The sequence below is a fragment of the Elaeis guineensis genome, chromosome 7 (genome assembly GCF_000442705.2).
Source record: "Elaeis guineensis isolate ETL-2024a chromosome 7, EG11, whole genome shotgun sequence".
Taxonomy (NCBI): domain Eukaryota; kingdom Viridiplantae; phylum Streptophyta; class Magnoliopsida; order Arecales; family Arecaceae; genus Elaeis; species Elaeis guineensis.
The window spans coordinates 99,267,647-99,339,120 of record NC_025999.2 but is presented as its reverse complement, the minus strand read 5'-3'; the positions used below and the strand labels follow the sequence as shown (position 1 = coordinate 99,339,120).

The 71,474-nt window shown below is 37.9% G+C and overlaps 4 protein-coding genes, 2 non-coding genes and 2 pseudogenes across 9 annotated transcripts; 5 read left to right on the top strand and 3 right to left on the bottom strand.

Annotated features, from left to right (window-relative positions):
- Positions 1–11,859: 11,859 nt before the first annotated feature.
- Positions 11,860–28,319, top strand: LOC105048103 (uncharacterized). Its single transcript, XM_010927301.4, has 11 exons — positions 11,860–12,045; positions 13,134–13,230; positions 13,332–13,393; positions 14,417–14,473; positions 16,543–16,602; positions 19,654–19,710; positions 19,967–20,009; positions 22,332–22,409; positions 22,725–23,061; positions 23,276–23,426; positions 27,618–28,319. The coding sequence occupies exons 1-11, from the start codon at positions 11,953–11,955 to the stop codon at positions 27,705–27,707; spliced, it is 1,125 nt and encodes a 374-aa protein (XP_010925603.1). The 5' UTR covers positions 11,860–11,952; the 3' UTR covers positions 27,708–28,319.
- A 146-nt stretch (positions 28,320–28,465) lies between these two features.
- On the bottom strand, positions 28,466–31,119 carry LOC114914375 (pentatricopeptide repeat-containing protein DOT4, chloroplastic-like; annotated as a pseudogene).
- LOC105048104 (uncharacterized) lies at positions 31,055–34,096 on the top strand. 3 transcript variants are annotated; one of them, XM_010927305.4, is made up of 4 exons: positions 31,185–31,329; positions 31,984–32,096; positions 32,912–33,282; positions 33,515–34,096. In XM_010927305.4, exons 1-4 carry the CDS (start codon positions 31,258–31,260, stop codon positions 33,850–33,852), a joined length of 894 nt encoding a protein of 297 aa, XP_010925607.1. In that variant the 5' UTR covers positions 31,185–31,257; the 3' UTR covers positions 33,853–34,096. The 3 variants fall into 3 exon arrangements, with proteins under 3 accessions (XP_073116551.1, XP_019707330.2, XP_010925607.1); XM_073260450.1 differs by lacking the exon at positions 31,984–32,096 and having other exon boundaries at positions 31,055–31,329; positions 32,938–33,282; XM_019851771.3 differs by lacking the exon at positions 31,984–32,096 and having other exon boundaries at positions 31,068–31,329; positions 32,929–33,282.
- A 476-nt stretch (positions 34,097–34,572) lies between these two features.
- Positions 34,573–34,645, top strand: TRNAE-CUC (transfer RNA glutamic acid (anticodon CUC)). Its single transcript has one exon. It is a non-coding gene; the product is annotated as a tRNA-Glu (tRNA).
- A 63-nt stretch (positions 34,646–34,708) lies between these two features.
- TRNAE-CUC (transfer RNA glutamic acid (anticodon CUC)) lies at positions 34,709–34,781 on the top strand. Its single transcript has one exon. It is a non-coding gene; the product is annotated as a tRNA-Glu (tRNA).
- Positions 34,782–34,825: 44 nt separating this feature from the next.
- On the top strand, positions 34,826–39,195 carry LOC105048105 (large ribosomal subunit protein uL5). Its single transcript, XM_010927306.4, has 5 exons — positions 34,826–35,001; positions 35,097–35,204; positions 35,815–35,857; positions 35,950–36,145; positions 38,650–39,195. Exons 1-5 carry the CDS (start codon positions 34,999–35,001, stop codon positions 38,846–38,848), a joined length of 549 nt encoding a protein of 182 aa, XP_010925608.1. The 5' UTR covers positions 34,826–34,998; the 3' UTR covers positions 38,849–39,195.
- Positions 39,196–41,427: 2,232 nt separating this feature from the next.
- LOC105048106 (uncharacterized) lies at positions 41,428–47,932 on the bottom strand. Of its 2 annotated transcripts, none has more exons than XM_019851497.3 (2): positions 47,179–47,932; positions 41,428–42,067 (listed from the first exon to the last, which is right to left on the bottom strand). In XM_019851497.3, the coding sequence occupies exons 1-2, from the start codon at positions 47,604–47,606 to the stop codon at positions 41,887–41,889; spliced, it is 609 nt and encodes a 202-aa protein (XP_019707056.1). In that variant the 5' UTR covers positions 47,607–47,932; the 3' UTR covers positions 41,428–41,886. The 2 variants fall into 2 exon arrangements, with proteins under 2 accessions (XP_019707056.1, XP_010925609.1); XM_010927307.4 differs by having other exon boundaries at positions 41,428–42,050; positions 47,179–47,825.
- Positions 47,933–56,140: 8,208 nt separating this feature from the next.
- LOC105048151 (tetrahydroberberine oxidase-like) lies at positions 56,141–57,232 on the bottom strand (annotated as a pseudogene).
- Between the last annotated feature and the right edge of the window lie 14,242 nt (positions 57,233–71,474).

Here is a 71,474-nt window from a genome sequence, read left to right as displayed (position 1 = left end):
ACATTTGAACATACGTGTATGCATCCAATAATCTTCATGTGGTAGTGGATTGAAATTACCGCTCCAAGCATTCATGTATGCTGTAATTGTATATGCATCATCCACAAAAGCACTAAAATGTACAGCAATTTCTTGACACACAGCTAAAACATGCGAACATGAATATTTGTACGTGCTCCACTTTCCACAAGAATATTTTCTTTCAGCTAATGTAACAGTATGAGAATTTTCTCCACCTCATAATCCTCCGCTTGCTCTTCTCGTAAGCACTTCATATATACCTCTTTGAAGGTTGAATGCTGTTACTCGGTGCTGGTTAGCCTTAACTTGATCTTCAGCAATTTTAATTGCAACATGAGAAGTAAAAAGATTATTTTGATTCTCCTCTACATATCTCAAGGCTTGGGCATGCCTCGTATTGAAATATTTGACAAGACGATAAAATGTCAGTTGAACACAAGCTGTAATTGGCACATTTCTAGCTCCTCGTAAAACACTGTTAAAAACCTCCGATAAATTTGTAGTTAAAACACCATAGCGTAGGCCATCATCATGTGCCAATGTCCACTTCTCCTTTTCTATCTCAGACAACCAGCTCCAAGCTTCTTCATTCATTGTTCTAATTCTACCCATGATAAAATTGAATTTACGAACTTGATGAGCACTTCCTGCTTGCCATACCAATCTTTTCAACTGCACATTTTTGAAATGAGTGTTGAAATTACTGCAGATATGTCTTAAACAGTATCGATGATAAGCACGTGGTGGACTCCATCCAATAGACTCATCTGCGATGGCATTTAATATACCTGGATGCCTGTCAGAAATTAAGCATATTCCATTTCTATCTTTAACGATATATGTTCTGAGCTGGAAAAGAAACCAACTCCAACTTGCAGTCGTTTCCTCATCGACAATTGCATATGCTAATGGAAATATCCCATTCTCTGCATCAATGCCTGTTGCAATTAACATCTTACCTTTAAATTTTCCATACAAGTGCGTGCCATCAATGCTAATTACAGGACGGCAGTGCATAAAACCCTGAATAGATGGTTCGAAAGCCCAAAAAATATAATTTAAAACACGAACATTGGAATTCACAGCTTGAAAAAAATTCTATGAAACAACTGTACCAGGATTTGCATATTGAAGTGCAGCCATATAATAAAGTAATTTAGCATAAGATGGCTCCCATTCTCCATAAATATCAACCAATGCCTTATGCTTTCTACACCATGCTTTCCTGTATGATACTGTATATTGAAATTGATCATTAACGGCTGCCACTATAGCTTCAACTTTAACACCGGGATCTTTCTCAACAATATGTCGGACTAATGTGCTAATCATCTTTTCACTGACATGTTTGTGGTCTCGACTCAATCCCGTAAACAAACAAGTATGAGGACCCTCATATTTTGTGATTTGAAAATATCCATATTTTTTCAACAATGCAGCACGAAGCCTCCATTTACAATGCTGAACATTATCTGATGATGCGCATCGTACGGACCATAATTTCGAATGCGACTGAACTACATTGTATGTCCGATGCTTCATAATGTGATAAAGATCAACAGCTCTCTTTAGATCATCTTTACTCTCAAACATTAAACCTTTAGAAAATTCAGTCATCGAAGAGTCCCAAAATTGATTGTCAGAATTCAATCTTCGACCAGCACTAACACAACCACCATCATCTAAATTTATATCATTAAAATATTATGGAGGTTCGTGCAAACGAGATTGAGATTCTTCCACATTAATATTAGCTTGAACATCTTCATCATCATTCTCATCTTCATCATCATCATTACTGCTACTGTCCTCATCCATCCAACTGTCTTCATCTTCATTTTCATCTGACTCAAAACCCAGACTATCAGAATTTATTCCACCGACTACCCAATCATCATTTTCTATATGAGTGTCGTCTCCCGCACTTGCCATTACTTGTACCAAAGGAGAAGTCACCATAGCAGAAGTCACAGGAGAAGTCACCACAGCACTTGGAATAATTGGACAGCTAGGACCGGCAGTAGTGGAATGTTGTTCTGCAAAACCGGCCTCAGCACTATCGGTTTGTATCATAGGAGTTACGAAAGGTGAGGAAGGCCCAACATTATTATCCGCTTGAGTTAAAAACCGACTATGATATCCAAAGCTTGGTACATCTTCTTTTTCAATATATAATTCTAAAAATCGATATTCTGAATATTTCAAAGGAAAGGTCAGCATTTCTTCGACATCATCATCGTCATCAATTGGAACCAAGATATATTTACTCTGCATTAACTGTCCCGACAGATTAGGAGATCTCCATTTCAACTTTATTTCATATTTTTCTTTGTCTACAGGAATACTGCTGTATAAATGATCCAATAATTCTTGACGTGATAATGATGAAGATATTCTAATCATTCGATTTGCAGGGTGACTATACTGCACACCAGTTTGATCATTCTGTATCATGCCATCATAATACAATAAAACACGAACTTGAATACCGGCCATTTTCTCAAAAAAACCTACAATAAAATCAAGATTAAAATATTTAATATTATTAATTATTTTATCATTATAAAAGATTTACATGATACATGCATCATATCATCAACAAATAGGTACAGATAGATCCTATCCCATTCGGAAATTGCATTAATTCTATAGATTAATTACATTAATCAAACGATATGCAAAAAAAACCGAAAGAAATTTCGACAGCATTTCCCCTTAGTTCTCCCCACACGACTCAAAATGTGTGGGGAGAACTAAAGAAAAATACTGTCCGAAATTTCTCTCGAACCCTCCGCATATCATTCGAATAATGTAATTATCTATAGAATTAAATGCAATTTCCAAACTGTCCAAACTGGACAATCAATTGACCAATGTATGTATTTTACGATATCCATATAAAAATATATATTTCATATATATTTTATACGGATAACGTAGAATATTATACATTGATCAATTGACGGGTCTACGTTTTCATGAAATGCAATATATTTAAAAATTTAAAATACAACTGGATCTAATTAGATAAAGATAAAAATAAAAATAAATTAATGAGATAAAAAAAAATGAACGTCGGAACCCGTGGGCCCCACCGTCATCGCAACCTATCGAATCAAAGCCATCGCCACGCGGGGCCCACTGTCAGGGCATGCGGTCCCACCAACCGTCTGGGCCCACCACCGAGACGCGGGGCCCACCGTCGGGAGAGGCGAGGGGCTGAGGACCGCCGTCGGGCCGCGGGGCCCGCCCTGGCCATCGGGGCGCGGGCCCACCACCAGCCGGGGCTGGGGCCGGGCCCACCATCGGGATGCGGGGCTCGCCGCCGGGAAGAATGGCCCGCCGCCGACCGTCTGTGGCCGGCGGCCAAGGAGAAGGGAGAGAGAGAGGAAGAGAGAGAGGAGGGGGCCTCGGCCCGCCGCCGGCCGACTGTGGGCGGCGGCCAAGGAGAAGGGAGAGAGAGAGGAAGAGAGAGAGAGAAGGGGGCCGGGGGCCACCGCCGGGACGCGCGGCCCGCCGCCGGCCGTCTGTGGCCGGCGGCCAAGGAGAAGGGAGAGAGAGAGAGGAAGAGAGAGAGAGAGGAAGAGAGAGGAAGGGGCCGGGGACCACCGCCGGGACGCGGGACCCGCCGCCGGGGCGCGCGGCCCGCCGCCGGCGGTCTGTGGCCGGCGGCCACGGAGAAGGGAGAGAGAGAGGAAGAGAGAGAGAGAGAGGAAGAGAGAGAGGAGGGGGCCGGGGGCCACTGTCGGGACGCGCGGCCCAGACGGCCGGCGGCCAAGGAGAAGAGAGGGAGAGAGGAAGAGAGAGAGAGGAGGGGGCCGGGGGCCACCGCCGAGACGCGCGGCCCGCCGCCGGGACGCGCGGCCCGCCGTCGGCCGACTGTGGGCGGCGGCCAAGGAGAAGGGAGAGAGAGAGGAAGAGAGAGAGAGAGAAGGGGGCCGGGGGCCACCGCCGGGACGCGGGACCCGCCGCCAGGACGCGGGACCCGCCGCCGGGACGCGCGGACCGCCGCCGGCCGTCTGTGGCCGGCGGCCAAGGAGAAGGGAGAGAGAGAGAGGAAGAGAGAGAGAGAGGAGGGGGCCACCGTCGGGACGCGGGACCCGCCGCCGGGACGCGCGGCCCGCCGCCGGCCGTCTGTGGCCGGCGGCCAAGGAGAAGGGAGAGAGAGAGAGGAAGAGAAAGAGAGAGAAAGGAGGGGGCCGGGGGCCACCGCCGGGACGCGGGACCCGCCGCCGGGATGCGGGACCCGCCGCCGGGACGCGAGGCCCGCTGCCGGCAGTCTGTGGCCGGCGGCCAAGAAGAAGGGAGAGAGAGAGGGGAAGAGAGAGAGAGAGGAAGAGAGAGGAGGGGGCCGGGGACCACCGCCGGGACGCGGGACCCGCCGCCGGGGCGCGCGGCCCGCCGCCGGCGGTCTGTGGCCGGCGGCCACGGAGAAGGGAGAGAGAGAGGAAGAGAGAGAGAGAGGAAGAGAGAGAGGAGGGGGCCGGGGGCCACCGCCGGGACGCGCGGCCCGCCGCCGGCATGAGAAAAAGAGAGAGAGGGGAAGAGGGAGAGAGAAAGAGGAAGAGGGAGAGAGAGGGGGAAGAGCTCACCGCCGTCGAGACCTCGCCGCCGTGCCGCCGTGCCGCCGGAGAGACGCCGGAGAAGATCGAGAAGGAGAAGAGAGAAGGAGAAGAGAGAAGGGAGAAGGAGAAGAGGGAGAAGGGAGAAGGAGGGGAGAAGGAAGAAGAAGGGTTTGGGGAGGGAAAAATGCCATTCTCTATGGCGTTTTCCCTTTTTTTTTTTTTAAATTCTTTAATTATGTATTTGTAATCTTTTAAAAAATAAATTAAATTAAATAAAGAAAATAATAATTTAAATGATAATTTTTAATTTAAATTAAAATTAAATTTTTTTAAAATTAATAATTATAATTCCTATTTTATTATTATTTTATTATTTTTTTATGATATTTTTTTTATTTATTTTAAAATAGTTATCATTTAAAATTATAATTTCAGTTTTCTTCCATTTCTTTTTTTTTAGCATTCTATTACGTATTCTTTACCTTTAATTAAAAAAATATTATTTTTTCTAAAGTTTAATTTACAAAATTTTTTTCCACATTTTTTCTCATTTTTTAACTTTACACTGTATTTATTTTTTGATCAAAATTTAATTCAAATTAAATTTTAAATTTTCCTCCCATTTTTTTTTCTTTATTTAAAATATTTTTTAAATATTAATGTTTAAATTAATTTAGTTATTTAAAATATTATTTTAATTTTCAATTATAATTTTAATTCTTCTTTCTTAAAATTAAAAATTATAAACTTTGTTCTTCAATTACAATTATAATTTCTATTTTTTTTCAATTCTTTATCTTTCTATGAAATTTTTTTAAGATATTTTTAAATTTTATTTGAAATTTTTTTTAATTAAATAAATTTTAATTTTATAAATTATATTTAAAAAATATTTTTATTTCAATTAAACTTTAAATTTTTTTTTTATTTTTAATTTATAATCCTTATTTGTTGTGACTTTTTAAAAATTTTCACTTTTTAACTTTTCCTCATTCTTTTAAACTTTTTAATGTATTTCTTTTTTTGTCAAAATTTAATTCAAATTTAAATTTTTTAAGTCACATTTATAAATTACCTTAAAAAAGAAATTATAATTAATTTATTTTTATTTTATTCTTTTATGATATATTTTTTCTAATCTAATTTATAATTTTTATAATTTTAAATTTTATCATTTGAAATTATAATTTCAGTTTTCTTCTATTTTTATCTTTTTAGCATTCTATTACGTATTCCTTTCCTTTACTTCAAAAAATATTTTTTTTTTCTAAAATTCAAATCAAAGACCAATATTTGATATATTATTATTTACGTTATAATTTTATTCTTTTATGATATATTTTTTCTAATCTAATTTATAATTTTTATAATTTTAAATTTTAATTTTAGTTTTCTTCCATTTCTATATTTTTGATATTCTATTACGTATTTTTTTTCTTTTATTTAAAATATTTCTGAAAAATTTATATTTCAATTAATTTAGTTATTTAAAAAGTAATTTTTAATTTCAATTAAAATTTTAATTCTTATTTCTTAAAATTAAAAATTATAAACTTTGTTCTTCAATTACAATTATAATTTCTATTTTTTTTCAATTCTTTATGTCTTTATAAAAAATTTTTAGCCTATTTTTCAATTTTTTTTGAATATTTTTAAAATAAATTAATTTTAATTTGACAAAGTAATTTGAATGCTTATTTTTATTTCAATTAATCTCTAAAATTTTGTTTCTTTTAAATTTTAAATTATAATTTTTTTATTATTTAAATTTTTTTAAAAAAAAATTTTAGGACAAGCATTTCGAACGATGTTTTTCAATTAAATTTCAAATTTTTATTTCTTTCATATTTCTTTCTTTTTTTTTATTTTCTATGATATTTTTTTTTATTTCTTAAGATTTTTTTTGACATCTTTTAAAAAATATTTTAAATAAAAAATCTAAATTAATTTTTTTAATGAATTACAAATTCAAATCTTTATATTTTAAATTTCAATCAAAATTACAATTTTAACTTATTAATTAATTTCAAATTTTAAAAAACCAATTTTCTCATTTTTTCACGATTTTTTTCCTTTTTTTTGGAAAAATATGAAAATGTCATTTTGAATGGCGTTTTTAAAAACGCCATTCGAAATGACGTTTTTAAAGTCGCCATTTGCAATGGCGTTTCTTCTCTTTTTTTTTTTTTTTTGGGAGGATGCCACCGTGGAAATGGGGGGTGACGTGGAAGGGGAAAAAATGCCATTCGGCGTTTTTCCCTTTTGCATTAGTTTGGTAAATAAATTTGATTTTAGTATATTTTGATAAATAAATTTTTTTTTTGCATTATTCTGGAAAAGGACTCGGAGAAATCGCATGCCAGTATGGGTGGTCTCACTAGTCATGTCCCGAATCCGAATATGTGAACGTGTTTCGAGCTCTGATAAAAAATATAAAATATTTACTTCGATGGTTATCAACCAAATAGCTCCGATTCAAAGTCTAATCATCACCAGCAATGCTAATCTTAGATAGCAATAAAAGGTGGCATTTGAGATGTAGATACTCGTAACAGTTGCAAAATTGTGGAAGTTGTGTAGAGATCTTCCTGCCGTCACGAAAAAAAGAGAAGGATTCTACACAGCCTATCTCAATAAAATCCCTTTCTCTCTTTTATATTCCCTTTTTTTTTTTTTCTCCTCGTCTCTCTCCACCCATGGAAAAAGAGATCCTTCTTGTTTCTAGACCTTAGGTTATATTTGATAGCTGACAATCTATCAGATTACTCGCAATGTAAAGTAGAACCTTCATTTTATTGTGTTTGATATACTTTTTAGATGGCAATCTAGATTGCTTCCTGAAAGACAATCTAGATTATCTTGAGAAAAAATAGCTATCTAGATTATCATTTATTTGACAATATTGCAAAAGAATTTTTGGACAAAAGTATTCCGAACAAAACCCACCCCTCCATCCTCCTCCCTCGGTGGTTCTTATCCTCCCCTTCTTCTCCAAACTTTTTCATACCCTCGCCGCCCCCGACCGCCTCTCCTCTGTTCGTGCCCTCATTATCTCCGACCACAACCCCCACTTCTATGCCAACGTTGACCTCTCCTCCCTCACCTTCATCATCGTCAGCTCCTCTTTTGACGATCCAGCCGCCATTCCCTCCTCTTGTCAGACGTATTTTAGAAATTTTGATTTAAATTTAGAAAATAAAATCAAATTTTTTTCAGTAATTCAAAATTTTATAAAAATTTATGAAGATATTTTAAAAATATGATTTCACATTATTGATAATTTAATTGTCATATCAAATATATCAATTAAAATTTTCAATAATTTTACTACAACATTATCTGCGTGCACCAAATACAATAATCAATATTACTAATAATTTAATGATGACAATCTAGATAATCACTATTATCTTCTAATATTATATGGCGATGCACCAAAGGCAACTTTAGTTCTCATCACCTCTAGCGGTGCATAAGATTGTTGATTTACGACTCACGATCAAATCATGTCAGGCTTACCAACTAAATTGGAGTGATGTGGGATCAAAGACAAGTGGAATGCAAAAGATTTGGAGGTGGACTAGAAGAAGATTATCCGAGATGGAACATGAGAACTATGAAAAGTGTTCCTTCTTCCTCAATAGCTGTTGGCGGGATTAGGCCTCCATTTAATTTAAGAATGAAAGAGAGCTGCGAAGAGAGCAGAAGGAACATGATGGAGGGAAAACAAAGAATTAAATGGTGAGATTTAGTTTTACAAAGGCAAAGATTTCAATTTGTATTTTCTTTATATTAAATTCCTCTCAATTTTCAACTCGCCAAACCAGTATATAAGCCACTGGGCCAATACCAAATTCACCCTTTTCTATATCTATGGCTGAGATTTAATATTGAAAACTAATTTTTTGGTAGAAATATTGAAAATTAATTAAGAATATTTTAATAGGAATGGAGGCAGATATCCTATTTTTACTACTATAGTGTAAGCTTTTAAATGTCTTTACCACAGGAATGGATACTGTTATGGTAAATAATATGAAAGGTATCAATAGTCTCACATCGATTATGAGTGAAGGGAGACTTATGCTTATAACAAAAAAATCATCCTTCCCATATGAGATATTTTTTAAAAGACAAAATCATGAGGCCTATGGTTCAGAACGGACAATACCTCACATATCGGACCAAGCTCTTATCTATGACAATGACGTGCTAGGTAGGGGTCAAGATTCGCCTTGATTCTTTAGGATCGAGATCTGACTCGACTGACTGTGAGATTCCTCGAACTGTACACATCCAATTTTTTCTTGACTGGGAGGCTCTGTTGTTGTTCTAATAATGTAGAGGATACCAATAGTCCCATATTGATTGTGAGTCAAAGAAGACTCGTGCTTATAAGGAGAGGATCATCATTCTCATATGTGGTGCTTTTTGAAGGATAAAATCGTAAGGTCCATGGGTTAGAGTAGACAATACCTCACGTATCTAGCCGAGTCTTTGTCCACAACAATGGCACACAAGATCAGAGGTCGAGGTCCACCTCGATTCTATGGGGTTCAGGTCCATCTCTTCTAACCGTGGGGCTCCTCGGACTGTACACATCGAAGAATCACCCTTGACTGGGGGGGTTTATTGTGGTTTTAATAATGTGGAGAACACCAATAGTCCCATATTGATTGTAAGTCAAGGAAGACTCATACTTATAAGGAAGAGATCATCTTTCCTACGTGAGATACTTTTTAAAGGATCAAATTGTGAGGTTCGTGGGTCAAAGTAGATAATATCTCACGTGTCGAGCCAAACCTCTGTCCACAACAATGACGTACCAGGAAGGGATCGAGGTCCGCCTTGATTCTCTAGTGTCGAAATCTATCTTGCTTGACTGTGGGGCTTCTCGGACTATACATATCAGAGTCTCCCTTGATTGAGGGGCTCTGTTATGGTTCTAATAATATGAAGGGCACCAATAGTCCTATATCGATTGTAAGTCAAAAGAGACTCGCATTTATAAGGAGGAAATCATCTTTTCCACATGAGACATCTTTTGAAGGGCAAAACTGTAAAATCTATGAGTCAGAGCAGACAATACTTTATATGTCAAGTCGAGCCCTTGTGTACAACAGATATGATTAATATATGGAGCACCAAAGACTCTTTTTGTCAAGCTGCCGTAGTTAGAATTTAGTATATTTAGCGGGAGGCTAATACTGCAGCAGACTGGATGGCGATTTTTGTTGCAGAGCACTCCGACAATTGGATTTGGAGATAGGGTGAGGACTGTCCGCTGACTTTGCGAGATTTTGTATATCTTGATTTTTTAGACTACTTTCGCATCAGACAAGTGGAGCCGTTCGTTTGTATCAAAAAAAAAAAAAAAAAACTCTTTGTACCTTGACCATGTGATTGGGAGGACTATGAATTGTGTGTGAGAATCTGGATAACAGATGTTTGTAGAGTAAAATTTCAATAAAATAGTTATTAATCGAAACAATTATATGGAGTAAGATCTTAACAAAAGCCTATTGCTAAAAATGTGAAGTTAACTTTGTATCATACAAATTTGTGGAGTAAGATGTTCTCATCTCAACTCAATTATTTTGATAATTGATGAATAAGTATGCTATGTAGTAAAATTTTAATTAAATATACCGCTTGAAAAAGATTTCTATGGAATAACATTGTAACATATCTATTATTTAAAATAAAAAGTAAAATTTGAATCATACAAATTTGTGGAGTAACTCCGGTCCATTGATATATGGTGAACAAATAACTTCCACATAAATAACTAATTTAATGGAAAGGAAAAAATTCACTATCAAAAAATCTTTTCAAGACAAGATATATAGTAACAAGTATAGAGATGTTTTATATTTAGATTAACACCGACCATAGAACTAATAGGGGTATTTCCATCTTATTGGATGGAGCCGATTTGATTCGATTCTATTTCTATCTCAATATATTGTTTTAGCGAGATATATTGTCTTTGAGACGTGAGTGTTTTTTTAAATTTTTTTGTCTGGTACTTTGTAATTTTTAATTTTAAAGATAGTGAAATATCTCTATCTTTCTCCATTTGTAATTTTTTTTAATTTAAATTTTTTTTAACGTAAATCTTATGTTTGCATTGATCTTTATTTTCTTCCATTTTTGGTTTATTGGTGTCTTGCTACAATAACAACAAATATTTTTTATATCAGATGTAAGAATAATTTTAGCATATTTTTTTGGGATTGGATTGGACTAGGATTCCATAAATCTTTGGAGAGCTATTTTACGGAGGGATCGCTTTTAGAATAACCTATATTTTAGCATGGCGGTAACAAAGAATTGGGTTTCCATTGGGAGAGCTAGCTCAATGCATGATGTAGAGAAGGAATTGGATATTGATCTAGAGAAGCACGGTAGTACTAGCATGATGTTGCTTCACTTATTATTTTCTAGGAATTTTGGTGAATTGATGAAAGAATACCCTTTATACGAATACATTCTTCCATAAGAAAGCAAAAAAAAAATCCAACGTCAAGGCATCCCTTTTGGAATAATATATAGTGGAAGGGAATAATTTTGAGATTGGATGAGAGAGCCATTTTAGAACATTTTCTGACTTAGAAGGGGGGGAAATCCACAGGTTCTAGAGATATGGAGGAGCCAATCCTCTCCGATGAAAGAGAAAAATCCTACTACCAGACACCGAGACAGCTAATTTAGGATGCTTTATATGAGATCAGATTAGACTATGAGTCGAGAAAAATTTATTGTTTAGAACGAATATGTGAGCCCTGAATTGGGTTCATTCGAAGAAGCAAGTAGTAAAAGCATGAGATGAGATGTTAGAAAAAAAAGGCAAAAAAAAAAAAAAAAAAGAGAAGAGATGGCGTAATGTATTTTTTTTTTTTGTTTAGAATGTTAGAAAAATATTTAAGTGTAATAGTAAAATCATGATGCAGCTTTGTATATGATTTTCTAGAATTTTTGATAAATTATAAAATTTTCTGAAAACCTCTTTTTAGTATATAATTACATGTAATGGCTAGGTGGCATGAGCAATTCTTTTTAGAATTTCGCTTCATTCCGGATAGGAAAACGGCCATCATGCCTGCTCCCCCGAGCAAAAGCCTACAAATTCGTGGTACCCGCCCAGGCTGGGATGGGCCGGGCCGGGATGCTCGCAACTTATTGGACATCTGTGCCCGCCCGAGAATGAAATGACCTGAGTGGGCGTGCCCTGGTCCTTCCTATAAACGAGCCATCATCTCCGGCTCAGCGCGTCCTAAATTTTAGGGTAGCTGAGAAACGGTGACTGGTAGGAGTTTGTTGAGAAAAGAAGAGAAAAGGTTTAGGAAAAAGATTATCGCTGCGAATGAAGCCGAGGCGATTGAAGGGCCACGAGGCCGCGGTCACCTGCTGCATCGCCTCACGGGCCCGTCCGGGGATCATCGCTTCTTCCGGCGAGGTATCCTCTCTTCCTTCCTCCTTCTCCCGCCTCCCTCCTCCCCCACCTGTTTGGGTTTCAAGATTCCTTGGGCAATAATATTTTAGGGGTGCATGTGTTACTGAAAATTCAAGAAACTCCTTAATCCTTTCCGAAGAAAATTCAAGAATCTCGTTGGTTTTGTGACCGGTAAACTATCCTTTCTGATCGGCTATTAAGTTAGTATTAACTACAAAAAATTAAGAATCTTAAATCAATTTATTCTTTCCCGGAGTCAGCTATATTAGCTTCGGTTGTGTTGTTTTCTCCCGATGTCTAAGGTCTTTTTTTTTTTTTTGGGTTTTTGTTTTCGAAAGCCCAAGAAGAAAATGAACTAGACTGAATAAAATGCATGACGAAACCCTTTCGTTTTTTTTTTTTTTTTTTTTTTTTTTGTGAAATTGCCTGTAAAATATTGAGATATTTTGGAAGCAAAGATCTGTCGCTTCCAAAAAGAATGAAGGTGAAAGCAAGGAACAGCAGAGGACTTGTGCAAATGCTATCCTCAACATCAATCTCCATGCGGTATTTCAGTAATTTGTAGAGAAACAAAAAAATAAAAACCACAATAATGCTGAACAGGTCCTACGCAATCCAGGACCTGCATATTTTCTCGTCCCGTATTTTAAAAATGTTCTGGGGAGACTATCAAGAAAGATAGTTTGGATGTTTTTGCCAATTTTTTCCCAGAAAAGCTTGGTTTTTAGATTGACCGTTTTCAGTATCAAGCAAACCTGGCTTATTAGTATCCTAAGGTGATTTCTGACCTTCTTTCTCGTTCTTTTCTACATGAGAATCCTCGAGCAAACTCACTTCTTTCCTGAATTGTCTTTGTTCCTCGTTCGCAAAAAGAAAAACTTCGTTACTTTTCCTACTCATGCAGCGTGGTCGGACGTCTTATCAGAAAATATGTTAGCATTCTACCGAGTGTCTACTTAGGTTATGCGTCCAAGAAAGTTCACGATCCAGTCCTTCTGAAAGTTATGTGCTAATAAGTAATGTTCATTATATTTGTTTTTCTTGATAAACTTTGCTTCTAGTGACATAGTTTGATATCTTGTTGGCTCCAGGATGGTCGCATCTGCTGGTTTGATTTGCGGTGCAAGGATGTTCTGTTTACCATTGATTTAGGGGAGCAGCCTGTTTCTTCTTTATGTTTCAAAGCTGGTTAGTGCGATTCATTTTGGGATTGCCTTTTTTATGTTTTAACTTGTCGATGAATGGATTTGATCTCTAAAGATGTGCTAAATCACCAACCATCTTGTCAGGAAATGAAGATATTGTCTATGCCTCCTCAGGTACTAAAGTCTTATGCTTGGACATTCATATGGTAGGTAATTATCTTTTTATGTCTTAACTACTTATTTTCTTTTAGTTGTCACCATGGTTTAAAGTACTAGTTCTTGCTGTTCTGTTTAGCATGTTGTGTACCTTTATTTGGATTTATCAGTGTCATGTACACTCATGTATCTTGGGAACACATCTATATGTTATTGAATATTGCAATATATTGCTTGTTACACAATGATACATAATAATAAGTAATGATATTTTAAAGTTTGATGGTGATTTTGGAACAGATCTGCACTTTGTATGTTTTTGGGTTCTTCATATTTTTTTGTTTTACCTAGAGAGTCAGCCTTGGCAACTGTAAGGTTGCTCCATTGTGACATGGGCTTCACAGATTCAAAACATGGAAGCAGCCTTTTCATACGTGGGGACAAGGCTGCGTACATTTGACCCTTCCCAGACCCTGTAGTGGCTGGATTCTCCTGCACTTTAGGACATTCATATTTTTGGGTTTAAGTGCACTTTGGGTTTTTTTAAAAAATGCTGTTCTTCGTGTATGCAAAGAAAGGGTTATCGGTCATGCCTTGCTTATCTAGTGTACTTAAAGTGTATGACATATAATAAGGATTGGACATTGGATGCGTGATGTGGTAAATTCTTGATTGCAATCATATAGATAAGGTAGATTTCTTAATCCTATATATGTGTGTGTGAGTGTATCCAGGGCATTACTTCCTCAAGCTGTCGCATTGTTTGTGCATTTGCATGTCAAAATCAGCATGAACATGGTATAATATATTTTTTCCTGGACAGTAGCAAGAAGGTACATAAACCTAATGTATTTTTTTCATTAATAACAGAAAGATATCAAGGTCAGCCATTTGTGATTGTTGATGCATGATAAAACTTAGGGGACAAGAGATCATAATACCCTGTCAGAATACTGTTTGGTAATGCCCTGAAAATAATAGAACTCAAGGATAATTCCATGTTAGACTACTGCTACATGCATCACTGGTCTTATGTTCTTGGCTCCTGATGCTGTAATTTTTATCTCCTGAAGGTCTCTTCTTGGAAGCCATTGGAAACCTACAACTATAACAAAGATGAGATAAATCAGGTAATATATTACTTTTTGGATCGTTTTTTGGCACACTGTTCTCTGAATCTACAATGAAATACTGCTGCACTTTCTGAATTCTTTCATTCTGTGCCTATTCATTTTGCACCTAAATTGCATCCATATAGACAACTGGATGGTTAATCTAATTCAATCACCGAATATAACATGTTTAGATGCCAGCAAAATGACTGACAATTGTCATGCTAACTTCCTTAATGATAAACAAATAAGTGGCAGAACTAATATACCACAAGCAGACCACAGATATCTGTAACATGTAAAAATGTTCCGGATAGTGATATTACTCCATGTGTTTAAACTATTGATTGTTACTTGCAAATGTCAAAAGGAATTTTGTGGTTTCCTGGTCAGCATGGGTACAAAATCTTTAGCTCCTTATCATATTAACGCTTGTCAAACATTGAGCTAGGTAGAAAATCTTGTGATGATTCTGTTGACACATTATTTTGCTGTCAAGTTTTGTCATATAAGGACTGGTGCAAAATGATTCTTATCCAAAACTTACTGTTCTGTGCATAAGGGTAAAGAGATGATATGGTGATGGAGAAAGGTTCTGGAAACTGTTTAGTTGTATACATCATTGTATACTTTACACTGAGCATCTTATAGATTTTGAGGAAAACTATACTTTATTCAAGAGATATCTAGAAGCATGGAGGAAAACATGATTGAGCATGATTCATCTCCCTAATACTTGAATACTGTTGATAACAACTCTATAGTTTCACTGGTGTAAAAGGAATTGCTAATATTTTATGCGTACCTAGATTATCTGTGTTTTTCTGATCTTTGTCTCCGGGATTCACTGAAAACATTTTCCATAGATTGTCAACAGTTGTGTGGAGATGTACTTGTCCGATAGGAGCTCACTTTTTATTTTTTTTATTTTTTTATGGAGAAATATGTGGACAACCATCTAAATGTCACAAATTCACCTTGAACACTGTTGATCATCCACATAACTTATGTCCACCTTCTTTCTCTCCAAGTAGTATTGAGTTGTTGGTATTCTCCTTATGGCCTGTAGGTAGATACACCAACTGTACATTGCTTTGTTAAATCTTTATCTTCGAAAGTTGGGTGAACCATGGTCATTAACTGAAGGTGATTTATTAAAATGTTAGGGTCTTGGAGATGACTATCATGCCCACTAAGGTCTTTAGGTTCTTAAAAGTATGCAATTCTCATTCAATATGTTGCTTGTTTTGCAAACTTCTCAGCAGATCAGCCATGAAGAAGGTGCTGGTTGTCCTTTCTTGATCAATGTGAATCTTCACCAGGTTATTTAGGGTATGACTCCACCCTCCACCATCCCCCCCCCTTTTTTCCTAAACTTTGTTTCTTGATTTACTCTTTAACCTTCTTTTTTCCATTTTCAAGCCATTTATATCTTTGACCTTCCCTTGAACCCTTTTTGTGCTCATAACTCTCCAATCCTTTTCATATAACCTCTTACGGACCATTTCTTTTCAAAAAAGACTGGCGCACATCAGCAAAATTAGGCTTGCTTGGCATATATAGCTTTAGAGGATGAAAGTTCAGATGGAAAATTTTTAAAGGTTGAGATTTGATGAACTTGTAGGAAATGCTGACAAGGAAGTGATGCTAACTGAATCTTGACGAAATGAGTCCAGGAAGTAACTGTATTGTTTGGAAGATTGTTTGAGTCCTATATCATGGATGGTGGTAGGAGAAAGCTTTGGAGGGGGTTAAAAGTAGGTCAATTGTCCATCTTGGATGTCCATAGCATCATCTTGTAAATCTTCTAAATTTTTTTCACTCTCAGTTTTTTATCAAAGAATTTCTATAATTGGATCGATTTTTGAGTTATTTAATGTATTGTGACTTTTGATATCTTTTTTGAAATTTCCTTAAATTGCTGTTCAGTGGTAGCAGTTCTATTGTACCAGGATCATTGCCTAATTATGTTTGGTACTTTCATTTCAATTGGAATTTGGGCTTCTATGTTTCTACGATTATGGAATTTCTCTAATAATGTAATGTTCCGAGTCTAGAAACTCTAAATGCCTGTAATGTTCTTGCAGATTGCTTACAGCTCAAAGTCAAATTTCCTTGCTGCTGCCGATGATAGTGGTGATGTTAAGGTACATAATGACATTGTGAAAGGGTGAATTGCTCTCCAATGATACACTTGTTACACACCTATATCTACTCTAAACAAATTTCTATAGTTTTGTGAAGACTTATGTAAATGGATATTTTTCATTTTTCACTTTATGAACTGTTGCAGCTTGGGTATGGGTAGTGGATTTTTTTTTCCCCTTAGAAACAATGAATTTATGGTGCAAGCTAACCCAATGCTGCAACTCATTGCGTACTAGTGTCATCACTTGTTTGCCTGGCTTGTGTAACATAGTGTTTGCATTCTAGTCAACCATCTGCATTACCGAAGTCCCCATATTGGTGACTTGTTTTGATATCTGAATAAATGTCTATCATGAATATAAGTGGCTATGTGTTGGAAAACCCAGGTCATTTATGTACCTAAGATGGCATCAAAAAGTGAAGGTTGTCGATTCTTTTATTTGTTTTTCTTCCCTTTTGTTTGTATTTAATTCAGATGAAAACATGAGATAGAAATAAGAAACAATGGTCTTTTCCTTTATTTATCTTCTCTACCATATCAAATACATATTAAGCACTACATTTTGGTCTGCATCCCACATCAGACTCCTTGATAAGTTGGAAAAGAGAATTTAGGTTATGCAGAGAAGGAATAGATCATATATGAAAGTCATAGATGCTCTGCCATCAAATGTAGTTAGGGATGGTAATTGCCAAGGGAGGGGGGGTGGTGGTGGTATGGGTCGATTAGGCCAATACTTGTAGACACCCTACAATCGGGAACCACATGCCCCCACTTGCCTTGTACCCACCTCAAGGTGGGGCGGGGTGGGTAAGGTTGCAAAAATCTTTTTCTTTTCATACAAATCAAACAAATAAAAATGAACGTAAAAGTAAATGTTGGTGCTTCCTAAAATATTAAAAAAAATAAGAGTCGAAGACACATGATATAACAAACCAAACTTTTGAAAATAATAGAAACAACAAACTAAAATATTGTTGTTTAGTAAGTCAAATGTCCTTTTAACCAAGAAAAACAATCGACTAAAAAAAAAACAAACAACTAAGCATGTATCTTCTAGCCTTTCATATGTTAATCTTTCTTATGATCAATCAAAATTTGTTCTTCTCCATTATCATCATAATCCTTACAATCATCAAGGTTTATATATAATCAGATCGAGTTCGGGGTGGGCATTGCCATTATCTACGCCAGCTTTGAATCTGCTGCAGTTTTTAGATTGAGGGCCTGTTTGCGCCACCAACTCTAAACTGGTTGGGTAAAACCTGCCTGTGAAGATATGTGCGGGCATGTATTTAGTCCCACATCAGTTATTTGCTAGGAAGATATCGGATACTTATACAGGATCAAGGAATTGAAATAATATCTTCTGGCTAGCCTTTTTGGGTGAAGTGTTGGGTCATGACACCACTGTGTTAGGGTCGGGTTGGGTCTGGTACCTAATGTGGTGGAATAAATTGCCACCCGTAATTGTAATACTTTTGGTGTCATTTGCAGATTCTTGATGAAGGCCCTAAATCTTCCTTTCAAGGGGAAGATGCAGTTCAGCAACATCAATCGTAGGCTGATAGACTTGGGCGAAGGTACCTCTACTGCAAAAGATAGTGTTCCATCTTTTTTTTATCAAGAAAAACAATCATAATTCAAATATTCAACCATTGACCTACCATATCATAATAATGAAGGTCATAACTGGCAAGTATTCATGTGAGAAATAAATAAAGACCACACATAGCTTTGGACAGATTAAGCATAATCAAGTAAAGCCTACACCTAGTAGAGGAGGTCAACTCCAAAATGTTAACAAAATACATAACCATTCGTACTGCCTAAATACATATTCTAGTATTTTTCCTAGGAGCCCGGACCCTCTTAGTTATGTTACCAACCTAGTAAGATCCATGAGTTCTGCTCTTCCTGTTCTTTGTTGATTGAGCTCTTGCATGTTTTGATGCTTTTGTTTGTTTGCTTGTGTCTTCAACTTTTAAAATTATTTGAGTGATACAAAAGAATCCTCTAGTATTAGGAAATCATGATGTGGATTCTCTTTTACATATGTCAGGTTTTCTAAATTTATTAGTATTGTTTAATATTGGTTTACAACATGTGACTAGGTTTTCCAAAGTGGTACTTGACAGATTTGTAAGTATGACACATTGCTAGGGATGGTGCAACCAAGAACATAGAAATAACAAGAGAAGAGGAGATAAAATAATGGCACCTCTCAGTTGCCATGAACCCCACGTCAACCACCAGCCCTGACAAAAAACCTAGCATGTGAATCCGACCCATAACTTCTGCCTTTGAATCCCTCGGTGGAAAATTGTTCAGTGTTATTTGTTCCATGTGAAAGTTATTTTGATGTTATTAATCTATTGTAAAATCCATTTGACAACCATTTACCACTTTGAGGAGATGCCAGCTTGTTCCTGTGAAATGTTCTTCAGCTGTGTTATGATTATTGAAGCAGTCATCTATCTTTTTTACGTCGATAGTCTCTTCTTCGACTTTATTTTGATTTACTTCAACTTATTTACGACTTTGGAACCATGTAGTAGTGCTAAAGTCTCCGCATCATAGGAGTCAGATATAACACAAGGCTCATGGTACACTTCAATTAAATCATGAGATGCTACATTTGATATTGTTGCAGTGAATCACCAATTATTTACTTTATGCACTTTATTCTAGTTTGTTTAAAAAGCCTTTTGTGTTCATGTTGGGCAATGGTTTAGTTATTTGTGATATCAGAGTCTGAATATGCTTCTTAAATGTAGAAAATTGTTGTTTTTTCCTACTTCTATTTTAATTATTTAGATAGAGGCAGTGTTTTTCCTACTTCCTACTTCTATTTTAATTATTTAGATAGAGGCTAGTGTTGTATTAATCAAAAGTTTGAAATATTTGTTTTATTCACACTGCATCTTCATGATATTTATTTTTATTTTCATCTACTTGAATTTCTACGCTTCCAGAGATGCAGGTGGTACCTAGTATTTGTTGGTTTGAAATTCTGTTAATTTAGTATAATGTTTACTCTTTTTTGCAGATCATTGACACTAGCCAGCAATGCCTGTACAAAACCTTAAGAGCGGTTCATACCAGTGTATCCTGAATGATTATTATACCTGGATATTTTTTATGCCTAACATCTTGAATCAAATCAATGAGCGCAGTGATCAGTTCATTTGTTTGACATCTGCTATGGTTATCTGAAATATAATTTTTGATTGCCTGAGGACATATACATAATGTCAGTTTTGAGTAATTCTACTCACTAGATTGTACTGACTGATCTTTTTCCTGCTCTGAATTCCTTGTGCCAAATAAAGCTTGTGCTCCTTTAATTGCTTTTCCGACAGATATGCAGCAGTGTACAGTTCCTCTCTTGGAAGCCTTGGGCAGGTATCCTTTTTCTTTTTCTTTTTTTGATCTTACAAAATCCTTTTCATACATTACTTTTAGGAAACTCACTGAGTGTCAAGTTACTAAATCCATCACGATTAATCTTCTGGTATCTCCTTTTCTGGTGTTGAATTCCTATCTGCATGAAATAAGTGTAATATCTCACTGAAGGCCTGGAAAGATGTGTTTCATAGAATTTAATAAAATTTACTTATTATTCACTCATTGTTATTACCTACCAAATCATGGAGTCTTATTCAACATAGTTATCATGCAAGTATCTTCAGTCTTGAGTGATTCATTATCATGCTTTTCTTTTCATGCCCCTAGACTTTGGCATCATAGGATACATCACTCTTCATAGCTCATTATCTTTCCCACCTCTATTTTGTGTTGTCAAGTTTCAACTTCACCATGTGGAGGGATCTGGAATTCTTAAGGAGCAACCGTACACTTAAACTTCCTTCAGTGATGTCCTTCAAAGTATCTTTTTTAGTTTTCTCTTTGCTTTATTAGTTTTCTTTGGATCAAGCAACTTTTGTTGTTTTAATTTACTCTGACAAACAAGTCTACCAATTGCATGGCTTTGTCCTTTAAAAGTCTACTCTCCTTTCTTAAACACCAGAATGATGTTGGTGTTGACTTTGTGATGGTCCAAAGCAACCTCCTGATTTACATAAAGCTGATAACTCCATCCTTAAAGCTCCCATGTCATTTCATTATATCATGTGGAAGTCCACCTGGTTGTGTCCAGATTCTCTGCGATAAGGAACCTGATTTGTGGCACTAATTCAATAGCCTGACCTATGTCATCTATATACTCCAATAGACCATATCCAACAAGCCAAATCCTCCCTGTATAGGATTAGATTTGCTGATCTAATGTCTCCATACTCCATTCGGACAGACTTAACCAAAGTCTATACTCTATGCACTATAGTAGGGAGTCATCTTGGCCTGGTTCCATATAGATTTGTCACGTTCCATATACAGTATGAATTGTTCATCCTCTAAACCTAGATTTCAGCTTGTTAACTCGGTTTTTCATTATGGGTGATCAAGCTACCTTAATTTTCCATTATAATATCTGTGATTCAAACTCCCATGGATTTCTGGAAAAATCCATATCTACCTTTGGCTGGTTACAGCTGTTCATCTGTATCGGCATTCTTACCAAATGAAGTTTTCCAATTACCCCATAGTCAGTCATGCATACTTGTTGGTCTTTACTTCTTATCAATATCACATGAATTCTACCTCATGTTATCTGCACACTGAGATACTTTATATAGAAATGGTACAGGTTGTGCTATTTAAACATAATCAACAGAAATACGAGGAAAACAAGGAAAAAGCATACAAACAACTATGGAAGGATCAACATATAGTGCATGATGTAAGCCATGACTAATTACAAGACAATTTGTTGGGAGCTCACACCACTGTTTGAGCTCCCCTGTGGGGGGTGGTGGGGCAACATGTCATTGAATGCAATGTACATTTTTACAGAATTTAGAAAGTAAGGTTCTTAAGATTGGAAATTCATTATGAAGACTGCAGAAGTGTATGTTCAACATTTTATCCTCACAATGTAGTTGGGGTTTGACTTGGTATTTCAGATGCTTTCAATGGCAAGATGCTGTTTCCTCTGCTTAATTTGTTATCCGGTGGTCATTACTTATTTGTTTACTTGATGCTGACTCTGTTCATTTCTATTTGTTATGCTAATCAAAGGTTTTGAAATTTTCCTGTTTTCACAGTAAATGCTTAAACATATCCTCCCCCTAGAAGGGTAGAGATTATATCCGGGTCCTAACTTACGTGTACAATTTTTTTCCCCTCTTTATGTAATATCCCTACATTTTTTCTATTTCAAGTTTCATTTTTCCTTTATTTGCATCAAAGTTCTCAAAAATTTATGTTCCACTAGTGGATGTTACAGTTTAGAAAAGAAGCATACTAGCTATTCCATTAAAGTATGGCACTTGTAAAATTTTTCATTCAACTTTGATGGTATTTGTCAAACATACAGTGATGCAGTTATGTTTGCAGTAAACTCCTTTTTGGTGGTGTTTGTTAACAACAGTTGCAAATACATCTTTAATGCATCTGAGAATGCTACCAAAGATTCTGTGCAGTCTTTCTTTTGACTAATGATACGGTGCTTCTGTTATGCAAATTTCTTTCATTTTCAAAGAATGGTGTTTCTTATGACTGGTTATATTATGCGCTTATTGACGGGCTTTACATCTTGGTGGCTGGTTAGAAACGCTAAATGTTCTTCCTTCACCATTATTAATATCTGATGGGTGTGTTTGGCAGCTATTACTGGAGGACTTGACTCAAAACTTGCTATGTGGGACTTCTCGAAAGGGCGGCCATCCAATGTCATAGACTATGGTATAAATATACAAGTGATTGTCATCTTTTCACTATCTCATTATTTCACTACAAGACAGTTTATTAAACTGGTATGATTTAATGCTTTCTTCTTTAGTGGTGTCTTGGGGAATAAACATTGTATATTTACATGTACTCCTTAAATGTCATGTTTAGCACAGTGACAGGTCATGTGGTCATTTTGTACTGAAGAAATGCTATTTTTTTCAAGCCATTTTTTTAATTATTTTATGCCTGAAATCTGAAAACTGCATAAAAGCAAGGGTTCTAATATTTTCTTTTAATAAATAAGTCACATTATCTTTCATATTGCAGGGATGCCCGAAGTGGACGGCACTGTTTCTTGTGGTAATGTTGGACAATGTCTCAATCCTGCTTTTGTGCACTCAATAGCAGTTCCTGAAACGGACATGTTACTGGGATTGCACAAGGCATGTGCTGTTGCAAGAGGTGATGGTGTTGTTGATGTGATTGATCTAGAATCTGGGCTGGCCACCATGAAGTCAAAAAATTTCTCTCAGTCTAAAAATTTTCAATCGAGATCCAAGAAAAGCGGCATTCAAGCTGCAAATCAAGCAACTGGTCGAAATCTAGGGAAGAGGATTCAACTAGATTACAGTCTGGGCGGGCATACTGCTGCTGTATCTTGCGTGTAAGTAATTTGAATATTGTTTAGTATGGAGGTTATCTATCTCGTGTGTAAGATTACTCTGTCGTACCGGGATTTGAAATATAGAAACAGTCTCTCCTCACATGGGGTAAGGCTGCGTACATGTGACCCTCTCTAGATCCTTCAATGCTGGGAGCCTCATGCACTCGGCTGCCCCATTTTTTTTGTCTATCTAATAGTTTTATGGTTTACGCAGATCTTTTTCATTGTTTGGGGAGAGAGGCAAGTTTCTTATTTCGGGGGGAAATGATGCATGTGTGAAGCTGTGGGACTGGTCTAGATATTTTTGTGCCGAACAAACAAGCTGCAACAATGATTTAATTTTAAACATTGATGTGAAGAAGAAGGTAAACTATAAGCTTCATTTCCATATATTTTTGTATCTAGGTGAAACAAATTTGCAAACTTTGTTAGTTTTAGAAGAGATAGCAACTTGTTTTCATGTGCATATACTATCTCAGTATTTTGAGAATCTGTCGGTAGGGTAAATGGTACTTCTTTGCCTTCCTCAATTCTCCTTCTATGACTTCACTCAGAAGAAGATAATTACAGCTCTACTGCTAGGTTTTAGTGCAAATTCAAATTTTAAAGAAAAACCATGTTTCCTTTTTGTAATGTTAGCAGTTCTCTGTACAGAAGATTTGTTTGATCCTAAAATTTCATTGGACATTGATCTTTTATGTTGATAACACATTGTGCTCAGGCATCAATTCTTCAATTCTTTAATAAAACACTTAAGACATACACCTAAGACTGATTGAGAACTTGAGGTTTGACATGGAGTTCCATCTGTTTGTTCATATTCACCAAATATTAACTAGAATGCCTACCATTAGATAAAATAGACCAGGACCAGATTGCTGTCCATTCAAGGTAAGAGTAATTGATACGATATGTGCATACTCATAATATTGTGTGAAGAATAAGCTACTACACTTTCAACTTCAATCTGCTAAAGCCTCTGCCTATTGTGTCCTCAATGGTTATCTCTGGGAGTGATGCTGGTGAAATATGTGAGAATAATAGTCTCATTACACTGTTCATGATGAATGGGCACTGAATTCTTCCTCTGTTTTCCTTCTAGGCAGAGTTGGCAGAGTTTTACTTCTAGGCCTGAAAGACATGTCCTTCAGGCCTTAGTCCCCATTCAGATAATACCACATGCCACTGCTACAGTTTTTTGTCAACAAACATTACGTGGACCTTAATGTACTTGACTATTTGGTTCCCTGTTCAAGGACTCATCAGCCTTTTGTATCAAAAGGGCGTACTGAATTTTGGAAAGTTGTGAGATAAAATGTTGTTTCCTGGTGGTGCAAGCAAGTGCTGCCTCTATTTTTTGTGGTCTCTCTTTCTGCCTTACCTTAAGGGTGGGTGACTTTGTATTATTTTTTTTCTCGTTGATAAATCTAGTTAGTTTCCCTCTATATCAACAAAAAGAAGATCTCTTTCGATCTATGACCCCCCAAACCAGCTTCCAGTCACCAATGTATATTGTTGATGGATTCTAAGAAGAATATGATAATAGAACAACTTAAGTTCAAAACTCTCACTGCAAGTTATAGAGCTTGCCTTCCATATGTAAAATAATTGGAGGGAACTTGGCATGTAGTGACTGCTCACAGCTGTTGGCACACAAAGCAGGGTTAGCATGCTTGTGCTTATAAGACTAGAGACTTCTTTCCACTATGACCTCGAAGCCAGCTTCCAGTCACCAATATACACCTTAGTTTATTCTTAGAAAAGCCCTATATGATAATTGACACATGAAAACTCTTAAAGAACAACTTAAGTTCAGACTCTGGCTGCATGTTAGAATCTGTAAAATAGTGGTGGAAGAAGAAGAAGAAGAGTCAAGCCTTTGTAACCCTTGCCCACAGGTTTTTGGCACGTAACCCTGCCCACAGGTTTTGGTACACAAAGCAGAGCTAACATGCTTGGGTTTATCTGAACAAGAACTCTTGTAAACTGTAATCTCCAAACTGGCTTCCATTCACTAATATACATCATTGATGCATTCTTAGAAGGTCCCTATATGATAATTGACTCATGAAAACACATGAAGAATAACTTAAGGTTAAGTTCTCACTGCATGTTAGTGGAGTTTCGTCTTCCCTTTGTAAAGTAATGGCTGACATCAACCAAGCTAGCAGTTTAGCATTCTGGCAAAAATTATCTGATGCACCCAACAAACATACTTTTACAATGTTCAAGGGCTGCACTATTATCATTAGGATTCTCTTCAAAGGGAAGTTCTGCTTTTGAAGCCTTCAATATATCTCCAAAAAGGAGAAAAAAGAATTTAGATTATTTTCGGTTCCCATGGTTGCCTTGCTAAAGATAATAAGACCATCATAGAGAACATCTTATATAGGATATTCTTAGATTACTTCTTAGATCAGTCAATTGGAATATAGTTTTCCTTCAAAGATTTGTTTCTGACAATGAGAAGTGGTGGAGGTTTGGCACCTAAATCATCAATATTTTTGTTCTTGGTAATTTGGTTTGTCGTGGAAATATTAGACCTTGACTCTTCTTTTCTGGTGTTATTTATTTAAGCTTACAGGTTTTGCCTTAGCATTTGTCTTCAGATATTTTATATTCGCCTAAAGACATCCATCTATTGATAAAGAATTCATGGTGTTGTTGAGTATGCCGACACAAGAAATGATTTTGATGATTACACTACATTGGAGTAGAAAAAGGGACTAATGTCTTTGAAGCATGATTGAGAATGTTTGTATAGGAAGCTAACTCTTATTGAAAGCTTTGAAGACATTTGAAATCATTTGGGAAGCTTTTGAGCCAAGAAAAATCAAGTTTGGAGGTCAATCAAATGAGAAAAACTGAATTGAGGAAGTCGAGTCGACCCCAGCGGATCTTGAGTCAATTCTGGCATGCAGGATGGCACTGGCATGGATCTCGAGTTGACTCACGCAGAGCTCGAGTTGACTCTCTCAGAAAAGACAGAAAGCCTGTTTTCTACACATAGTGCTTGAGTCGACTCCCGCAAATCTCAAGTTGACTTTTAAAGACCTCAAGTTGATTCTAGATTTGCTCGAGTCGACTTCTGAGTTTCTAACAATAACAAATTGTGCAAAGAAAGTTACAGAAACATCTAAAGTTTGTTAGAATGGTTAGATTCTGTCCCCAATGTCCAAAAACAACGTGTTTTCAAATTCAAATTATCATAAATGGTTAAGAGATCTTTCGAAATGGAAGAGGAATCTAATTGAATATCAAGAATAGCCTATTCCATAAAAAAAAAAATCTATTTTCAGTCTATAGTGCATTTAAGAGTGTTCTTCAGCTCCACATCTGAAAGCTCTTAATTTTTGTGAAGGCTATCATCAAGAGAAGAGTGTCCAATCTCATGCAAAGCACACAAGCAATTTTCAAACAAGCATCAATATTTTTCATCTGCTCATAAAGGGGTTGTTTGTGTTGTAAAATTTCTGTTTTCTGAAATCTGCTGTAACAAGTTTCGAAGGATTTGAAACATGGAGAATAGGTTGTGGTTAGTGATTCCGTAAAATCAACTGGGTTGATCGTGAATTCAGAAAACAATCAGTGTAAGGTTGTGGTTGGTGATCCCGGAAAATCAACTAGATTGATTGTGAATCCAAAAAATAATCGGTATAAATTTTGGTTGGTGAGTCTGTAAACCACTGGATTTGTTTGTGATTTTCAGTTAAAACAAAAATGCTGTAATCAGGGGATTATAGTGAAAATTTTCAAGTAGAGCTTGGAGAGTGGATGTAAGTCCTGGGTGTGCACTGAACCACTATAAAATCTTTTGTGTTTGTGTGGTGTGCTTGTCTCTACTTGCTTTATATTCTTGTTTAGTTTTTATTCATTTAATTTCACTGTTATATACTGCATTTGGTACACATTCAGCGCATCTTAGTTTGTTTGAAAAACTTACACATATTTGTTTGAATCTGTGAAAACCCAATTCACTACCTCAGCCTCTGTTCCCCGCCCCCGTCCCACTGGTTGTCTAGCTGGGCAATAGGGTAGACCTATCCTAGAAAACCAATCAAAAGTCTATTTATTAGGTGATCAATTTTTAGAGCTTTTGATGTCCAAGCCGCTACTGAAACATAAGACTTTTATTATGTGTGTTGAATTCTGAGCTACTTGATGTCTGTGGTGCTGCTTAATGTGCTGGGATATTTTGCTGAGAGATGTGCATGAGTTACCTTATTATAAACAAGTTGCAGGTGGATCTGGGTGCACTTGCAGGGAAGTGAATCTGCAAGAAAGTTTATATAACTACATACATGCAGCACCCTGCTTAGAAGTTTCCTACTACACAATATGGGAATGGGCCGTTAATTGGCTCCCCCCTCCTTTCTCCCAACCAAACCATACATCCATCCAGATCAACACTCAAAATCGTGTTTCTGTTCTGAAAACTGCATGTATCGTCTGATGAAAAGCTGGGCCTCATAAGCAATTATCTGCTTAACTAGAAGACTTGTCAAATAGCCTTATCAGACCCTTGTATCTAACTAAAGCACTTTTGTTTTTGGCAGGTCAATTGGCTGTGTACTACTACAGCAGATTCAGAAAACCTTGTTGTATGTGACACATCCAAATTATTGAAAATCTATACTGTCCTTTGATCAGGGATTTAGGTTCCAGCGGGACGTCCCAGGACATCTTGTGGGACACTGGGACAGGATACCACAGCCTGACCAAATGGAAATTAGTTGAAGATGAAGAAATTCAAATCAAGCAAGATCCTCAAAATCTCATTTTTAAAATCAATGATGAGCGCGATGATATATCATTTCAGAACATTGAGCTACCTATGTTGTAGTATGGTAGAAGCTCTGACTAGAACGGCACATTTATTTCGAGTGCAGCCTTTTCCCTTCTAATGTGGAAGAAGTTTCGCTTTTTATTTCACCGATTGCTGGGAAGTTTGATAGGCTGGTATAATCATATTTTAAGCTAAATAAATATTGGCTTTTGATGATGGAATATAACTAGGTTCTTTAGATTGAATTCTCTCGATGAATTCTTTCATAGAAGCTCAAGCTGCCCCAACGGTTGGTGAGTGTATCTCCTCATGGTTCTGGTAGCACAGGTCATGTTTTTGTTTATGAGAAGTAGCTGTAAATGGTTACTGTTTGATGTTTTCTTGTGTTAATTATGTAAAAGGACGGATTTGTTTTTTCAAAGAATGATAGATAATGATAAAATGCATAGCTGTGATATGATTGTGGCACCAATTATATGAGCCTCATTTACACTAGTAGAAGACTAATTATTTCTCTGTATTGCTTAGGCTGAAAAGAGCTTGTTATTCTGTGTATTACCGTAATCTAATTATCGTTGATAGAACATATTTCGTCATACTGTAATTCATTGTTTGATAGAAATACAGTTATCCAGCTATCCATCTCCATGAATGAGTCTAATAGTTGGATTATGGGGTCATTTTTCTAGGTTAGATCAGGTTAAACTCGCCCAAGGCCAAGGTTGGTACTGGCCGTGCCAGTCTTCTTGAGCAAGCAGACGTCGAAGGACAAATGGTAGGCGTAATGATTGTTAAAATTTTCTCCGGGGCTGTAAAACTTGATAATATGGTCCAACATGAACCCAAAATTTGTATGAAGTTACCGATAGGAAGAGGTCTGATGCGTCTCTAAGTATTCAAGTTGCAGTAATTTTATGTATAAGTTGTGATGCACCAACACCAGATTTATCTTCAGGACCTATCGAGCACTTCCAACTTCCGGACCATGTTTGTGGTAATGCCAACTAGAGTCTTCCCAAATTAGATCACCTTAATTAGATCCCAAATTCTAGTGAGCAGGAGACCCCGGCCGCCCAAGATGATTCTCCTATCCACCATCTTGGAATGAACTTGGCAACCTCGTAACGGTCACCACACAAGACTCTCAAGTTCTTGGTGACTTAATGGGCTTAACTTCTGGGTTTTTGTCAAGGCACACCTCTTCTTTGGGACATCACCCTCATCTTCATCCTTTCTCACCTCTTTGAGAAATAGCTGTCTTCTTTTTATTGTAGATATGACTTAAATCGTGCAACAAAGACTTGAATCTGGCTCTTGATCTCTATCGAACTGCGGCTTGGGTTCTTCCAAGTCCACGGCCACCAATCTTTTCTGTTTGTTTTCTGGTTCTAATTCCAAAACACGTTCAGCAACTCTCTCGGCAAGTTTGGCATCCCTATGCATTCTATAACCACAGAGCATTGCACTCCGGCGGAAATGGCTCAATAATCACTAATTCTATGAGTACGTATGCTTTGGCTAAATGTCCAGCACGGCTCCGTTTCAGACTTTCATTCATTTCTCCTTATATTCAAAATTCCCATCCCTTGTCAGCAAGCAGTATAGCGGTAAAATTCTCGTTTCCCATACAGTACGGCAGTACTCCACTGCCTCTCATCTCCTTAAAGACGGCAATAACATTTCTTCCATGCCCATGCATTCCATATCCAGCAATCATCACTGTCCATGAGATAATGTCCTTTTGAAGAGTCTATCAAAGAGTAGACATGCAAGCAGTGTTGCACCACATTTTGCACACATAGCAACAAGAGCATTTGCCACGTATCTGAAATATGCCCTGCCTTAATATCAATGAATTAGCGTCATGTTGAATTGCATTTTGCTGAACAAGCCAAGTGCCTCATTAGAAAAACAGTTCTTTGAGTGGCCTCCAATCAAGGTATTCCATGGAATAATATCCTTACTGGTGGTATTATCAAAAAAGGATCAAGCTTCTCCCATGCTCCCACATTTTCAGTACATGTCCATAAGTGCATTGGCAACAAAAAGATTCATCTCCAATCCATTCCTCGCTACATAATCATGGACATTCTTCCCAGGTCTAATGAACCACTACAAGCACAAGCATGATTGAGCACTCGTGACAGAACATAGATCTGGTCTAACACCCACTGGTTCCATTCTCCAAATAATGCAATTGCTTCACGAAGTAGTCCAGCCCGAGTCTATGCCTGGATCATGGAAGTCTGTGATACAATGCTCCTCTGAACCATCCTCTCAAGAACTCCAGATGCACCTTCCAAACTACAGCATTTTGAGTATATGTCGATCAAAGAGGTTGCTGACAGTTACTTCCTTATTATAAGTGCTGCTAAGTCTACATCCATCCCCTTGTTAACAGCTCAATTCCCTTGCTTGGAAGACTATTAGAAATGCAGCCACTAATATGACATCTTCATCGGGCATTTCATCAAACAAATTGGAATACAGGGCAATGAGAGCATTCCCAACTGCATTATAAGCACCAAGGCCCAGTTTCATCAGACCCTGACGAATTTGTTCCCCTTTAGAGACACCGCCCAAAGAAGCAAAGCACTTCAAGATCCGGGTGAAAGTTTAGGAATCCGGCTTAACTCTTGAATACTGCATCTCTTTCAAAAAATTGATGCTTTCATCGAAATCACCAACCTTTGCATACTCTTTCAACAATAGATTCCAAGGAAGAGTGCGACTTTTGGAGGAACTCCTATCAAAACCCTTCTTCCTTCCCTCAAATCGCCACATTTAACGTACGTAAAGACCATTTTGAAACCAAAAGAGTGTCACCTTGGGCACTAGGGAGGACATGACACCGTGAACTTTGCTTCCGTTTGCTAACGATCCGAGCTTGGCGTATAGCTGAAGAAAAGAGAAAAAATTCTTCGAATTGAGGAAGTAATCCATCGAATTGGTGTCATAAATCAATCTCGTGACCTCTTTTAGGTCGTCCGTTCGGCAAAACTTCCGGATTTCATCATTAAGATCGATCCCCCGCTTCTCGTAGATTGAAGTGGAGGCACTTGTAATGGTTCCCAGGACTCGAAACTCCGCAGAGAAAGCTGGGATTTTGAAGAGGATGGGAGGTTAGAGAGGCTCCGGTGGTACTTCCGCTTCGACGGAGATGAAGAGCAAGGAACAGGGGAGCCACTGCCGCCATTACCGAGGGAGTTTCCCGGGTGAGAAACCAATAATGTCGGGGTTTTGGGATTCAAACTAATATAAACCCCGCCGATTTTCACGTGCTAAGCACGTGCGCTCTCGAGGGTATATTTAGTGGCTGTGGATGGGCGCCAAAGTCCAATCCGTTCTCCCGCTGGGGACACAGACAGGTGGCGTTGGGTGGGGGAGGATGCACGCTGTTCTCTTACCAAATGGCGGCGTTCGCATGCCTTTCACCTTCCCGCTCCTCAAGTTCAGTCATGCCAAGTCTATCCATGGGAAAGGTAACCCTAACCCTATTATTTACTCTAAAATAGGAAAGCTTCAGGAGCTTTTTTAACCCTCTTTCTCTCTGCCTTTTGTCCATACCTTTTTGTTCCAAATCTTGAGCTTCTGTTTCAGTTTGTGAGGGAATATATAGGTGTTTGATGAGCTTGTCTTAGTTCGTTTTTCTGTTCTGGTTTTCTGGCAAATTGAATTTTCTTTGGCTTAGTGATTCCTTTCTATGTCTTGTTTAACCAACTCCTCATTGGTACAACAACAAAAAGGCCTTTTTACTTTCAGCCAATGTTACAGCCCGAAAGCAATAGGATTTGGGGGGGTGGAAAAGGTTAGGATTGAATGATTTGATCACATTGGGTTTGTGTGATTCCTGGATAAATGAATTGAGATTTGTTTTGATACATGCGCCTTGAGAAAGTATAGGGGTTCTGAAGTTATGCACTATGACGAAGACTTGTGAGAGATGGCTGTAATTATGTTGGAATTTTTTTATTCATTTTTGTTTGTTTGGCTGATTTCATGAGGTATTATGTGACTCAGGCAGACACTTGAAACACCTCATAAAGAAAAGAGTTTGTGAAACTCAGGATAAAACTTCATTGTTCTATCATCTCTAGCTGGCATGACATGAATCAGTCAATGTGCTTTGAATTCAGGATCAGGTAAAGGTTCTCAAGGTCAATGGTCTGCAATATGTGATTGGCAGGACACATTACAAGAATTATGTCAATTATGCAGCAAATCAAAGGTGCAAGAATTACATGCGATGGTATGAACATCAAAACTTCATGAGCGTATCTGTAAGGTTCTGAAAATTTAATACAAGCCAAGTTGCAGGAATTTTAAGCTTGTTGAGTGAGTTAAGAGCATTAGGTTACAGTATAGAGATTATACAAAATCAGTATCGAGGAGGAAAAGGCACTGTCTTACTGCCGACCACATCCCAAAATCCATTCTGAGCTAATAGAAGTGATGTCTATTAGATGCATAAATAATGAGTATAATGAAATTTAGATATAGAGGACCTTCATTATCTTAATGAATCACAATTTTTCCCAAAGAAAAAAAAAAGATGAAAATTAAATTTAGCTACAAAGGAGACATAGAGGAATACTTCATTCAATCTTATGATGTGACTTCGTGAGTATACTCATGTTTCATCAATAATGAGTGGACATTACATAGTAAAGGTGCTAGATCAGTCTACTGAAGTTATCTTGTTCTCAGTCTAAATTGAAGTTCCTTTTCAACAATCTTGAACGCTAGCTCATTTCCTTAGGGTAATTCTTTAGTTTCTTAAAATATAAAAGAATAATAGTCCAAATGCGATACAGTCAAATTGTAGAAGGAAGGAGCTCTCCACGTGCATGCCTATCTAGCTTGCTTGCTTATCTTTATTCTGGTGGTCAAAGGAGAGATTTCATCTCTTACATATCATTGCATATTTCTGATATTGTAACTGAAGCTGTCTTGTGTAAAAGTAATTGTTAGTTTTATAGTTATCCCCTTGTTGTTTTCCCTTACTTGCAATAAATTTTTGTGCATCTCAGCTACCACCAACTGAGATATTATCTTTTGATGCAGCTTATTGAACTTGGCAGAGATTGCAGATGGGACTCTACACTTTGCTTCCCAAGGAGGCCTACTTCAGCCATCTGTGTCAATTATTAGATCTGAAGGAAATAGAAGAGGACGTCCTCGAAGAAATGCCTCTGCAGATAGGGCTGCAAAGGGTGGTGATGGATTGAAAGATTCATCAAATACCAGTGATGAGACATCCAAATCCTCTAGTCAGGAGAAGATAATAGCATTGTTTAAAAGAATACAAACATCTATATCAAAAGGAGGATCTGCACGTTCCAAGAGAAGAAGCCCCAGCAATCCAAAAGAAAAGCAAACAACCGAATCAGTTCTGGGATCTCGACGGAAGTATGTAAAACAGAAACAAGCAAGAGGTATATCAATCAGAATTATAGGAAAATTTGCCTCTTCTTTCTCTTTTCTCCTGAGTTATTTATAAATTTTTAATTGACACGGGAGACAAATATTTATCTGTCCTGTAAACCCCTCTCACACACACAGACGTTGTTTGTGTATGCGTATGCGCAAGCATATGCTCAAGCACACACGTCTTGATGTTCTTTGATTCATATCAGCCTCTCTAATTCTTATCCTTTATGCTTGTAGATAAAGTTCCAAGCCCAGATGATATATTGTCATCAGTAGATGAAACAACAGATGATGCTGTGACATCTGGAAAGGTCAAAATGTCAAGGCCTGTCACAAATTTTGTGAAGAGGTCACCCATTCCACCACCTTCGTTAACACTGGAAAGCATTCAGAAGGTGTCTGAGGAATGTCTGCCAGTAGTTGCTGCAGAGGAGAAGTCAGAAATACAGACACTGGATGAGATGAAGCTCCCTGAGCTGAAAGAACTAGCAAGAAAAAGAGGAGTAAAAGGTTACTCAAAGCTGAAGAAGGGAGAGCTTTTAGAACTTTTGAAGGGGTTGTTGCAATCTTCTTGATGAGCAGAAGCTTTTCAAGATGAAATGACAGAAATCATTTGTGAAAGATCTTACTGGTTGAAGTCTCATGAAACTATGATTGGGACAGTTCAAGAACCTATAACTGTTTACTGTTGTTGTACATTTTTTTCTTTTCCCTTTTTTTTTTCAGCATGTTTGTGTGACTGTGTGAAGTTGCAGATGTCTTTTCCTACTCTATGTGACCTCATTAATTTGCTTAATTATTCTGTTAATTTCTATGTAATTACTACTGATCGTTTGAAGCTTCAATCTATGATTGCTATATCAGAAAGGTTTGCGGTACAAATGTTGTCCCAATTGCAGCCATAAAGCAAAGATGTGGTTATCTCTTCCTAAATTGGAATTCTCTCTTAAATCAAACGGCTGAATTTCAAACAAAACACAGATAATATGAGTAACTATAGGACTGCTACCTTGATGTTCAACCATTGATGGACTAGTGCATCTACCTATGTTGTAAGTGTGTCAGAGAATACCTGATCATGATTCAAATTGTCCATTCTCTTTCATCGATGAGAAAAAGAATCAGAAGATTTGTTTCTTTCTTGGTTTCGGTAGGTTTGCTATTCTCAAATGGTGTCCCCTATATATTAATTCTAGTTATCAAGCGGCAATCTGAAAATACAAAGTTCTTGGTAAGTTGGCAACTAACCATTATGCAAGAGTAGATTTGATTAGGAGTCACAAAGAATGTGTATCTCCGTTGTAGTCTAGTTGGTTAGGATACTCGGCTCTCACCCGAGAGACCCGGGTTCGATTCCCGGCAACGGAAATTGTTTTTTGAATTTTTTTGTTATAATTTTAATATATGGTTTTGTCCACCACGTATTCCTTCTCCGTTGTAGTCTAGTTGGTTAGGATACTCGGCTCTCACCCGAGAGACCCGGGTTCGATTCCCGGAAACGGAAGGTATTTTTTTTTTCTTTTCACTTGTTCAATAATTAAAAAGTTCGTGGTGGTATTTTCGTTGTCCAGATGCAAGCGGGCAACAGTCCAACAAGAGTTATCAGTTAGCGGCGGTGCTCGTACGTTAGGGTTTTCCTTATTCTCCTGCTTGCAGGACTGAGTTCGTCCTGTGCAGATCCTCCGCCCGGACCGCCCCTTTCCCCTCAGAGTTCTTTCTCGATGGTCGGAATCCTTCTTCCTCTTTCCCCTTTCCTCTCTGCTTTCTTTTCTATTTCCTTCTATTAACGTTATCGTGGTCTTCTTCCCTTTCTTCGCAGGCTTCGGAGAAGAAGATGTCGAACCCGATGAGAGAGATCAAGGTGCAGAAGCTTGTCCTAAACATCTCCGTTGGTGAGAGCGGTGATCGTCTCACCAGAGCCGCTAAGGTGCAACTCTTCTATCTCTCCGTTGATCGGATCTCGGATCGAAGCCTATTGATGGATCTGTTTTTTTTTTTTTTGATTTTATCTTCTTTTCTTTTCAAGTATCAAATCGTAGGATTTTCTTTCCCCTTTTTCATATTCGTTTTTTTTTGTACCTCTTCTTCAATCTATGTTGTTGACTGTCTCCATGTTCATTTAAGGATTACTTCTTTAGCTTAGAATTTGGGATAGCAGGACCAGAATCTGACCGTTTTTATGGATAATCGTGGAATTTGTTAAGAAGCTACTACTGTTTAAAATTGTGGAAAATGTAAGCACTGTTGCTTTGCATTATTTTGGCTTTGGTAGAATTTGCATGCATTATTTAAATCCTGAATGCATCTGGCTTGGAATGTTCGTGGTGTAATGAATAAAAAGTGTCATTTTAGTATTTCTGGAAAATCTTTAGTCAAGGGAATTGCACTGTAGTCTAATCACTTCGAATTACATTATATTTCCATTTAAAGAAAGCTAGCAATGTTATGTCATATAACTACTCTCTCTCTCTCTCTCTCTCTCTCTCTCGTATAGAGATCTATTTGAAGTATTATGCTCTATGTACTTCTGTTTGCAGGTGTTGGAGCAGTTGAGTGGACAGACACCAGTTTTCTCAAAGGGTATTATTCTCTTTGTTTCATTTCTATTTTCTATGTAATTTTGGTTTCCTTTCCTTGATGGCCCTTCTGTCATGGTTGATCTTGTTCTGCAGCAAGATATACTGTTCGGTCCTTTGGAATCAGGCGTAATGAAAAGATTGCGTGCTATGTCACTGTCAGAGGAGAAAAGGCAATGCAGCTTTTGGAGAGCGGTTTGAAAGTGAAGGAATATGAGTTGTTGAGAAGAAACTTCAGTGATACTGGATGTTTTGGTTTTGGCATTCAAGAACATATTGATCTGGGCATTAAGTAAGTGAAATTTACTCTTTATTCGTGATGTTACTTGTTTGTTCTTAAAACTATTTGTTAGAAGATGCATAAATATGAAATTTAAGTGTCTAGTCCGTTCAGAAAAATATGAGAGGATTATATTTTTGCAGTTCCTGACTGTTGAATTAAATAATACAATTTTGAAATTGATCAAGCATTTGTATGTATATTACGGAAATGGTTGTCTTTCCTTAATATCTCTGGATGTTTGATCCTGCAATAGATGCACATCCATCTCTCATCGGAAGAGTTGTGATTCAAATTTCATATTGCAGTGAGCATGTCTTGATTATATGAGATTGGTGAATAATAATTTTCTTGGCTAACTTGTCTAGTTACTTTTCATGTGTATTGTCTTAATGGTCTCTTGAATCAATAGGCTAATTTGATCAAGCTAGCTTAAGCTTTGGTTAGAGGATTGTTGTGAATGGATCAAGATTCCATTATGCTTTAGCGGAAACCGACCTTAAACCTCTTTATGCCCTATAGCTTGATCATATCAATTTGAGTATTGATGGATTTTTTTTGATATATGAACTCTAATTGGGATTTTTGTTAGGAATTTATCATTTTAGTGTTTTGAATTTTATTCTGACTGGTTAGGACAAGTGTAAAACAAAACAGAGTTCAAAGAATATTTGAGCATGGTCTACAATATTTTGGTTTGTTTAGAGATACTACTAGAATTTTAACTACCTTTTTGTTCTTATATGCTAAAGCCATTGCTAACAGTGCTATGATGTGATTTGACCCAGATAATGTTCATCAAGTAGATCAGCATCATTCCATAGAATTTGATAGATGAAGATTCTATGTCAGTTGATTATAATGTTGGTGATAAAAAGGCAACAAAGTTAGACTTTTTTTATTGTCTAAGGCACAAGGCAATGATAGATTTTGTAAAGCACTGTATGAAAGGTGTTTTTGACAATATTAATGATCAAATTGTCTGTTGATTAACCTTCACAAAAGTGGTTGAATGCGGATGTTTTACTTTGATGTCAGATTATTTAATATTAAATTAGCTTATGTTTTGTATAATTTCTCAAATTCTCTCTTAGAATCCTCAAGTAGCCAAAACATTGATAATATTTTTTTGCTTGCTAATGGTGTTTCATGGGATTTGTGAATTCATGACCTTTTTCATGGTGAGCTTATGGATGTGGAATATAAGGATTACATCCTTGCTCTTTTCAATGAAGTTGATGCTTCTTGCTTTCTCAAATACAAGTACATTTTTGTGTCTTATTTGTGTAATCTATCCATTCTAAGTCTCAGCCAGCTTATCTACGCTGAACTAGCATCATAGAGTTTCAATCAGCCGACCTACGTTGAACAAGCATTGCAAGGCATGCTTAGCATTATGGAATTGAAAGGTTAGTGGGGAAGATTTGTTATGCTTGTAGAGGGTGGTGGTGATAGTATCTTTGTGCCTTCGACAAAATAGTCTATGTAGGACACTATCAGTGAAGGGGAGGGTGACCATTTTATTTTTCACTGGAAAATGGTGTCTACACTATCAAATTTGGTAATAGGACTTAATGTAAACAAATCTTCCATGAAATACAAGCTTTTTTACACTTGTTGCATGGACTAGCTGGGTTTGAACCCTGCAGGTGCTTGTTGGCAGGTATTATCTAAAATGGTCCTATTTCAAATTATCAGGACACTATTTTATATTTTTAATAGATGAATAGTTCTTAGCTCCTATTGATAGCATAAACATGTTTTTGATACATGGTCTGATTTTTTCCCTCCAAGATTTTCTCTCTTTTAATATCTGGCTCTTCAGTCAAATTGACTTCTGGAAACAAATTAATAGATAGATGGCAGAAAGTTTTATTGCAATATCTTGTCAGAGTGATCAGGGGCGGAGCGACCTTTTGTATTGGGGGTTCAATTGAACCCCCAAATTTTGGTGCAATACCCATTATACCCTTAGGGGTATGTAAATATTACTCAAAAAATTTTGTATATATATATTTTTTTGAATCCTCATAGAATAAAAAATCTTAGTCAGCTTAATAGTTTGAACCCCCACCCTTCATCCCCCATGTCCTAGGTTCGAATTTTTTCTCTCACCTTTTTTCCTTATTTTTTCTCTCTCACTTTCAATTAATATAATGTTATTAAGTTTGTTTTTATTTATTTATTTTAATTTATATATTAAACCCCCAAGGTGAAAATCTTGGCTCCACCATTGAGAGTGATCCATGCAGTCTGACCTGTGATTTTGAAGTCCATGACTTAGTTTGCAATTCCACCTTCTGTGGTGATTGAGTTTACATTAGGAGACCTGCATTCTGTTAGTTTCCCTATGCATATAGAAATTGCACTCCTGTCTTGAAAAGGCTGCATGCATAACCATGCATGCCATTACAGTTTTTACAGGTATGATGCTGGCTAAAGTAAAGTATTTTGCCTTGAGAAATCCAAATTAGTCTCATCAATTGATCCATCAGATTTTTATGTTCTTTCTACAGGTATGATCCCTCGACAGGTATTTATGGCATGGATTTTTATGTTGTTCTGGAGAGGCCTGGTTATCGTGTTGGCCGTCGCCGCAGGTGCAAGTCTCGTGTTGGAATACAGCACAGGGTCACCAAGGAGGATGCCATGAAGTGGTTCCAGGTCAAATATGAGGGTGTTATCCTCAACAAGGCCCAGGCAACCACTGGTTAAGATTTTTTATGTCGAATGTCCCCCAAGACGTCAACTTTTTTCTGTAGCTCAAGTTAGGCTTCTTCTATTCTCCATCGGTGTAGCGCGTTTGTGAAAACTCTGTTTCGTTTTTGTTTTTGTTCCTGAGAAATTGACTGAAGCTACTTGAATTTATTTTGTTGCCTTTTGTGCTCTGTTAAATCTTCCTGTTTATAAGGGCAGTGGGAATATTCTCTATTGGTAACTGGGGTTGACAGGTGACCTAGTGCTGGGTAGGTAGTTCCATGTTAGTCTCGTGGCAACTTTTAGATGTTTTCTGACTCTATTCAGAGCGGTCTGGAATGGGATTATTCTTGTTTGGTCCTGAAGTTCGGATTCGTCATTTTTTGCATGGGGATTAAAATGGCATATGGCTGCTGTTGTTGTGGGACTCTCTGTTGACGGTATGGTTACGGCTAGCAGTTTACTTTGCCGGATTGGCGCAACTCGCCGGATTTACTGCCGAACAGGGGTATTATGGAATGTCAAATTGGCTCACGACCTTTTCAGGTATGTGCGTAATATGGCCTGCTCTTGTATCACTTAAACTGCTGGCTTTAGAAACTAGCAAATCTTGGTACATGTTTTGTCATAGGCAGATGATTTCATCCATCCAAAACTAGAGTTAGGTAACTCCGGAATTTTGAAGAAAAAATTACGAGGTTTCTTTGGGCTCTTCTGTTTTCTAACGGAATAAGCTGTCTATTTTTGGGAATGTTTGGTGTCATTTTTAAAATTATTTTCAAAAAAATCAAATTTATTTAAATTCTTAATTAGAAAATGAGTTTTGATATATGTGGTGTTCGGTGATTATAAATATTGATCTAAGATGGATTATCATATTTAAAATTTAGTTTTTTGAATTTCTTTTAGAATCCTTCAAAGCACTTATCAAATGATATTGAAATGTTTATGATTTATTTATTTATATTTTACTTTGAACTTACTGGCAGACTGCTTTTCAGTCACAAAAACCAGGTCCTTTATTTCTTATAAGATCACTGCTGTCTGTTGTAGGATTTTTTTAATGTTCTCTCTGAAGTAATTCAAACTTAAAATTTATTCAAATATTAGATGGAAACTGTTCTATTATTACTAATCTTCCATTTTATGGTATGCCATTGAGATGCGTCAAATTTTCATTTGGGCTGATGGGAACATGTAGGGGTTCTTTGCTGTACATTTGATTTGTGTTGAAATGGTGATTGGTGGTAATGCGACGTGCATCGTCTAAAGTAAATCAGTGTTTTTCAGAGAAATGAGTCCGAATAACTTTCCATTTCCTCTTTATCAATATATTGTAAATTTGTTGAAGTGGATTATATAAACATAATCCAATTATTCAATAGCTATTCACTGGTATAAGAAATTGACATGCATCATCCACCCAACAATAGATAAACTTATATATGATTTTATCTCTCTTTAAATGGATGTCTCAAAACAATAATTATGAGTATTGACTTGTCCATTACAATTTTTGTGAAAAATTCTTCTATGGTTGAAATTTATTTAACAAAATTCAGCCTACCATATCTACAGGTCTCCATTTCAACCCCGCAAAATGTAACCTAAATTATTTGTTATGTCAGTTAGAAGTCATCAAAATTCATCCTAGTCTTGGGATTTGAGCCAATGGAACTCTTTTAAGGCTTTCAAAAAACTACCCGTGCATTCAATTAAGACAGCTGCAGCAAACAAACCGAAGGTAATTATAACCCCACTAAAACATCAGATATTGAAAAAATTGCAGCAGTTGTTTCTCAGCTCGCAGAATATGTTACCATGGTAAACAACGTTTTTAGTAAATAGCAGGAAACCTACTAACTTCAAGCTACAATAGAATGTGGATTAATCCATGAATTTTCATCTCAATGCTTTTACAATGTATAATCTCTTGCAACATAATAATAATATAATCTTCTTCTTCCTTTTTTTTTTTTCTTTCTTCTTCTTCTTTCTTTCTTTGTTCTTTTCTTCTCTTCTCTTCTCTTTTCTTCTCCTCTTCTCTTCTTTTCTCCTCCTCCTTTTCTCTTCTTCTTTTCTTTTCTTCTTCTTCTTCTTTTTGAAAGAGTGAGGGGTTGGGGTGGGGGAGGACGGCAGAAACTGCCGCATATGATTACCCAAGTTCAAATACTTTGGGATACACCATCTAAAAATAAAACCCAGTCATACCCAGAAAAAGAAAGAAAAAAAAAAAAACCCAGAACCTCCGGTCGTTAGGTAGATAGTCATGAACACTATGATAAGCTTCGGTCCAATGATGATATAGTTGGAAGGATAGACTTTTTTTTGATACAATTATGCACGCAAATTAACATTACCATCAATGACATGGAAATGAAATAATCATCTTTTATTAGAGAATAACATGAATACACAGCATGGAGCTTTTAGGCAACATGGAAGGTTTCTTTATGCTCTAGAGGTCACTAATTCAGTGCAAACTTCAAACACTAGAGATACATTCGTCATGGTAATAATATATAATAAATTCCACTTGCTTGGCCATCGCAATTCATGCCAGACTACGATGCTAAACTACAACCAACATCACAGGGTGACACAAAGACCCTAAGTTAAATTTTGCTAATTTACATCCAATCATAAAACCCGAACATTCTTCATCCTCAACAAACAGAAAACAATCAACATATCAAACGTAATATGCATTTACATATTACCTATCAGGAATATCTCTCAGAATACTAGAAATGAAGGTATTATGCTATTCTGTTCACTTTTCTAAAGACATTCCCAGTGTTTTTAATAAAAATTTAAACACCATACTGATTTCTATATGGCAGTTTCCCCGTGCAGATTCTTGGTATGGACCAATGCATAACTGAATACTTGCATTATCTGGACTATCTATTTTTCCTTCTCCAGGCTAACAGCCATGCCTCACAAAACTTCAACATTCCAATCACATGACCAAGCAACGAAGAGGTAGGAGCTAGATCAGAATATATTTACACGGAAAAACCATGGGAGAATGAAAGCTATCACCAGGCATGCCATCAAGAAATTACAGAATGGTTGACCCCTCCAACAACTGGCACTTTCTGATGAGCTCCTGTTGCTGTTGTTGCCCAACATTCTCCTCTCATGCCATGCCTCCATGAAACTGTTGTGTTCCTCACCAATGATGTTTTTTGCATTTGCACCACAAATTTCGCAACACCTGTACCATGATCAGAGCTGGAAAAAATTATTTATATGGAATATAAAATATTACCTCTTCTTGATTAAGTGGAGGAAATTACTTCCTTGTTTTGCATTGATTCATGGAGGGGAATATTTTTCTTACCAGCAATTTAAACGGAGTCAGACTATTAGAACAATGGCTGTGGCAAAACTAGGGAGCATAGAAGCAAAAAGAACATATAGAAGTCAGATACAAGCTTACCAGTAATAACAAGCATGATGACAAAAGACCAGTAGACGTGGGTCAGCAAAGTGCAGTGAGAGCCAGAGACAGCCCCACTAACAGAGGCTTGATTATGGGTTTATGGGGCTGGAACTGGGGAGGAGATATTAAGAGCCATGAGTAGAAATACTAGCATGTGCGAAAGCTCACTATGTTAGAGGATATGGATTAAATTAAAGGTTATTACTAGAAAAGAGTTCTCAAAGTTATTCCGGACTAATGGGAAGCCCCTTGCTTGTAGCTGGGACATAGCTATTCATCGCTCTAGAATTAGGAAGAAAGCTAATAGAATTTGGTAGTTGAACATAACATAATAACATTCCAACTTTGCTGATTTAAGATGGTAGAGAATACACGATATAAACTATATAAGACAAAAGAAAAAGAGAGAGAGAAGAAAGGAGTTATCCTTAAAAACTTCAAGAAAGCATACAAAGAGAGTACAAAAAGGTAATCGTGTATCAAAAAAGAAAGGTGTGTAAAATGTTGAGAACATGCAATTTAGGAAATGATTGGGGTTGGGAGTACCTAGGGAGAGTAATCAAGTAGGTCCCTAGTTACTGCTAATATTCAAGAAGATGCACTAAGTTTGTGCTATTATGAATGATACTATGATTTGCCGAACCGTCCCGAACCGTACCGGTGGCTAACCGATGCGATTCAGTCATTCTACTCGGAATGCCAGTGAAAACAGTACGAGGGGAGAAAGAGAGAGAGAGGGAGAGAGAGAGAAGAGGAGAGGAAAGGGAAAGGAAAGGCCGCCGGTGGTCCGTCGAGGCTGTCGAGCCTCCAGATCTCCGCGAGATGCGAGAAGAAAGAGGGATAGAGATAGAGAGAGGGGAAGGGAGGAGATAGGAGGGAGGGGAAGGCGGCGGGGAGGCCTTTGAATGGCCCAAAACAATCCCTCAGCCACCACGGGTTTGAAACAGGCACCCTCTGGAGGCCTCCCACCGTCTTCCCCTCCTCTCACCTCCCTTCTCCTCTCTCTATCTCTCTTTTCTCATTTTTTTCTCGTGGAGGACCGTAGAGCCCGAGAGGCCTCGGCGGCCCTCCAGTGGCCACCGTCAACATCTCTGCTGGCCTCCTTTTCCATTCCTCCCTCTCTCTCCCTCCCCCCTTTCTTTTTCTCCCCAGTTCATCATCCGTTTTTATGTCGGTTTGGACCCTATACAGTCTGGTACAGGAGCATATGGACTCATACCGTAGGCCGACCAGCACAAGATTCGATTCCGAGTCAGCGATCCTTAAATGATACAGTATCAGTTGATAAAAAAAGGATAAGTTTAACCCTTTGGTTAGTTGGGATCATGAGAGAGGATGGATGCAATTCAAAAAAACAGATGGCCTCCATCTACTGTTTGGTTCAAAAAATTTTAGAAAGAATGAATGAAAAGGATTGTTCATCCACCTGGATCTACCATTTTACATCCTCGCAAATGCAAGGATAGATGGAGCATGCAGGGGGTGAGATCTACATTGACAAAATTATCCCCTATTAATTTTTTGATAAAACCCTAACACTTCTTCACTTCTCTATTTATTTTATTTATATATATCTTTTATTTTACCTATACTATTTATCCTATACTATTAAATTTTATTACTAATTATTTTAATTTCATCATATAATTTTCATAATTATAAGTATATAATTAAAATTGTCTTCTATTTTTTAATTTAAATTCATTATTTTTAATTAACTATTTGTATAAAATTGATTAACTATTCAAATTAAATTATAAATTAAATAGTTATTTATATAATCAATATATAAATAAATTTATTCATACATAGTTAATTTATAAAAGTTATTTATTAAATTAAATTAAATATTTATATAATTATAAAGATTATAATTTATATGTTGCTCCACTTCTTTAGTATAAATAAGTATCATAGATTAATAATAATAATAATAATATTTTTTATTAAAAGATAGTTTAGAAAAATATCTATAAATATCATCCATCCTTCCTTTCATTTCTCTTATATCCAACAAAGGAAGGAATCATTTACATTTATCTTTCCATATTTTACCAAATATGTGAGGGGATGGATAGATCTTCCATCCATCTTCTCTCTTATCCATTCTTCCTCCTCTATCCATCATTTTATCAATCCATCCTTCATACCAAATAGAAGGTAAATGCTAAATGGAGTTACGAAGGAAGGTCATTCAGTATAGGGGCCCAAAAATGAAGAAGACAAAAATTGAAACTATCGAGTATCCAACTGCAGATACTAATGAATATCAAACTGAACATAAGAACCTGACCGAACTGATGATTACTACAACATAGTTGGTTTAAAATAACAGGTATACTACAAAAAAGAATAAAGAGATTGATGCAGACATATCTAACATAAGCAAATCTAGGTAAACAAATCAGGGCATTTTTGGTATTACCATTGTTTTTTATTTTTATTTCTCTACAAACTAGTGAAATACAACATGGATATTGATATTGAAGATAGAATTTGCACAGAAGTTCCGTTATTCCTTGCTTTCACTTTCGCTCCATTTTAGAAACATTAAGTCTTTGTTATCAAAAGCTCTAAAGATTTTACAAATAATTAAAAACCAAAGGATTTCATCATACAAGTAGTTCTCTCTAGTTCATTGTTCATCTTGGATTTCCAAAAACAAAAACAGAAAATGAAAGCAATACCACACAGGCCCTTGGAGATCTGTTTTAATGGGACTGATGTATGCTACGGCAACTCATGAAAATTTTTGTGAACAGCCAATAAGTCCCAAAATGTTGTATGAGAATGAGAATGTTGATGTGAATATGGTGTACAATTATAAAGGATGCTGTGAGGAATGAGGATATTAAAGTGGTGTGCAGTTGCACAAATTAAGGACAAGGACATGGACGACAAGCTGAGACAGTGTGGGCACATTCAGCAAACTTTGAGGAGCACCCAGAAAAAAGAGATGCCTGGGTTTATATTGATTGGCTTGGAAGACGGAGAAAAAGAACTTGGCTGACATGGGCAGAAGTTTTACGAGAAAATATGGGGAAATCTCACAATAACAACATTGGAGGTTGCTTTTGATATAAATAGTGGTGAAAAAGGATTAATCAAGCCAACTTCACGAAGTTGTGGCGTGGCTTGATTTTTACGGTCAAGGATTTAAGTGGATCCAAGATTATTTACAGATGTATATTTTCACATTTTTTTCTTGATAAATTACTTCTATGACATATTAATATAAGTTATAAAAGTATATCTGCAACAGATGCTGTCCGAATAAAAAATTTTGAGGAATTGATCATAGCATGCTATTACAAGTCAAAGAAATAGAATTGCAAATGCAAGTGCAGTTAAGGCATAAATTGCAATTTGTTATCAAATAGATATAACAATTTCTGACGCATTACTCGGCACCTCGAGCAACTTTGATTTCCACTCTTGAATTAGTGTTTCACATGAATATAATTTTTTAAAAGTTGGGCATGCATCGTGGTGAAAGGAACAAAATTGATGCTACCACCTTACATCTGCATCAAAAGCTGTTAACGTATCCATTCTTGCTTCAAAAATCATAATATCCATGTGGCTGCATGAAGCAATTTGCAGGCCCAGGGTCTAATTTTATTTTTACTGTTTGGATCAAGTTGTCAAGGCAGTCCTATTAAAATCTCAGGCATCCTTGGGCCAAACCGTGCTCATTTTCATTCCAAAAAAAAAAACTTGTATTTTGTGTATGGAGGTCTTTCTATTTCACTGGAGCTTAGCATCCGATCTTTGGATGCTTGTTGCAAACCTACTTGGTACTATTGCTTTTGAAGCTCCTCACTCCTATTCAACAAAACATCTAATAGAGCTACCACTTATTTTTAACACAAGTTCTAGTTAAATTATCCATTGTTTTGTCATTGTGAAAACTGTTTAAGTGCCCCCTTTTCTCTCTAAGTAGTTTTGAAGATGTAGTCAAGCACTAAATAAACAGAAATATTATTTTTTTACATTGTTTGACTTCATCATATACAGGCGCCTCCAGATCCTTTCAAATTCTTATTTTCTTGAGGGAATTGCACACCTAATTAAGGCTAATTAAGACAATGATTAACACAGTCACTAGTTCTGACCTTTCTCTAAAACGCTGTATGGCATGTTCCAAGAAATTGCCAGGAAATGGAAGGTGTGTGGCATACCAATATCATCAAAATTGATATGGAAGACAGCTTCATTTCACACATGGACAACCCATTATGCTTCCATCATCCGGCGAATGACGTCGTAATATAGCTTGATACTTTCTTCTAACTGCAATACAGCCTTGATGTCTTCCTTTTCAAAGTGTTCAGCTGGAATCAACCCCATGACCTTGAGGTCCCCAGCAAAACTTTCAACCAGATTGGTCATGAGTTTGACCCTTCATCTATTTGTTTGTTTTCCTGAACTATGCAGAAGTTTCCTCGCACAGATCAACAATAAAGGTGGACGATCAGAAGGTCTCGATGATTTTTTTAGGATTTTTTGTAGACTAAAGTCCTCTCAAAATGACTGATTCCAGCACTATATGGTGCAGAGAGAATTAGTTGGAAACAGAAGTCAAAGGCAAAAGTCCACAAAAAGCTTCAATCAACACCCACTTGAAGAGAAAGTAAGTGTTCCTACAAACAGAAAGAGGTGCCTTAACCATCCAACCTAGTAACTATTCGACTCTGATAGACCATCAATTTCTTGGATCGTGGTTTGCCACACTTCTCACAACAAAACAGAAGAAAACTAACAAATCTCTCTGAAATTATCACAAACAAGTGTAGCAAGGACAACCGAACACCCATACGAAGTCAAGAACATCCACTATAAAGAAAATATAGTAGTAGCTCAGTATCCGAGAACAGAATCGAAAAAGGCGCTGTAATACCTGTTGCCCTTCACCCTAAACCAGGCCTCAGCGCAGCGCCGGTGCGCCGTCCCAAGCTCGCCCTTGCACCCGCACCCGATCTGGATCAACTCCGAGCCCTCCAAATCCCCACGATCGGCGCTCAAATGGCAGATCCGGCAGACCTTCTCCGCCTCCGCATTCCATCCCCCGCCACCGCCGGCGCTCACGTCGACCACCACAACCGCGGCCTTCTCCATCCCCGAAACCCCCGTCTCCCCCTTCCCTACCTGCTCCCCACCGACCTTACCTCCTTCTGCTCTGCAAGCCTTCGGCTCCTCGCCGGAGTAGTCGCTTTCGGCGGAGCGCGCCGCGATGCTGGCGGCGGCGGCGACCGCCGGTGGCGTAGGTGCGTTCCCGCCGGACGCTGCTTCTGGTGCTCCATCGTGCGCCTCGCTTCCCGTCGTCATCCTCACCGCATCTCACCCGAAAGAGACCAGGGAAACGGTACTTATATAATAATAAAAACAAATTATACGGAGCGAGGTGGAGTCAGGTTGCCCTCTGGGGTGGAATGAGGCCGGCGAGAGCGTTTTTTGGTGGGGGGATGGACGTAAGAAAAGACGTATAAAAGGAGCACCTCGGATTCGGAGGGCGAGGAGGGTTGACCAGGTATTCCTAAGAGACAGCGAAGTACTTAGGCAGTATCGGAGGATAATTTTTTTTCCCTAAAATATTAGTATGAATGGAAGGAATGATACTTTTTATAAAATATTATAAATTTGTATTAGTATGAGAGATTGGTGGGAGCCAGAGAGGGTCGGCCCTCTGAGTGGAGTGGCCGCCACTGGGAGGTGGAGTTGTAATGCGCAAAGGGTGGGATTAGGCTTGGACTTAGGAGGCTGTGATAGAGAAAGGAACGGGAGAACGGAACGGGATATTAGGAGTAATTACGGTGGGAAGGCGGAGGAAATGGGGGTGGGGTGATGCTGCGCGGGGCCCAGACAGCTTTCTGGATAGAGATGGAGTTTGACGGCAGTCGCCAGGGATATTATGAGGCAGGCGTCGATGGAGGGATGGAGGGTTCATGGAGGTGACTCGGTCGGACTCATTGCCGCGTCGGTTGCACGTCACGCTGTCCATCTGGTCCCACCTTCACCACGCGCACCATACATTGATTCAATAGTTTGGCACGGCCTCGATGCTACATTGAACGAACTTTAGTAGACCACCCCATGGAACAATTTTCGATGGTACAGCCTCTGGCCCTTCACAAAGGGACGGGTTTGAGTTCCCCACGGCACCGATGACTAAGTAACTTCCTACCAACAAATGATATTGTTCACATTATTTCTAAACAAAATTTGCTACGATGCTTCAAACAGTACCCAAATTATTACGGAGGGAGGGACTTCAGTCCCGTACTAGATAGTGAGCCAGGGATACCTCTCCTCCCTTTTAAGAGATACGTTTTGGGCCAAAAACCTAAAAGAACAAAATCACGAGGCCTGACTGCCAAGGACGAATCCGTTCAGTTAAAATATGATGCCAGAGCAGATAATATTTTTTATTTAAAAAAAAAAATTAGATCCAATCTCATGAGACTAAGACTATTTCTACCATAATATTAATGATCCATATAGATCCTCCCAATAGGCAATATATCATCGATAAAGATCTGACTGTTGAGATTGAATCAGTCCGATTTAAACATCAATTTTCTGACGGAGGAGGCTATTATTGCAGGAGGAGGAACTTTAGTCCTATATCGGATAGTGAGTCAGAAATCATGAGTGCGTATCGGAGAGGCAATAGCGTGGAAAAACCATAGATCGTCTGGATGGGGGATGTAGAGTAGCGGTGAGTGCCACCAGAGGAATCGTGGATGAGAGGGTGGTGCCCGCAAGCAAGCAGATAGGTGCCCGAAGGGGAGGGTTGAGGTGTGGGGGCAGGGAGAAGCTGCAGGAGTTGGGGGGTGGAAGATGAGCCATAGATGACAGGGTTGGGGGTGGGGGGCGGCACAAGCATTGGAGGGATGGGGGTACGGAAGACTGTCCGGGGGTTTGGGGGATGTTACTGTAGAGAACATGCGGGGGGGGGGGGTTTGTGGGGGGGCGGCACAAGAGCCGTTGAGGGGGAGAGGGGAGGAAGATCGGCAGGAGGTGGCATGTGTGCTTGGGGGATGGGGGGTGGAAAGACCATGGGGGCGCACGGCTCGAGCACTGGTGAGGAGAGAAGACCGCCAAGGGGGTGTGGTATAAGCACCAAAGGGAGGGCAGGGGCAAAAAGATGGGGGGGGTGGTTGGTGCCGGAGGGGTGCTTGGGTAGGGAGAAGCGGAAAGGGACGTAGAAGAGCTGCAAGGAAGAAAGAAAAGAAAATAATCATAAAATATTATTTTTTAAAAAAATAAAATATATAAAAATAATAATATATAATACTATAAATATTATAAAGGAGCATCGTAGTAAAATTTTTCAAAAAATATTTTAATATTTATTTTAAATTTTATTTTAATAATATTTATTGATTTAAATAGCTATTACAATGATAAGTATGTTTGATCCAGCATTTTTGACGCATCAAATTTTTTTTTTTAAACCATAAAAAGTTAAGTCGAACTATAAATACTCCTAGAATATAAAATAAAGCTTATGTTGGTGATCATAAGATCCCTCGGCTTCATCAGAAGATGATAGCTCCAAATTATACTTGTTGGATATTCCATAATCAATTTAACAACCAAAATATGAATCGATTGGTCTTTTTACATTATCACAGCCTCTTGGGGAATAAGCAGCAACATGTAATATGATACAACAAGCCTTCGTTGAAGTGGATTCCACAACTTGCTCGATCTACTTCGTCATCATAGCTAAGATCCCCCCTTCCATCCACACATCAAATAGACTTGGCAGCCTTTTGTAATGGAAAAGTTATCGGCATGATGTTTAGTCCCACTTGTTTCAAAACACCTTTGCTTGAGTGGCAGGTGGTAATATAAGGTTATGTGCAGCATCAATTCTATTTTCAGTATACAAAATCAAATTACCATAGAAGGCTAAAGTTCAGACTCCCAGACAGCAAACTTTGATCTACAAAGACAATTTATCAGTTCTGACTTTGGTTTAATGTTGCTAAGAAGTTCCATTGACATCTTTTTTTGTTTTATGGTGCAGCCACGTTGGCTTAGTATCCTTAACTTTAAGATGTATAGTGTTGGGTTAGATCCTTGTCGTGTGGCCAACTAACCTTCTTCCTTATCTTTCGACAGAGTAATCCTTATCCTAGTCGACATACGACCGATTAAGATTGGTGGGACTTGACCACCGATTGAGGACAATGGACCTAACCAAGTTGATATCTAACTGATTTGGTTCGACATATAATCTATAACTAGCTGGTGATATTTAGCATCTAGCTGATTATTTTTTTGGAGCCATGCTGACTACTTCCTCGAGACTATACCAACTATCTGAATCGATGACGGTTATTCGATATGGACATTTACTACATACGAACGTATAGCATAATTGACGCCTATTACTTGACCGATTACTCGGCTTTAACAATAATTAATGGGGTAACCATCCACTAAATGCTATAACTCTCATGTCCCAAACATTTAAAAATAAGAGTTATACAATAACAGCACCATCTATCCTATAAATATCGGTAAGTAATGGGGGACTTGATAAGATTTCTTATTAGAAACTTTCATTCTTGTTTTTGACTCCTTTTGGCTGTTCCTTTTTTCCGGCTAATTTAAATATCGGAGGATCCATCGGATAATTTTGGATAAATAAATTTATTTTACAAATTTTTTATTATTTATCGTTCAAATGCAACAACTCGACTTCCGACCAATCATCCCGTCAGTGATGGATTGCAATATATAGTATATTAAACTAACATAAAATTGAATCGTTTATAACACTGCAAGATAGATGACACTATGAAACTCTCGTTACAAAAGAGCACATTTTTTTGTTTGCATTAGACATTTCAGAAGATACGTTTCACTCACCACGCCATGGTTTGCTGTACTTAGTAAGTTGGAAGAATTAACAATGCTGAGATATAATGCTTTCTTGTGAAATAGCATCAGCCTTGCTGAAAGCGCCGCATCCACCTACAGAGTCCTTTTCCTAAGTAATATAAAAAAAAAAAATTAATTATCAAAATAATTTAAGTTTGAATTTATTTATCGATTTGATACAAAAATGATAAAACATCATTTTGAATGACGTTTTATCATGCCACATCACCCCCCATTCCCCCCATTTTCCACGTAGACTAGGCATGAAAAAAAAAAAAATAGAAACGCCATTTGGTATGGCGTTTTTAAAAACACCATTCCAAACGGCATTTTTAAAAACATCATATCATTTGGCGCTTTTAATTATTCCTCCCAAAAGAAAAAAAATAAAAAAAAATGGTAAAAAAATTAAAATTAAAATTTTAAATTTATAAAAAAATAAAAATTATAATTTTGATAAAAATAAAAATTATCATTTCAAATTAGTATCCCCATTTCAAATTATCTTTAAAAAAACTAAAAAAAATAATTTAAAAAAAAATAAAAATATCATAAAAAAATATTGAAAAGAAATAGAAATTATAATTTAAAATGTTAAAAAAATAAAAATTTTAATTTTAATTCAAATAAAAATCATCATTTCAAATTACAATCTCCTTTTGAAATTAATTTTTTTTAAAAATATCATAAAAAAATTAAACAATTATTAAAAAAATAAGAAAAAAAAATAAAAATTATAATTTTAAATAAATTTTTAAAAATAAAAATTCAAAATTTAATTAAAATAAAAAATAAATTTAAATTATTTTCTTCATTTAAAATTAATTTTTTAAAAAAAATATGTAAAAAAATATCTAAAAAAATCTTAAAAATTTTAAAAAATAAAGAATACCATAAAAAAATGAGAAAGAAATCAAAAAAAATAAAAATTATAATTTTAAATATAAAAAAATAAAAATTTTAATTTTAATTCAAATAAAAATCATCATTTCAAATTACTTTCTCCATTTCAAAATATATTTTTAAAAAAATATTTGAAAAAAATTATTGAAAAAAAATAAAAATATAATAAAAAAGAATTTAAAAGAAATATAAATTATAATTCTAAATTTTAAGAAAATAAAAGAATTATAATTTATATTTAAAATTTAGAATTATAATTTATATTTAGAATTATAATTTAGAATATAATTTAGAATATATTCAAAATTTAGAATTATAATTTATATTTAGAATTATATTTTTCTTAAAATTTAGAATTATAATTTATATTTCTTTTAAATTATTTTTTTATGATATTTTTATTTTTTTTCAACAATTTTTTTCAGATATTTTTTTAAAAAGATATTTTGAAATGGAGAAAGTAATTTGAAATGATGGTTTTTATTTGAATTAAAATAAAAAATTTTATTTTTTATATTTAAAATTATAATTTTTATTTTTTTATGATTTTTTTCTTTTTTTTATGGTATTCTTTATTTTTTAAAATTTTTAAGATTTTTTTGATATTTTTTTACATATTTTTTTTAAAAAATTAATTTTAAATGAAGAAAATAATTTAAGTTTATTTTTTATTTTAATTAAAATTTGAATTTTTATTTTTAAAAATTTATTCAAAATTATAATTTTTATTTTTTTTATTTTTTTAATATTTTTTTAATTTTTTTATGATATTTTTTTAAAAAATTAATTTTAAAAGAGATTGTAATTTGAAATGATGATTTTTATTTGAATTAAAATTAAAATTTTTATTTTCTTAACATTTTGAATTATAATTTCTATTTCTTTTCATTGCTTTTTAATGATATTTTAATTTTTTTTATAATTATTTTTATAATTTTTTTTAAAAAATAATTTGAAATGGGGATATTAATTTGAAATGATAATTTTATTTTTATCAAAATTTTAATTTTAATTTTTTTATAAATTTAAAATTTTAATTTTTTTACTATTTTTTTATTTTTTTTTTGAGAAAAATAATTAAAAGAGTCAAATGATATGATGTTTTTAAAAACGTCGTTTGAAATGGCGTTTTTAAAAATACCGTACCAAATGATGTTTTTATTTTTTTTTTTTCTCATCTAGTCCACGTGAAAAATAGAGAAGAATGGGAGGTGACATGGCATGATAAAATATCATTTAAAATAATGTTTTATTATTTTTACATCAAATTAATAAATAAATTTAAATTTAAATTATTTTGATAATTAATTTTTTTTTATATTATTTAAGAAAAAGACTCTCCACCTACAGCTCCGGCGGCAGTTTAATTTTGTTGGGAACAGCTAATACTCTCGGTGGCACGCAAATGCTGGTCATATATGATCCGTGCAGACCTTGATTTGGTTGGAAAAGACCTTTTCGGAGAGTACTTGTCATATTAATTTTACAAAAAATCGCATCAAAGTCAGATCAGATATTTATTATAAATTCTGCCATTTTTGACTTTCCTGCAAATTGACCACTGTTGTTCATTAATCCATCATCCGTTAATGAACCTTTACTGATCGTACGCTTTAATTTGATAGCGAAATTTTATCAATTATAATAATTTTATCCGTTTGCATATTGTGATCAGTCCTGGCTAGTTGGCCAACTCGGTAAGGTACAATTTTAAATACTGGTCCTACATGAGACGTACAGAACTTGCTTTGCTTTGAAAAGACCTTTTAAGAGAGCATTTGTTATATTAATTTTACAAAATATCACATCAAAGGCAGCTCAGACATTTATTGTAAATTCTGCCGTTTTTTACTTTGCTGCAAATTGACAACTGGTGTTGATGAATCCATCATTCGTTAATGAACCTTTATTGATTGTACTCTTTTATTCGACAGCAAATTTAATCAATTATAATAATTTATCCGTTTGCATATTATGATTAGTCCATGGCTAATTGGCCAAATCGGCAAGGCAAAAGAATTGTAAGAACCCTACAATGCAGGTCTTTTTTTTTTTTTTTTGGTAGAATACAATGCAGGTCAATTAACATATGCTTGGATAACTACATCCATACCAACTGGTATCAAAATAAATTGGATCTACACTTGGCAAATGTGACAAAATAAATGCACAGACATGGCCAATCAATGAAAGTATTCTCCAGGCAAGTAATATTAGATCAAATATCAGCTGGAGCTGATAGCATAAGTGGAAAATCCAATTTGATAATGACAATGAGTTCGAGGACAAGGCAGCATGCCATGCGGCTACTTGTTTGTGACTGGAGACAATCTCAACGTGTTATCAGAAGCGATGGTATCGAAGGATTTCATGAATCACAATGCCTTGTCCTACCTGTGATAGCTGTGATGCTATGGTTCACAGAGCAGTTCGATGGCCTTGCATGCAGCCAGCATGCAAAGAATTAGCATCTTGTATTCGATCGATTGTCGGAATCATCAACTCCTTTGAAACGAACCTCTTCATCACCTCACTCCTCGACTTCTTTGCAAAAAGAGGTGGCATGCTCGCCTAATTTCTGAAATAAATCATTGGATCGTACGTTTTCCCACGGCAATAGCCAGACTCACGAAGTTAAATGTACTCCCTACCCCAGACCAAGCCTTCGAATAGTATATGATCTTTTTTTTCGCTTGCCTACGTCAGGATCCCTGAAATTTAGATAGGTAATGCCAGGATGCTTCGACACGCAAGGTCTCGTGAATCGATACGACCTCCTAATCCAACTCAAGTGCCGTCGGGATGCCCCAACCTCATTATCTTGGTATTGGATATTATACAAATTGCCCCTGCCTATGTGGATGCGGAGTCTTTTGACTCTAACGTCTCAATCGGCCTCCCACCGAGGATTAAGTGTGTGGATCCGGTACTTTCCTCCAAAATCCTTCAAAAAAATCTCCTATCGAAAAAAATACTTCGTGTACCATATGTAATATAAAAAATTTAATATAAGACATACTATTTTATATAATTGATCCACGTAACCATCATTTCGAATACATATTTAACATTCGTAATTCTATTTTTTTATTTAAAAATTTTTAATAATAAAAATATTTTTATTCTTTGAAAAAAATTATAGGACCTTATGTTCATATTATAACATTCTGCATGTAGAAAATTATAATTTTGACGTAGGATGTCATAATTTTTTATAAAGAACAGAGACATTTTCGTCATTCAAAATTTTTAAACAAAAAAAATAGAACTGCAGACATTAAATGTGCGTTAAAAATTGGTTGGATAAAAATACTCCTTCTATGTTATGAATCTTATGGCATATTATGACATTCTGGACCGTATTATGATATCTTGCATGTAGAAAATCATAATTTAAAAAAGGATGTCATAATATATCACAAGATGTCATAATTTTCTGAGCCATATTATGACATCCTGCGTGCAGGAAGTCATAATATGCTATAAGATGTTATAATTTTTTTTTCAAAGAGCAGGAATATTTTCATCATTCAAAATTTTTAAAAGAAAAAATGGAACTGCGAGTATTAAATATACATTGGGAAGCGATGGCTACATAGACAAATTATATAAAGTGATATGCTTCACGTCGGATTTTCTAAACCACCGGCGGTACACAAAGAATTTCTCCTCCTCCCACTACCCACTCACTAGGATGGACTTTTTTGTTGGTTTTGGAGGAAAATTTAAAATTCAAAATTAACCAAATCTCTAACTTTGATGAAGTTTAGTTCCATATTGAAAAAAAAAATGTGGAAAGAGATTTATTTTAAAGACCTTCTCTTGGGCCTATTAATAAGTGTGTGCTGGTCAAGATGGGCACGCAGGCGGCGCTTATGTCTACATCTTACATCTGAATGTTGTGTCCTTAGGAGAGGTCTCCTATTGCACGTCTCCAATTCATAAGCTTTAAATTGATTTAATATCAATTTTATATTTATTTAAATTAATTTAATATTAATATTTATTTGTTAGTTTAATTAGATTGCAATTGATTCTTATAGGAAATAAGATTCCTAACACTTTTAACAGTCAGATTTGATCTTTTTGAACATCCTAAGTTTGAAACTCCTGTCCGTCTCTTTCTTTACGATGAAATTACTGGTTGGATCAGATCCACTGATAAAATATAGAAAAAACTGAATCTAGCTCAACTCTCTGCAGTCCTTGCTCTCAAAACCCAGCTATGGGAATCTCTTTCCTACATGTTGCTGTACCTCATCACACCCCCACCAAGAAACAAGGATTTGAATATGAATATAGCCTCTTTCCAGAGTGTATTCAGTTATAGAAATACGTCCTAACCGAGCTTGGCGTGCATTGTACTGCCATTTGTTCACAGGCTTTATTGCTCCTTGCTCCAAGCTGGCTCCTTCCCCCAATCTGGCAGCCCAGAAGTGACCCTCGCCCATGGACTCCCCGTCCAAGAGCCTCCCATGAGCATCAAATAACTTAGCATCCAAGACATTATCTGCGGCGAGACTATATTTCCTTAATGGTCCTGTCATCGCGCCTCCGCTACAGTAACCGCCGAAACCAAGTGTAGGGCAGCGGCCAGCTAGGAAGCCATGGGTTCCACTCTTCTCTGCAATCTTACAAGAGTTCACCAAGAGTGGGGCCGGCCCAGACCCAAGCCAAGTTATTATCGACATCGGTGCTTATCGATCGAAGGCTCACGAGATCGACCAAAGAGAAGTGGCTGTCCTGGATGGAGCAACAAGACAGCCTTCGTAGTCGTGTCCATTGCTTCGAACCCCGATCGGCAGGCTACGTTTCCTGCAGTGGATGACTGATGCTTGGATTTGGGATTCGTCGGTGGGTGCGATGATGAGGAAGGGCTTCGCGGTGGCCAGGGAGGTGAAGGTGAGCTCCAGGATGGAGGATTGGAGAACGGAGGAGTATGACGATGTGTTTGGGAGGCATGTTAGTTGGGAACATTGGTGGAGGATGGGTTGTGGAGAGAGAGGCAATGGAGGTCGCTTTCATTACTTGAAGAGGCTGATAAGATTGTGAAGCTTAGACAGAAAGAGACATTGTGAGATATTTGTAGCTTGATGCCACCTAAGTATTCTGCACCTTTTTTGTGAAGGTAGTTCAAAGCTGTTTATTTTTGACATCTATTAAGATCTGACACCTTCAGATTCGGTCCATATTGAGCCCACAGCGAAGTCCACGACGATGAACGAAGTCAAACAAATTCAAGATCACCTTAAACAGAGTACGGATGATGGAGATACGTTCGATTAAATTGGTACGAAGTTCGAAGCGATGGAGGACTAGCAGCAGGCCGACGGAGCGGCAGTGGCACGGCAACTCGCGGCCCAGGCACGGCAGCGCGCGGTCCGACCGCGGGAGCACAAAGCACGTCCCAGGCCCGAGCGCGAGCGGGCAGCCCAAGCCCGGGAGCACGCACACGGGGCACGGCCCAAGCCCAAGCGCTCGAGCGCGGGCACGGCCTAGGCCCACGCGCACGCGTATGCAGGAGCAGCCCGCGGGTATCCCGGTCCACTGTGGATCGGACGGTGCATGGGCTAGTATGTGGACCGAGGGGACATTTCCCCTCGATTTCTCACGGTCTACCGTGGATCGAGAGACATTTCCTACTCGATTCTCGCGGTCTACAGCTTATTTCATGGATCGGATCGCGATCCGATAGTCTTGGGCACTGTCGATCGCGATCCAAGGGTCTAGGGAGGTTTTTTGGGCACTGTTAGGAGACCTATTCCTATTGTATCACGGATTTAAGCCTTTATAAGACTCTGTTCCTTGATAGAGAGTGCCGTGTGGTGATTTCATTCAGCAGAACACCTGAGAACACCCAAGAACGAGGCAACACGGTGTCGAAAGGAGCAGGAGCAAAATTTTTGGACAGCGGATAGCGGTCGCTTTAGGGGTTTAGGGGGGTCTTTCTAGAGGGAAAGCTTTTGAGAGGAAGAATTTTCTGTGAGGTAGAGATTGGGTGTACGAGGATTGAGAGTGATCTCCTCTTATAATTTTTTCTCTTTTCTCATAGTAAAGTTTGCATGCCCTATGGAGGCAAGTCTTTTTTTGACTGATCCACATATTTGATTATTTTTTGTTTTATTTCTTCTTTCTTCCTGCTGTGACACGCAGTATCGAAAAGATCCTGAGAGGTGGTGTCCTGACCAGATATCCACCAACAAGTGGTATCAGAGTGAGGCGATATCAGGATGCAGATTGCAGCGGTGGTAAGCAAGATTGAAGATGGAGAAGACATGATCAATCAAGATGAAGATCAACAAGTTTGATGGAAAGAGCAATTTTTTCTTGTGGCAGGTAAGGATAAAGGACATGCTCATCTAGCAAGGATTGATCGATGCTCTCTTATGCGAGGAGAAGCCGATCACCATAGAGGTGCAAGATTGGAGACGGCTACAGTTGCAAGCAGTGAGTATCATCTGTATGTACCTAGCGGATGAGGTGATGATCTATGTGCTTAGTGAGACTTTTCCGACGGTGCTGTGGTCGAAGCTCGAGGAGTTGTACATGATGAAATCTCTCACCAACACTCTCTTCCTTTGGAGGTAGTTCTACCAACTGCAGATAACTGAGGGACAGAGTGTGCAGAAGCATCTCAGTCACTTTCAAAAGATCCTCACCGACTTCCTCAATGTTGGCAAAAATGTTGAGGAGAAGACCAGAGCGCTGGCCTTGCTAGCATCGCTTCCCCCTTTGTATGAGTCTTTGGTGACTGCTCTTCTAATGAGAAAGAGCACCATCAAGATGGACGAGATCACTGTGGCGATTCTCTAGGATGAGATTCTCAGAAGAAAAAATCCAGCTTCGAACTCAAGTGGTAGTTGTTTAGCTTTGGTGGTTTCTGAAGGAGCAGGAGGTGGTAGACGGAGCAACAGAAGATCGTGACGAGGGCAGTCTAAGTCCAGGATGAGGGATTTGAGCAAGATCAGATGTTATCGGTGTGACGAGTTGGGGCATCTAGTCAGAGATTGCTCTCAATTCAGGAATCGGATGATGGCTACTGTAGCGACGGTCAATAGCGATTCAGATAGAGATGTCCTGAAGATATCTGATGAGGATCTACTTATTTTCAGCAGTGAATTTTAGATTCTGTATGCACCTATCATGTATGTTGCAATGAGGAGCAGTTTGACTCCCTGAAAAGCAGTGTGGGCACTGTTTATCTGCCGGATGAATGGAGCTATGCGATCAGTGGTATTGGGACGGTCAGCTGGAGGATACATGATGGTACAGTGAAGAGATTGGAGGAGATTCAATACATACCTGATTTCAGATAAAATTTTATCTCACTGAACAGGCTGGATTCGAGAGGCTACAGGACGGTAGCTGGTGGAGAAATCCTGAAGGTGCTACGCGGCGATAGGGTTGTTCTGGAGAGAAAGAAGAAGATGAGAGGACATTACTATCTGACAGAGAGCCCAGTACGAGATGGAGCTTCAGGAGTCAGGAGGAGTCCAGAATAAGGTGGAGCTCCAGATGGAGGTGGATCAGGTACGAGATGCGAGACTCGGAAGAATGAAAGGCGATATCACAAGGGGAGATTTTTATTGCTACAGGATGATATCCCGAACAGATCTCAAGTTAGGAGGAGTACAGCATACGATAGAGATAGGATCGAGCAACCTGGCTCGACTCCCATGTTTGCTCATACATGATCAGTAGGCGATTGTCCCAGGATATGAGGGCGAAGAGATCTAGAAGCTCTCAGAGTTAGGAGGAGGCCAAATGTCGAGTTGAAGTAGAGATTTTTAGAATCTGACACCTCAAGATTCAGTCTATATTGAGCTCACAATGAGGTCCGCGACGATGAATGGAGTCTAACGAGCTTAAGATTACCTCAAATGGAGTACGGATGATGAAGATACGCTCGATTGAAGTTGGCACCAAGTTCGAAGCAGCAAAGGACCGACGGCGAGCCGGCGGAGCGACAGTGGTGCGGCTGCACGCGACCCGGCCATGGGACCGTGGAGTGCGTCCTAAGCCCAGGCGCAACCATATGGCCCAGCACACCGCGTGCAGCCCAAGTGCGGCAGCGTGCGGCTCGGTCGCAGGAGCGCGGAGCGTGTCTCAGGCCCGGGCGTGAGTGTGCGGCCCAAGCCCAGGCGCACGTGCGCGGAGCATGGCCCAGGCTCAAGCGCATGGGTGCGGGCGCGGCCCAGGCCCACGCGCACGCGTGCGCAGGAGCAGCCCGCGGGTATCCCAATCCACCGTGGACTGGGAGGTGCATGGGCTGGTCTGTGGATCGAGGGAGCATTTCCCCTCAATTTCTCGTGGTCCACCATGGACTGGGAGATGTTTCCTACTCGATTCTCGCGGTTTATGGCTTATTTCATAGACTGAGTCATGATCCGACGATCTCGGACGCCGCCGGTCGCGATCCAAGGGTCTAGGAAGGTTTTTTGGGCACTGTTAGGAGACCTATTCTTATTGTATCACAGATTTAAGCCTTTATAAATCTCTGTTCCTCGACATAGAGTGCCGTGTGGCAATTACGTTCAGCAAAACACCTGAGAACACCAAAGAATGAGGTGACGCGACGTCGAGAAGAGTAGGAGCAAGACTTCTGGACAGCGGACAATGGTCACTTCAGGGATTCAGGGGGGTCTTCCTAGAGAGAGCTTTTGAGAGAGAGAGAGTTTTCTGTGAGATAGAGATTGGGTGTACTAGGATTGAGAGTAATCTTCTCTTGTAATTTTTTCTCTTTTCTCATAGTAAAGTTAGCATGCCCCATGGAGGCAAGCTCTTTTTTGACTGATCTACGTATTCGATTATTTTTTTTTTATTTCTTCTTTCTTCCTGCTGTGACACACGGTATGGAAAAGATTCTGGAAGGTAGTATCCTGGCCAGACATCCACCAATAGCATCTACCTCATAAATATCTCGAGGGTCTTTAATTAGCTGTTCGGCAGCATATTCCTACCATATTCCATGGTTGTTCTTTTTTCCCCTGCTAATTTGCCTGTGAGCAATGTGCATGCGTAATATGTGAATTTTTCGTACGCATTATACTAATATTGATAGGAGTAGTTGTCGGGATTTTCTGAAATCCGCATTAGATTAATGAATCTGCGGTTACATTTATATTTTGAGCCTTTGGCAATTTGACACAAGGATAATTTTATTGTGCTCTCTTTTACTGGCGGAGTATACAGCGGACGAGTAGGGATGGAAACACTGACAGCAAACATGCTGGGGCAAATACTTAGATGATTGTATAAAATAAAAATTTTACTATAATATTTTTTATAATATTTTATTATAAAAAAATATTTTAAATATTTTATTTTATTTTATTTTTTTCTTCTTCCACCTGCCCCATCCAGTGCACTGCTTCCCCCCGCCCCTGCCCCTCCCACCCTCACCTTCACGATAGTCTTCCCCCCACCCCTTCTCTACTTATGCCGTCTCCCTTTTTGCGATCGATGCCGCTTCCCTCCCCGTGCCCACACACCCCCCCTCCCTCCCCGCATGGCCTTCCCTCCCCTCTCTCCCACCCCACCCACCACTTGCACTTGTGCCTCACCACCTCGCACCCCCCCATCCGCATGCTTATGCCACGACCGTACCTCCCTATTCAGGCCACCTTCTTACTTTCCCACTCAATCGGTGCTCCTCCGTCCATGCGGCTTTACCACCAGGCCCCCCTCCCTCGCCCACGGTGCCCCCACCATCTCCCGATGGGTCCTCCGATCGATTGGTGCTCCCCTACTTGTGCGTATCTGCCACTATGCTCCCCTCCCTTGCCCACGACGCCCCTGCCACCCCCGGATGGGTCCTCCGTCCACTGATCCTCGGAGTTGAGTGCTCTATTCTCCTTTTTCTTCCTTTCTTTTCTTTTTCTCCTTTTCTTTCTGCCGAAATGGTTTGGATTGGCAGATTCTAAATGTCTCTTCTCCTCCTTTTACCCAACTGGCCAACTCCTTCGCTTTTGCCCTCGGCATCCCAGTGCGCCTCTGCCCACTAGATCCTCCGCCTCTGTCACCGCCGCTCTTAGCCCCTCCGCCTTGTGGGGTGGCAACCAAGAAAAAAAAATTTATAATATCGAATAATTTTGATTTTTGAAATATTTACTGCACCAATCATGTAAAACACCTCCCATCTAATTAAAATCAGCATAATCTATATTTAATCTAATAACTAAAATAGATAAAAAAAATAAAAAAAAAATAAAATATCCTCGTGGCACCGTAGCAAAACCCATAAAATTATTGCAGTATTGAGCTTTGCCGCCTCAAAGCGTGGTGATTGGATGTCGCTAACCATCTGTTCACAGATTTAAAAAATTAGGCTTGGGTTATTCGTGTTTGACGTTTTAAAAGGCCATGGCCCACGCTGAGTTCTTAGGCCCAGAAATTTTGTGACTGGCACCTCTGCCACTTCACTTGTAAAGACATGGAATCTATCCGCCTTGTTATTGGTGGTTGTAACTTGATTCTGAAAATGTGGCAGTGATGCCATGCATAATAAGATTTTAGGGCTTAATGATTTAACCAATGCAATGATACCATTATCTGCATATTAATTTTCATATGGGAGGCAGCTGAGTTGTGTTGGATCAGACACGCAACAGATCCAATGTGGATTAGGTCACAAATCCATCAATCCAAATGTGATCTGTTTATCGAATGCATCAAAAATCCAAATTCAAAAGTGGTCATTTTATTAAATATATAATACAATTCAATCTGCAAAAGTTTGAATCAAGTTAAACAGACTTGGCATTATTACCCCTAAATTTCCATGTGCATTTGCAACAAGTATAAATGCCTCCTCTCGTATATCAACTTGAAGCCTAAACTAACGCATAATGAGACATGGGTTTAGAAAAAAAGCATCTGATGGATCGAGCGACAGAACCTCTTATCTGTTTCCGCACCGATGGAGAGAGTAATTAAGTTTGACTTGGAAAATGTGAATAGGTAGGTCTCTATAGCCCCGGATTGAGGTAGGGTGTGTACAACTCTGGATTGGGTTTGGGTAGGGTCCAAATTGATAAAAATTTATACCTCATACTAGTAGGCTTGACATATATTATATTGACCATGTGGTCAAGGGTAGTTTAGGCAAAAATGTAAATTATGTTTTCATGGATACAGAAGCAGTGGAGAGTTGTAACAAATGATAGAATGGAATGATTCGCTTTCATTGCATCCCTTTCTACGTTAACCAACGATAGAATGAGAATGCTTTGGTTTCCATTCTCATTCTATTCCTATTCCATGTCTAATTCTTTTCAATTTCTGTTGGCCAAATGTAGTGTAAGAGTTTTGGATGTTGGAAGGAATAAAGTTCATTTTTCAGGATTCTTCCGGTCTGTTGGAAGAATTTTTTTTTATTAGAATATTTTTCACAAAAAATTGATTTCTAAAATAAAAAATGATTCTGACATATTTGGTTGATCACAAAAAAAAAAATACATTTCAAAATAATTTATATTTAGTTAAGTATTAATTTTTTTGAAAAAAATATATAAAATATTTATTATTATCTTTAATAAAAAAAGATCTACCTTATATTTTTAAGTTAACTTTTGGAAAAAAAATGTTCTCGATTCCCAGTTCATGGGAAAATAAAAACTCATATCCAACATGGATTTTTTTTTTTTTGTATGAATCATAAAAATTTTATTCCTATGAAATGTCTCTTTTCAATCTCTCATCTTTAAAAATTCTAATCAAATAAAAAGATTTTTTTTTATTTTTGTGTCAACCATACTTTTTCTATTCTCTTTCCGCAAACCAAATGAGTACTTTTTCTTTACTAGGTGCTGCAATTAGAGCCCTTGCAACTCGAATTCAAGGTCCTTAAAATGGGTCTTTTGAAGAAGAATGGATATCCTTACACTTAGTACAGTTTTCAAGTAGGACTCCAATATGACTATATCTATAGCAAATATCTAAGAGGTTCTTATATACAAATTCTTGGCAAATGGTTTGGTTATTGATGAGGAATTTGGTATCCGAGCAGACAAGACAACGAAGATCCAATTATACACATATCCTGGCAAACCATAAACGAGAAGAATTTACATTACAAAGATCTAAAAATTTGGATTTGTCAGCTCTGGAAGGTATCTTCAAAATCATATCATCATCCGAAACATCTACAAACAAATCAGGTAAACGAAGCTGCATGTTTACCTTCTGGATCATATCCTTGGACGGCTTGAAGTTTGGTCTCTAATCCTCTATGGCTAACAGTTGGCCGGCCAACGTCTAAGGGCCTTCATCCAGAATTTATGACCTAACTTCCTCAGAAGGCAAGAAGAAAAGTAAAAAAATCCTTAGATAGTGGACTTATCTGAAAATCTCCTTCAATTAGCTATTTTTTCTTCATTTTATGCTGGATGAAATCAATTGATAGTCCCAGCTCAACAAGCTTGCCGATCAGCGCTACTTTATACTTCTTCTCCATTCTCTGTAGTTTCTCTTTGGAGAAAACCACCAACTTGTTGAAATGCGCCTCCAAATCGAAAATATTATCTTCTATGGGTCGGGGCATCTCTTAACGAAAAAGATACTGATCCTGGACAACTTGGATCTTGGAACAATCGGCTAGAGGAGTGGTCACCGGATGCGAGGGAGATGACTCCACCCCCTTCTCTTAGATGACGAGCTGTTATCTGAATGTTTGGACACTAGAACCCCCGAAACATAGTCCCTAGAGGACCTTGCCATCGACGAACGCCCTTTCGATGGAGGGTCAGATGGAGATGCAGCTTTATCCTTTCCTTTTGATGACGAGGCATTATCTTAACGATTGGCTGCATCTATATTTGGAACCCCCGAAGCATGATCTTTAGAGGACCTTACGGGCGACGAACGTGCTTTCAACGAATGATTAGACGAAACCTTGCTTTACCCTTCACACTCTCGGTCAGAACGCTCATCCTTTTAAGGTTCGATGGCAATGAGTTGTGGATGAAGGTTTGGTTGTATGTAGGCAAGGAGGTGCAATGAATGAGAAAGAGAGAGATTGATACTCTCGCCATATTTTGAAATTGACTGGATTTTATATGTTACGTAAGTAACTTTACACAGCCTATTTATGTATCAAAAAAAAAAAGAAAAAGAGGCAATATTCCTATCTTGTTTTAGTGATTTTCAAATCACCATCCAACCTAGGTTCAATCTAACAATCTAGGAAATGGAATAGTTTGTTATTATGCTGCTACATCGAAAAAGGATTAACCAACTTGGTACAATCATATTGAACTTCAACTAATTTGACATAAAATTTGTTCCATTTACAAACCCGAACATACTTTATGATCACATCCATCCATCAATATTATCATAACTAAATCATATGTATTAGATGTGTTCACAACATTTGATCACTAAATAGAATTACACTTGCCCGTAATACACTTGTTTCTTTCAAATCAGTCGCTTACCATTTCCTTTTCAGTTAGTTATACATATTTTATGTGCTGAAGCCCCATAACATTTCATTAGTTTATCAGCCACTAATGACTTATCAGATGCTTGTTTCTCCCAACTTAGCCATTTAGAACAGTTTAACTTTTCCATAGTCGATGGCCATCAAATAATTAGTTTATTCAATAGATTTTTGGATCCCATTTATCTATCAAATCACCATTTTTCTTTTGTTCATTAAATTATCTGGCGTCTACAATTTAATTTGTTTGGATCTTTTTGGTAGTCGACTGTACTCAACAGACCAACTGGCAGAATTCTACTCTACCATGTTTTAGAGGACTCACCAAGGCTATCAATTCCATTAATTAGCGACATCCATGAAGTGCTGTAGGACCAACAATATCCATTGCTGGAGCCATTTCCATATGCTGGGATTAACCAAAACCAACAAGAAAAATGCTAAAGTGATAACTTGGGAAAGGTCATGAAAATCAGGATCTTCTTCTGGTAAGAATAAAAATGAGGATTGATGACCACCCGACTATGATTTCGTTTTTGTTTTCATGGTAAAAAATTTGAACTGCCTTATAAGTGATGGTGTCAATGGAGGCATATAAACCTCCCAACCTGGTTCAAAATTAACTCGAACATAGAGCTTGGATATGAAAAACATGTCCCATAAAGTATTAGATGGGGTTTAGGTTCCAAAATTAGAACCAGAATTTTATTTGGTTAGGTCTGGATTTTGATAGATTCATACCCCAAAACCTAAAACCTAACCTGATTATCTTCAAACATGCACATACAAACATATATGCATACTTGTACATATGTTTATATCATAAAGTAGAGTTGCAAAATTGTAACCATCTTTGTCCACCAAATTCATATCCATATCGTGTGTGGCAGTATTTTATGATATATTTATTACAATTTGGTTTTCATATTAAGCTTGATTATTTCAGGATTGTTTTCATTTTTTGTACTTTTGATTACATGGATTTAAATTAAATGGATATTCCTTTCTTATTTTATCATTTATAAGATGATTTTTCTGATGTATTAAACAATCTATTATATATCCCAAATAAAGGTTTTCTTTGTACAGAATTCCTTATTTGCCGTATAGACATAAGTATTAGTATGCTTGGCTTATTATTAAAGTTCATTACTTAATTACTTAATTAATATTCAGTAGATATTAATGATATAGATAATAACATATATGATTATTATTAAAGTTATTGCTTAATATACACTAAAGCCATCTATTATTATAATTAATATTATTATATTATATTTTAAAATATTTAGTAAAAAAATATTGTATCATATAGAATTGGTATTAATGATGGGTTTTCATATAAAAATTCTTGTGTAGAGTTTTTTATTCAATATATAAATATTAATATTAGTGATACTAATGTTAAAGATAAAAAATTTTATTTGAATATATACATATATATATATATATATATATATATATATATATATATATATATATATATATATATTAAAATAGAGATATAGAGAAATCTCTGTTTGAGACGTAAGTATTTGAAAATAAAAAGAGAGCTGCATGGTATCGCTTAAATTTTTCTATTCGATTACGCATGAGAAGCTTCTCCATTCGTCCGCTCTCAAGGATGAAAATCGATCTCCGACCCCGAGTGGGATGAGGTTTGTTGCTGCCAATCCCCTTGTCACCTGTTTGTCGGGAACGAGCACCTACAAAATAAAGTCCGCACTGATCGGAGTTGTCTCTGGTGGGGATCCTCCGATGCCTAAGTTAGAGGGGGAAACTGAGCAACAGTAGTATATTAATGGAGACAGAGCTCAGCGTATAAAAATTGACTTACCCCTACTGTTGCTTTACCTCTCTTTTTATAGAGAAAAATAATTGTAACCGTCAGATATGGTCCCGCATTTAGTGGCATAGAATCATTAAGCTGTAATCCCATTATGGGTTGTCAATCCCCAAGGATTATGCTGTGATATTCATAGGATAACCATCTGAGATGGTTATACTATACTTGAATAAGCTGTCTGACTAAATGTCAGGGGTTGACTGTCAGTTAGCAGATTTGAGATACCGACGGTCGTAATCCATCGTTTGTAAAGTTCGAACATCGGCTGCTTCCCGATACCAAGTCGGTAAAAGGAGTTCGATCAGTCGGTTGAAAGCAGTGTCAGCCTGCTTAGCCGACATATAGTCGGTAGTCGCTTTCAGGATAGTCTGTTCGTTTGGTGGGTCAGAGTCGGGTGTCGGTCGGTGTGTGTCGGAGATCGGTCGGTTTATGGAGGTCAGTCGGTTTACTCCAACAGTTGCCCCCCCACTCTCGAGTCCAATGGTGAATCATCGCATGCATCGTCATGTGGTTAATTACCTTGAACGAAAAGAGTCGTTGTCTGTCATATCGAATCCCGACTTTGACACTACTTTTGTTGGAGTACGGCCGAACAGTCATTTTATCGCTTTCGAGCCATCGTATCGGCAGGAGGATCTAGTGTCAGGCATCGTATCGGGAATGTGAACCGACGTCGCGGGATTTAATTCTGGTATGTAGATTTTCATCACGTGTCGGGGTGCCATTGGGTTGGAGACGTTCACGCGGATAGGGATGACATGGTTCAATCTGAGGTAGGTGCGTCGAACCGTCCGATCTATAATCGGCCCAGATATTGACACGTGTCATCATCCGGTAGATCTTTGATTCGATCATTTTCATCTTGACTGTTGATAGATCTTATATATAGGTCGCTCTCAGCCAAATCTTCATTTTTTTCTATTTTTGATACTGAGACTCTGCAGGATCATTGCCCCTACACCCAAGGTTGTTGCTCCAGCTCAGGTTAACTTTTCTTTCGAGTCTTTTTTCTTTGAAGTTCTTGTCTTCTTTAGAATCATTCTCATGACTAGGGTTTCTCTTTCTCGAAAAGATCGATCGGAGAATCCAACTGATGAGTCCTAATCGAGTCCGAATGTGGAGGCTTCTTCACTTTCGAAACCGAACATTGAACCGCTTCGGGAGTAGTTTTGCATCCCGGAGCAGTTTCAACTTTCCGCCCCCGGGGTCGATGGTCGAGTGAATAACCCACCATCGGATCAGGTGGCCTACTACGTCGAAGATCTTTGGGTGGACTTTTGATTTTCGATTCCAAAATTTGTCTGAAATATCTTGGATTACTACAGACTCTGTCCGGCTCAGCTGGGATCGAATTCGATCTGGCTGATAATCAGCTTTGCCTTATTATGTCGGATATTGTCGATCGTCCCTCTCCCTTCTCTTTTCTGGGTTTTCTTCATCCTCCATCCTCACCCGAAGGCCCGAGGGTGGTGGTTCTTCAAATCCCAGAAAGGTCTTTCATTCATCACTGATTTTCCATCGTCCATTCATGGATGGAAGAAATAATTTTGCTTTGCCTCTTCTTCCCTTCCTTGGAGTTTTCCTTCTCATTGGGGCAACCCCCGAACTGGTCCTAATGACAATAGCCGAGTAGAGGTTGACGATCAGAAAAATTTTCATTGGCTGAGAAATATGACGGTCCCGAAGCAGAAAGAGCTTGTAACCAAATAGGCTCTTTATGATGCCGGTCTTAGTTTAGTTCCTCATCTAGGTATAGTACAGTATAATTGATCGATTATTCTTGATTTTCTTTCTGCTTGTTAACTTTCACTGACCTCCATTATAATTGCAGCTATACAGCAAAGAGTACGTGTGTCAGATGCCGACATTCATCAGCACGCTGCCAAGAAGAGGGCAACATTTGAGGCCGGGCCTTCGTATCTGTCGAAGAGGCATCAGACACCAGCTCCGGTCGGTGTTTTGACGTTGGCTGTGGAACCCGACATCCCACCGGTATCGGGTTCCGAACCTATCTTGGCACTGTTGGCTCCGACAGTGCTTCCTGCTGTGCCGTTTGAGGAGAGGGCAGTAAGGGGGACCACTGAAGCAACATCGATGGTCCCACCATCCGAGGAGGTTCGGGCTGAGGTAGAATCCGAGCAATCTACGGTTGCACCGGTCGCTCCTTCAGTCGGGGCGCAGTCAAGCTCGAGCTTCCCCTCGCTCTCGAACATGGGGCCGTTGACAAGAGATCAGGGAAAAACTCTGGTGGCATCAGCGGATGAAGCCGCCTCAAAGGACCATGCGTGCACTTTGACCTCCAAGTGCCCGAGGGTGAATCAGCTTTGGTCAATTCTATATTGGCCAAGCGACTGTACCAGGCGACCCTTCTTTCAGTTGATCGGGAGTGTCGGAGGAAACAGTCGGTGGTCGAGATGTTCTCGTCCTTTTATCCGACAATCATCGGGGTAAGTTTCTTTGGTAAAATCCTTCTTTCTTTTTCTCTCTTTTTTCTTTTTTTTTAACCGACTTATCCTTTGTCTGCAGTTGATTCATAATATGTCCGATCTGGAGACCGACTACACAAAGTTCGCTGACATTCAAAGTGCGTGGAAGAATAAGGTGGCGACCGCTGACATCGAGAAAGTGGCTGTGCTTGAACAACTCAAGTCGGTGGCAGAGTGGGAAGCTAAACTTTAGGAGAAGGTTTTCTGACTTATCAATGACTTGGCATTCTCGGGGGCCGAACTTAAATTGGCTCACGAGATTATTTCGGCTCTTGATGGGCAGGTCAAGAGCAAGAGGCGTTCTCTCCACTGGTTTCAACGAGAGCGAGATGGGTGCATAAAAAAACTCGAAGCCGAACATGGGCGTCATCAGGCCAGCCTGGAAAGGTTGGCACTAATCGAAGAAGAATTATTGTCTGCTCGAGCTGATACTGATTTGGCAAAGGTGGAAGCAGAGTCGGCAAAAGAAGCACTGGGTCGGACAGTCGAGGATTTTCGAGGCTCGAAAAAGTTCAAGGAAGAGATCCTCGTGAAGCGAAAATTCAGTGCAGGGGCAAAATGGTAATTTTAAAACTTTTTCAAAATTATAATTTTACAGTAAAATTATTAATTAATATCATTAATTAATACTAATTAATCCTACACTAGGATCTAAATATGATACAACAGCATGTATTTAAATTTGAAATTCAAATTTGAAACAGTAAACTTTTTACTGTACTGTGTTCAGAACACATCACCTTTTGCGGATAGTCGATCACCGTAATCTGATCACCGTTGAAGGGCTTTGATCATCATGTCACAACCACACTAGTGTCTGGCCTCTGCGGATCATCCACACGAAGCTCCCATCTGATCGGCTCCTCACGAATGCTAGTTCGTGATTTCACCTTTTTGATGGCTGATGTTGATCGAACTCCTTCGATCGATGTGTGCCGACTCCTCGGATACTCCAGATCGTCTGCACGATTGGTTGAGAGGTTGATGGATCTCTCTCTGAAATTTGGTGGACTCACGACACTTGTGGCACATCAATCTCACTTCCCGAACCCTAGGTAGAAACCCTAGGGTACACACGAAAAACCCTGCGCCCACTTCTCTCTCCTTTTTTTCTCCTCTCGGTAAATTTTGAACACTTCAAAATTTTTTCAGAACCTCCCCATGCCCCTTATCTCTTCTTTCTTTTTTTTGCCCACGCCCCCTCCCTTTCTCATTTCATAAAATATCGCAAGAGATGTTGAAAGCGTGTGAGTGGATAAGAAGAGGTGGTTGCTCACTTAAATTCAAATCAAATTTGAATTCAAGTGTCAACCAATCTTATTCTCATCCATTTGTGCGAGAAAGAAGAGATGGCGTGGCCCTTTTTTTTTTTTTGTGCGTGGAGACTTTCACGAGAAACTATTTCTCGTGTGGAATAAGGGGCGCACAAAAGAGGATAAGCTGGCGCATGGTTATTTGGTTATCCATTCAAATTTAAAACCCTTTTGAATTTGGATGGGTAACAAACCAAGTTAATCCAAATAATTGGCGCACAAAAATATGGGCGTGAGAGAGCTTTGCGTGGGAGAAAATTTACGAGAAAATATCTTCTCGTGAATTCAAATGGGCGCAAGGAAGTTGGG

Coding starts and splice junctions, on each gene's coding strand:
- LOC105048106 (XM_010927307.4), bottom strand. CDS start 47,606: ATGACGACGGGAAGCGAGGCGCACGATGGAGCACCAGAAGCAGCGTCC. Junction 42,051..47,178: donor TTTAGGGTGAAGGGCAACAG/GTATTACAGCGC, acceptor ATCATGGTACAG/GTGTTGCGAAATTTGTGGTG.
- LOC105048104 (XM_010927305.4), top strand. CDS start 31,258: ATGGCGGCGTTCGCATGCCTTTCACCTTCCCGCTCCTCAAGTTCAGTC. Junction 31,330..31,983: donor CAAGTCTATCCATGGGAAAG/GTAACCCTAACC, acceptor CTTTGAATTCAG/GATCAGGTAAAGGTTCTCAA. Junction 32,097..32,911: donor TGCAAGAATTACATGCGATG/GTATGAACATCA, acceptor CTTTTGATGCAG/CTTATTGAACTTGGCAGAGA.
- LOC105048105 (XM_010927306.4), top strand. Junction 35,205..35,814: donor GTCTCACCAGAGCCGCTAAG/GTGCAACTCTTC, acceptor TTCTGTTTGCAG/GTGTTGGAGCAGTTGAGTGG. Junction 36,146..38,649: donor CATATTGATCTGGGCATTAA/GTAAGTGAAATT, acceptor TTCTTTCTACAG/GTATGATCCCTCGACAGGTA.
- LOC105048103 (XM_010927301.4), top strand. CDS start 11,953: ATGAAGCCGAGGCGATTGAAGGGCCACGAGGCCGCGGTCACCTGCTGC. Junction 12,046..13,133: donor TCATCGCTTCTTCCGGCGAG/GTATCCTCTCTT, acceptor TGTTGGCTCCAG/GATGGTCGCATCTGCTGGTT. Junction 14,474..16,542: donor ACAAAGATGAGATAAATCAG/GTAATATATTAC, acceptor ATGTTCTTGCAG/ATTGCTTACAGCTCAAAGTC.